This window comes from Paramormyrops kingsleyae, chromosome 18, assembly GCF_048594095.1.
Source record: "Paramormyrops kingsleyae isolate MSU_618 chromosome 18, PKINGS_0.4, whole genome shotgun sequence".
NCBI classification, from domain to species: Eukaryota; Metazoa; Chordata; class Actinopteri; order Osteoglossiformes; family Mormyridae; genus Paramormyrops; species Paramormyrops kingsleyae.
The window spans coordinates 8589371-8660936 of record NC_132814.1 but is presented as its reverse complement, the minus strand read 5'-3'; the positions used below and the strand labels follow the sequence as shown (position 1 = coordinate 8660936).

Here is a 71566-nt window from a genome sequence, read left to right as displayed (position 1 = left end):
TTTTTGTCAGGTGAAAGTCTTTATGACCAGATATGTGTGTGTGAGAAATTTGGTGATTATTGGTATTTTGATACATTAAACCACATTAAGCTTTTTCACATTAAGCGTTTTAGAATGTCCCGGACAATTTATTTTTACGATAAGCGATTCTTATTTTGAAATGCGGTGGCATTTTTATCTAACGCTGTATAACTTGGTCATTCTAACTTGCACTGAAAAAGAAAATAGTACCAATGCCAAATATTATACAGCCGTTGTGCTTAGAATTCTTCCCGAAAGCGATGGATCGTACTTAACTTTTATAAGCGATTCCTGCGTTATTAACGAGGACATCAATGCCGCCGTAATTCGTCCGTAAGAAGTCAGCCAGTCGCTTGGCACTCTCTTGATCGCAAATATCAAGCTGATGAAAGATCGCATCGAAGCCCTCTTCTTTCAGTTTCCCTACCGCTTCTCGTCCACGCTCCTCGTTTCTTGCAGTAAGGAGGACGTCCCCTGCAAAGCCAGCCTTGCAAAGTTCCTTCACGATCGCAAATCCAATGCCTTTGTTGGCGCCAGTTACCACCGCCAGTTTCTTCGTCATCGTTTAGGCTCAAAATGTCCTTACGAGCGTATTCTAATTAGAAGAAAGAACTAAGGTGCCTGCAGCAGGATGAGACCAACTAAATCACTTTTCCTTAACTTACACAGAGTATAAAATTTGTGAAGTCACGGTGACCCGCGCTAGACACAATTCTCTCCCCACTTGTTTGTAGGCGTGGTCATTGACGCGGCAGTGGAAACGCGCATTGTCATGCCGAAACGTGAAACTATATATGAATGAATGTGATGAATAAAGGCTGACGACTAGATCTTTAATAGACAATGTCCACAAATGTATTTGTACCAGAACAATGGCAAATCATCTTTCGTTCGACTAAAACTTACTGATATTTTGCTGGACGGCTCGATGAACTGTTTCACTTCCCAAAATTCTCCTCAGGGGCACCTCAGCCATTCCATGTATTTGTTACATTTCACCACCAGCTCAATTAAAAGTATTTTTTTTTATTGATTAGCTATACAAAGTGAACGAGTGGTCAAGTAAAAACAATACAGTGATATATTGTATGGTTGCTGTAAACACTGGGGTAATTTTAGCAGAGGTTTTGAAATGGCTAAGCTAACATACTTCGACAGACATAACAACACAGTTTTACACCAACATGAAGATCATTTAAACATAATTTTCTTTTGTTGCCTAAGACTTTTGTACAGTACTGTATATTGTTGTTTCAACACGGCAATGTGATGTTGATCCTTTCGCAAAACTCTACACACATCTTACTACATCGATCAGCACTGCTATCACCGTGAGTTCAACTCAAATGTTCCTTTTGGAGAAACACCTCAGTCAGCCATCAAAGCACAATCAGCTAATGCAAAAAACATGTATCACCTGTGCAAACACAATCAACTAAAATGATTCACTCAATTCCCTATATATTCTTTAGTGAATAGACGTGAGACAAAAAGCCAACTAAACGGAACAGGAAAGAGTGCAGAGTGGAAGAGGTAGTGAAAGATGCAGAGGATGAGAAAGCAACAGAAACATCTAGTGATTTTAGTGGCTAGTGTCATCAACTATGCCAATGTCCATGCGAGAAACTGGGTGGCCAGTTTGGGCCAATTTGAGTCTGCATACTGTAATTAGGATTATGAGAACGTTTCAAAATGAAAATAGGTGAATCTCACAGTAAAGTTGCGCAGTAATGACTTTTCTATGTCTAGGAAACACAGTAACTATTTTCACCATGCAGACAGACTTCATCAAATGATGAGAGAAACCGTCTCTTCAATCAAAAACAAGAAATGTAATAAATCCATAGGCTTCAATATGGAGTTGGTCCCCCCTTTGCAGCTATAACAGCTGCCACTCTTCTGGGAAGGCTTTCCACAGGATTTTGGAGTGTCTGGGAATTTTTGCCAATTCTCCCAGAAAAACATTTATGAGGTCAGGCACTGAAGCTGGATGTGAAGACCTGGCTCGTAATCTTCATTCTAGTTCATCCCAAAGGTGTTTTATGGGGTTGAGGTCAGAGCTCTGTGTGGGCCAGTCAAATTCTTCCACACCAAACTCACCCAATCATGTCTTTATGGAACTATCTTTGTGCACTGGGGCACAGTCATGCTGGAATAGAAAAGGGCCTTCCCCAAACTTTTCCCACGAAGTTGGAAGCATTCAATTGTCCAAAATGGCTCCCCAGTCCCTTTAGTGAATATTAAACACCATACAGAATTTAAAAACGGTATAGGCTACAAGATATATGATTCAGACTGCATAATATACACAATGTACACAACACACAATATATAGCATGATACAATAAAGAAACAATGTAACAGATTACACATTATATAAAAGAATACCATGGAACAATTATTTCATTGTGATTTATTACTGCATATAACATTTCTGATTAGTAAGAGATATTGTTTTAGGAAAAAGCAGTTTAAGTGATGAGCAGAGGTAACATTTTTTGGTCCTGTAATGTTTTCCAGAAAGGAGTGTTTGGAACAGCTAGTGGCCAACATGAAAGGGATTCAACAATGATCTTCTCAGCTTGCTTCCTCATCCTGGATGCATACACTTCCTGGATTGAGGGGACGTTGCAGCCAATGATCTTCTCTGCAGATTTGATGATGGTCTGTGTCTTATCTTTAGATTGGGTCATTGCATCATAAAACCAGATAATGAGAGAGACTGTGAGGATGGACTCAACTACTGCAATGTAGAACAGAACCAGTATAGGTTTGGGAAGACTGAATTTCTTAAGATGCTGCTGCAAGAACATTCTGCTCTTTTATTAAATGCTTGAAAGATGTCCATCCCATTTTAAACTTGTGGTGAGAACAGTGCCAAGAAACTTGAACGAGTTAACAAAGTGAACTGTTGAGCCGTCTAACAACATTCTGCTCCTTGCGCTGTTTTAGTCCCACCCCCGAAGAGGCAGCATAGTCCTCCAAACCATGCTGCCTATGCTGCCATATGGGGTAACGTTTTCACCATCGTGGATCATCCAGGAATGATTAGATTCCCACCATTTAATGATCTTCCTTCCGCCATACACATACCCTATTCCTCATTGTGATTTGCTGTAATACACAGGCATAACAGTATTTCCCATGACATTTTTAGTTAAACGATTTGTAGAATTTTACTACCCAAAATGGATGGATATTTTTCTATTTTATTTTCCTTTTTGGCAGCACAGTGTGTAATTAATGGCTACTGTTTTTGCTGTGTGCGCGAGATTCTTACCGTTGTATGTAGGTTTTTTTTCAGGGTTGAGTAAAAACACTGTTCAGTGTTTTTAAAACTGTGGTTTTTGGGCTTTGTGTGTATAGTTTCAGTAAATTGTGTCGTATTATGTGAAGTGTGTGTTTCAGCAAATGAGAAAAACTATTTTAAAAAAGCGTTTTCTAACCACTGTTTAATTCGTGAGAGCAAGTACAGCCAACACCCAATCCTTGTATTGTCAATAGACATTCAGGAGATCCGCCCCACCGCGTTGCAGTAAAATCCATAAAAAGCAATGAACACATAAAAACCATCAATAAAAGCGTGCGTATTAGGAACCAATGAAAAGGACTCAATAAGTGAGTAGATGTTTCATAAGCTATGCCCAAAACCTCTCAGGCGCCCTAATCACAGCGTGTCAACGTTTTGCTAAGGCGTCGATTTACGGCAGTATTTGAGAGTAAAGTGACGCGACAAGGCACACTTTGCGACCGCACCTCATTGGCAATGGCGGACACAACGAAAAGCGGCAGTGCGAAGATGGCGGCGAACGAGCGAAGTGCCGAGGAGCTCAAGGAGAAAGCGAATAAATACTTCAAAGGTATAGCAAACTAGGAACTAGTTCTTTATTGAGTTTTTATTTGTTGTGAGAATATATGGCTAAAATTTAAGCCTATGGTAATTCAGTGTCATTGGTGATACCTGATATGTTGGCAAGTGACTCAACCACGAAGCCGGCAACGTTAGCTACACACTACAGGGAGAAGGCATGTATGATAAAAGCCCTGGGGGTGAATTGCTTTTAGCTAGGCATTGAAATTAAAGCACTTGAAAACAATTATTACAGATACATAACTTAGTGAAAATAGTCTGTATATGTAGTTAGGGGGCTTTTGGAGAATTTTAAAACGGGAAAGTGCATATAGGTTAAAAACAACAGCTATAGATATTCTGATTGTTGCGGTTAGCTTTATGGCTAGGTTACCACCTGTCAACTGAGTTCGCCAAATACACGCACATGTGGTAACTGGCTGTCTTCACTTGTGATTGTGAAATGACTTAACACTTAAAGTGTGATTTATATTTTGGCAGAGTAGCTACCTGTCTGGACAATTAGGTTATAAAAGGTTTCGTTAGCTAAATGGTTTAGGTATTATTTACTTAAGTCAGTCTTTGTGCCCTCGCCAATAGTTAAGGGCGTTTTCAAGTTTGCGGCATAACCATTATACCGATTCAAAGTAAGGTGAAATGTAGATAATAGTTAAATACAAACTGTGTCGTGGTTCCCACACACAGTGACAATGGTTATATGCGGCGAAGTGTCTCATAGTTTAGATATTGAACGAAACACGCATTCGTCACCGCTGGGTGCCTAGTCGTGCTTGAATTTAGCTTCAGTTTACACGGTGTCGGTTGCCATTTATCACTGTTTTTTGAATAAGGGGGGAGCACGTGGAATGATTTTTAAGTTGAATTTAATAATTGAAAGTTTTGGAGAGCATCCGTATGAGAAATGAGTCTGCACGATACACTCCACTCCTAAGTGCAGCTGCGCGTGGATCAGTCGTCCTCGCGGAGAACTCTGGCACCTTGCTGCACGCCTTCCGCTGACGTCACGGCCCCATCGCCGGGTTTGCGCGGCACAGTGACATCTGCGCTCATTTATTTATTCCCATTCATTTGTTTCCACTCTCCGTGCTTCCCCTTAAAGGGCGCTGAGCGGCGGGCCACCTGCTGGGCACCGCAGTGCTCCGTTACTATTGCCGGTTCGATTTTATGAATATCCCAATCTAATGTTTCTGCCATAATCTTAAAGCCTTTTCTTTTGAGAATTCGGTGTTTATCATGCTTGATTCTCGGCGGTCAACTTTTCCTCCTTTCGAATGAAGAAGTTGGTCGCTTCATTTTACTCATTATTCAGTGTTATATTTATTATGTTGAGGTTCAGCTGCATAGGAGAGAGTTTGAAATTGGGTGGATCGATGGGGGCAACTTGATTATTTAAATACAAAGGTCTTTTTATTGAGGGCAATCCAAATTAATATTGAGGGGCACACGCCCCTGTTGAAGTTAATTGCTTTTCTCAAGGCTATGACAGCAAAATTGTCTGCTGTGCTAGTTATTTCCCTCAGCATTTTGACTTTGCACAACTTTCAAGATATGTAAAATACACACACACAATCGGTTATAACCAGTGTATTTCTAAAAAAAGCTGGTGTAAGATGGATCTTTGTGTGTGAGCTGCCTGTATGAGTGATGTCAGTTACCCATTCGTTTTGCCCATAGCATTACCAGAAGGAATTGAAAGCAGTCGTCCTCTCCATGAAATTAAGCTGTCTGACCGATTAGATCTGGGGAAAATAGCTCAACTCATGTGATACTGCCCAGAGCTATTTGTTTTTTAATTAAGGTTTCATGCACAGTGTTTGTAAAGTCTTTGGGTTTAGTAGTATTTTACTTTATCACAGTAATAATGAAACATACTTTTTATGGTCTGAACTGATATATCCATCCTCATTGAATTTAATTTGATCGGGAACTTTCATATACAGATGTACTGAATGGATGAATGGCTTTCTGTACATAATCATTCCAGTTATTTCATGGACCTGCTGGCTAGGACTACAGGCAGCCCCCGGGTAACATCTGACTAACGGACAACTCGTACTTACAAATGGACTGCTGTAAAGCATATAATAAACATTTGCGTTAAATACAATGGTTCCTAATGACGAGTGCACACACTACTTTTTGATGCTCGTGAAAACATTGCCCGGCTTTAGGAGATCTTTGGTTCAAAGTACAATACCGTATGTAGCTTTAAAAATGGTACTTTTACTGTATAACCATTAATATTATGTACTGTATTATTTTTCCAACTTACCTACAAATTAGACTTAAAGACAGACTTGGGGACTGGATCTTGTTCGTAACCTGGGGACCGCCTGTATTCCATAACGGTCATTATTAGCCATGTTTAGCTGCCACTAAACAAGCAAAGTTGCTTCTTCATGTAGATTAAGTATATAAGTAAGCACGTCACAATATTTATTCCATCATAAAAATAGTTGTGATTCTATTTGAGCTTTTTCAGTCTTGCTAATATCAGCAACTTAGTTAGAAAAGGGAAAAGCTGCATATACAGCTGATTTTAATACCTCATACCTGGCCAGATTTGTTCTTTGTATTGCTAATGATTCCTGTGTCTTTAATGTATCTCTCCTTGCCTACATGGGATTAAGTCAGCCTCCCGAGGGACACGGGATGTTCAGTCCTGTCTCTTCTCTTAATCACTAAAAAGCATAATCAATTTGACATTTGAGGTTGCGTTGTCAAATGATACTGTAGTTGCAGTTTGTTTCGTCGTCATCCCCTGGCCTGCCTTTGAGATCGACGTCTTGGTGCACATCTATAATGTCTGGATCTTTTGCTGAGTGTTTAAGACCTGGTGGTTGAAGACCTTTTGGACTTACAACGTTATCTTCTAACTGCCAATTATGTTTCTGTGTTTCAGAAAAGGACTATGATAACGCTATCAAGTATTACACAGAGGCTCTAGAACTGAATCCGGACAATGCGATCTACTACAGTAACCGCAGCTTGGCGTACCTGCGCACGGAGTGCTATGGGTACGCATTGGCAGATGCTACGCGTGCCCTGGAAATCGATAAAAATTACATCAAAGGCTACTACCGACGTGCCACCTCTAACATGGCACTGGGCAAATTCAAGGCTGCGCTCAAGGACTACGAGACGGTCAGTGTACTGATCCTTCCCCTTCACCAGGAACTGAACAAAGGGTGTGATTGATTTTGCTGACAGTTGTGAGGAAATACTTAGTAAACAATAAATGTTACTCTAATTATGTAATTCCTGTGCTTCTTCAGTTATTTTTAATTACGTTATATCCTGTTAAATGATCCTACTTAATGACTTTGCACTTTTTACATTTTTAGCATTTTTCACCTTGAGTTGCCTAGCGGATGTGTGTTTTCTTTTTTAACCACTTGGCAAGGCACACAATTAGCAGTGTGATAATACTGCAGGCCAATATTCACTCCCTCTACATCACCCAATCAGTCACTTTGTAACATGTTATGTTGTGTTCTATAAAAGGATTCATATGTAAATAATGTCTTTTAAATCCCCTCATGGGACGTTCACGATGGGACCATACAAATTAATACTGTCCTCCCCATTGCCAGAATTATCCTCAGTGTCTCTAGTTTTAATGAGTTTGACAGCCTCTGATAAAAATTCAGCTGTGAAAGGAGTCGCCTTTGTCGTGTGTGTGTGTGTGTGTGTGTGTGTGTTGCTTTGGCTCCAGTGTAGTAGTACGTGTTGTCTTAAGGAAACTGTATGCATGCGCATGTAAACCTGTGTGTGTAAACATGCTTGTATAAATCAGTCTTAGCGTACCATTGATTTGTCTTTATCAAGCTGAGGGACAACTAGATCGACTGCAATCATTGGTGTTTTTTTTTTCTAACAGCTGGGGATAGAATTGCCTACTAAATGTACGGTACTTTCCAGAAATCTTAAGGGGACCTACAGTGCAGGATCCCTGTGAGAGATTTAACACTGAATTGACTGTTATTCTGAACCCATGTTGATTTGTGTCTCATGTAACGAATTCAGGTAGTACGGGTGCGGCCCAATGACAAGGACGCCAAGATGAAATACCAGGAATGTAACAAGATAGTGAAGCAGAAAGCCTTTGAGAGAGCCATCGCTAGCGACGAACTCAAGAAATCAGTGGTTGACTCCTTGGACATTGAGAATATGAGTGAGTATTGCCTGCAGAGTTTAAACAGCAACAGCCCATAGGATGCATTTTTAATCTCTATAATTAGAAAAGATCTATTACTTTAAGATATTTGACGGTTTTATAGGTCTTTCAAAAATGATTTTGGATTGTTTTCCCTATTGATCGGTATTTTGCCGCTTGAGATCATTCATGTTTTCTCCCTGCAGTGATTGAAGATGATTACACAGGTCCAAAACTTGAAGACGGAAAGGTGACTGTAAAGTTCATGAATGATTTAATGGAGTGGTTTAAGGATCAGAAGAAACTCCACAGGAAGTGTGCCTATCAGGTATGGTTTAAAATAAAATAGTGTTTGGTGTTTGACAAATTGCCATTTCAGTGGCTTGTTGTGATGTTTGTTTGTATGACTTTTATTGGGTATTTGTTTCCTATTTCAGATTTTGGTTCAGGTCAAAGACATTTTATCCAAACTCCCAAGTCTTGTAGAAATAACGTTAAAAGAGGTAAACTTCAAATTTGTTCTACATGTGTGCAGTAATTGTCACTGTATCTGTAAATTACCTCCATTTGCTACCTTATTTTGGTCATTTTTACTTGTCAGACTTAATCTTTTAAATCTTTGCCTTTCTCGAACCAACAGTCAGAGAAGATCACTATATGTGGTGACACGCATGGCCAGTACTATGACCTCCTTAACATATTTGAGCTGAATGGATTACCCTCCCCGACAAACCCCTATGTATCCTTTGGCTTTTGTTATATGATCTCTTAAGGTCAGGTTGTAAAATCTGCTATTATTCAAGGAAAGGGATGGATTATGCAAATACAGGAAATTTCTGGTTTCTGTGCAGTCCTCTTTCTTAGTTATACAATACTTACAATAATTATGACCATAAGGAGTGAATGTATTCTATTGGCGTGAGGCTTTTCTTTGACTGATGGCTTGCAGCTGTTCAATGGCGATTTTGTCGACCGTGGCTCCTTTTCTGTGGAGGTGATTCTCACGCTTTTTGGCTTCAAGCTGCTCTATCCAGACTACTTCCACCTGCTGAGAGGTGAGTCTAGCTCTTCCTGCCGTCATCTTGGGTTATAAAACGGACAGTAGGAAATATTAATATGTGAGTCGTGTTACCGAAATCAGTCACAATACTGATGGTCTTTGCCAAATGCAGGTAACCATGAGACGGACAACATGAACCAAATGTACGGCTTTGAGGGTGAAGTCAAAGCCAAGTACACAGCGCAAATGTTCCAGCTGTTTAGTGAGGTCTTCCAGTGGCTGCCCCTAGCACAGTGTATCAACAGTAGAGTTTTGGTAAGAACTAATCTGCCGTGGCTATAGGACAAAGGCAGCCCTCTTTGGGTACGTTGAGCGAATGAGAGACGCCTGCTTTGCCCGTCGTCAGGTAATGCACGGAGGTCTCTTCAGCGAGGATGGCGTGACGCTAGATGACATCCGCAAAATTGACAGGAACAGACAGCCACCAGATTCTGGTAGGTTCTTCAGTCCATCCTCACAACACATTACTGACTGACTGCATATACGTAGCAGTGATCTTTTCACTGATATATCAAACAAACAGGAATTTCATGCTATGGTGTGACATTTACTATCAGTTTTGCCAAATTCATGTTATCAAGTTTTAACTGGCTGGCAGCCTTAAAGGGGCAGTCTCATGACATCAATACAGGGTGATATATACCCCTTACAGGCCTATCACCATACTATCCTCATCTCTTCCTTTATATAGCAAATAATTCAGTCAACCATTATACCTAAATGCCTCCCAGTCTTCTGAACAACACAAAATAAACTGTGGAAATGTGGTCTCATTTGTAGTTAGAATCGATAGCGTACATGTTCATGTAGTGTAACTTTTCTAATGCATTTATTTATATATGCAGTAATAATATTGATAATTATACTCCAGGGCTCTTCAAATATATCTGGCCCTCGATTCCAAATCCAGGCCTTGTTTTCAGTTCTCCTAGGTAGTTAGTTTAATAATTACTGATTCTGATTGGCCAGAGGCTTCACACCTGGCTCGCAGGTAAAGGGAGGCTGGAAAACCAGCGGGGCTCTGTCGTTGAGGATCGTGATTTGAATAGCCCTGATATACGCGGTCCTCTTTATCATGCCCGCCAACCTGCTCTGTTCTGTTGTTCCCCCTTCAGGCCCCATGTGCGATCTGCTCTGGTCAGACCCCCAGCCACAAGTAAGTTCCTGTATTGTTCCTGCCAGCAGTAGAAATTCCCCGTCCAAGGGTGATTCCCAGATGGAACATGTACGGCTTATCACATTATTGCTGTATTTATTTAATGCACATTACTACCTTCATTTGTACCTCACAAAACTGTCAGACTCCACCGACCCCCCCCCCCCCATCACTCCAGAATGACACTATAAGGACTACTTTACCTCGCGCTAAAGCGGGGGTACCGCAGCGCACAACACGCCGCTGGACTCTTCGCAATCCTCCATGATCTTAATTCTAGCACCATCGTGCCAGGCAGCCATGCAGTTTGATGCCAGGCTTGCGGTGGCGCTGTAGAGCAAAGCTGTTAAGTCGCATTCATGGTGTGTGGAATGAATGTTATAAGTAAGAATTTTATTAAGTCTAACCATGCATGATGTACTTACAGTATGCAAGGCAGGATTATTATTACAATAACATTTTCATAAACTGAAATAAAATCCAAAAATAAAAACTACAACTAAGAGCTATAAATATTTCTTCCAAAACCAATTGAAATAAAATAAAAACAAATGTGAAATACTTGCTAATCATCTGTTCATTTTTGGCCCTCTCGTGCAATACACTTGAACCATAGAAATGGCCGACGGCATTACGTCGCGACACTCTGTTGAAGCCATTTTAGGTCCTACAACTTTTCCGACTTACCATCTGACTACTCTCTGCCTTTTTGACATTTTGCTATGCTACTTTACCCCTGGCCAATGAATGGTCAAGGTTTGTTTGCGTCACCGAGTGGAGTCTCCGCGCCGTCCAAGGCTGGCCCCTATGATAAAAAAATTGCATTGCAGTCCTTGCACACACTGTCTCGCCGCCGCATCCGCATGAAGTAAAAGCCACCCTTAAGCCAGTTTCCTGGTCTTTCCTCCCCCAGAACGGGCGGTCGATCAGCAAGAGGGGAGTGAGCTGCCAGTTTGGGCCAGACGTGACGGAGCGCTTCCTCACCGAGAACAAACTGCAGTACATCGTTCGCAGTCACGAGGTCAAGGCCGAGGGCTATGAGGTCACCCACTCAGGGAAGTGCATCACTGTCTTCTCGGCACCCAACTACTGGTACGTCATGCACGTTCGGTGCCTGTCTCTTTAAACCAGACGGCCTTAACGCGTTTACAGCATTATAATTACAGTGTTACGTCTCTCCTCCAGTGACCAGATGGGTAACAAAGGAGCCTATATCCACCTCAGGGGGTCCGACCTTAAGCCAGAATTTCACCAATTCACTGCTGTGGTCAGTATCTTTCTAGTCACCATTATGAACTTTAGGATATGCTTTCTTATCGTACTTGTCTGCTTTCAAACTGTTGACGTTCTATTTCTTATTTCGAGGTGGCACAGTGGGTGGGCTCACACTGCCCAAAAAAAAAAATCTCACCTCCATTCTGAATGTGTGAAATATGCATGCTTTCCCTGTGTTGTACAGGTCTCCTGTAGGTATTCGTTTCCTCTAGCAGTCCAAAGGCTAATTGGCATCACAGAATTGTCTGTAGTGTGTGATTGTGGGTGTCTCCCCTGGCCTCGTGTCCTGTGTTGCCTGGGATGAGGTCTAGGCAGTGCCGATTGCTGGCTGTTCCTTATTCCCAATGTCAACATCCCTTCCAGTCTCATATCACTCAAAATACGATTTACCTTTCACATGCATTCTATAACACTAATCAAATAGGGCTGTTTTGACTTTCTATCCTTGGTAATGGGCTATCATGCCCATTAAATATCCATAAAGCACCCTTTATGTTGGAATTTCTCTGTATATCTACTACAGCTTAGGATAACCCACAATGAAGAATCTCAAAGTGAAACTGAATCCTGCTCTAATAAAAGTATTTTGATTCTGATTCTCTCATACTACACACCTAGTCTGTGGCTGTATTTTTGTAACAGGGTGTCTGTCTAAGGTTTGGATGAAAGCTCTCATTAATCTAAGTTTTAATGAAAGCTGGGCCCTGGGATGTTTTTCCCCAAAAAAAATTTGTTTCTTTCTTTGATAAGCACTTTTAAATTTGCAGAAAATTCTATTTTGTTGCAAAATTTTGCAACATCTCAGACTCTCACTCATTTGACCTTGGACACTAGGTTGTTAATGTACTTGTTAATGTCAGAGAATGTAAAGTAAATTGCAAGAATAATGTATTTATGCAGTGTTACGTTAAACACCATGTGTATGCTCTGTCTTCCCTCACAGCCTCATCCGAATGTCAAGCCTATGGCGTACGCAAACTCCTTGATGCAGTTGGGAATGATGTAAAGAGCCTGTCTGTGTGTGTGTGTGCGCGCAGGTGTGGCGTCCTTACCATTTAGTTTTTTTTTTGTTTTGTTTATCTGTTTTTTTTTTTTTTTTCCCATATACAGCTCTTATTGCCACTAACCTTACCTCCTCTCAAAAAACTCTTTTCAAACTCCAAGTACGCACACGAGGGAGGTTAGGGTATTTCTTTACTGGTCCAGTCAAAAACATGTGCTTCGATGTTAACGGTTTAGCGCAACTACGCAACCCATATTGATCCATTCATCTCTGGCCAATTCATGCTATGACACAAATTTGTAATTACTAGATTTTTTTTTTAATCACATAACTAGTACATGATTACTTCAGTGTTGGGATTCAAGCACTAGTTGGCGCCAAAGACCAGTACTGGAACAGCTTTCAAGTATTTGACATAACGTGATTGTCCACCTTAGAGGAAATCTGTTGGGAGATGCCGAGATTGTCTGTGTCAGAATGTGATAATATCATGGTCCTGTCACTTTGCCAAGCGCTGTCTTTTTAAAGTTGATGCACCCCCCCCCCCCCACAATTACTTTTAATTTGTGGGATGAATATTTTAAGTACAGTACTGTCACTCAAAACCAAATATAGGTTATTCACTTTCGGGGGTAGTCTAACCAAGAGAATTGTCACAAGTTCTATTTTAATAGTTCTGTGTGTTCTTCCATATTTATTCTGAGGCTTTCTGACAAGCTTGTCTTAGCAGAGTAATGCGCTACTTATCGTTCTCTCCCAGTACCGGTTCCTGGTAACGGGAGAGAACGCTGAAGCCACTTTACTGAAAGAGACACAGGCAATACTTTCAGTCCCATCGTGTGTCGTGAAGCTGCTCGCAAGTTTATGAAAGACGTGTCACAGACATGTACAACCATCTTCCCGTTTCTGAAGCGCACAGCAACATTGTCCTGGGCTTTTTAGATAATGTTATACAAACGTGTATGTGTGTGTATATATATACTGTATATCATTTCAGATTCCAGTGTACATGTTTGAAGCAGCAAGAGGAGAAAATAAAATGGTCTTCAGTGATTTTAAACAATGAAACATCTGTTTGTTAAATGAGTGGCTGTATAACCTGCCCCCCATGAAACAAATTTGTACTACACATGCCCCCCCTCCTCCCCATAAAAAAGCTTACTGTTATTATCTTGTTGTGTCTTAATGCTGCTACTTAGTGCTCTAACTTATACAGCGACTTTATATGTGTGATTTTGGGCAAAGAAAGACAATGATCAGATGAGAGTAATCAACACAGCCTACGTCCATGGAAGTCACAGTAACACTGAAACTGAAGCAGTTAACTTTAATCACATCTATGGAAAACTCTACGGAAGTGAGTTTTAAAACATAAACCCACACCCTAGAAGAATTTATTCCAAAGGGCACAAACAGAAATTAATTTATGGCTAGATTCCCACAGTAAGTTGTTTTCCGTGGTACAGTAACCAGTAACATTCAAGGTAGTTAAATCTGGTTGTTATTCATCATTGATTTGGTTTTCACACCAAAAAGAGCCCAGAATAATACAAAAATAAATGCCACCTATTCTTTTACGATAAATTTTGTATGCACTCTGCACCTCATTTTATGTGGTCTGCCACTTCATGGCTGAGTTTCTGTTCCTAAATGCTTCCACTTTGCAATAATACCACTTACAGTTCACCGTGGAACATCTAGCAACAGGAAGAAATTTCACAAACTGACTTACTGCAAAGGTGGTATCCTATAACAGTACCATGCTTCAATTCAGTGAGCTCTTCAGAATGACCCATTCTTGCACAAATATTAGTAAACCTACATACTGCATGGCTAGGTGCTCGATTTTATTTACCTGTGGGTCTGAATGAAACACTGGAATTCAATGATTCAGAGGGGTCCCCCAATATTTTTGTATGTTGGGTTAATGTATAAAATACATTTACTACTTTGCCTGCTGTAGCATATCCACGATCATACGTCAACATCAAAAGTTACAAGCCTAAATATATTTTAATTTGTCAACTGTAAATAGAATATAAATTTCTCACTTCTAGGACGTCATTCAAAGTAGCTTTCCCCGTATGTAGTGATGTCTACTCGAAGTCACATTCATTTGCGGGCGTCCCACCACCTCCACAAAGTGACAGCAGCTCCCGGACACCGGCGAGTGAAGCGCAACGTCCCGGAAAACTGTCCGTAAGCGAAGTGACCCGGGGGCACTATACGCTCCGTCTGACCACCCAACTAATCGCCAACCGGTCAACAACTGTTACCGCACGCACTTCAACACCAAAACTTACAGTGATGAAAAGCACAAATTAAGGAGCCTAATCTATTTGAAGTAAGGGTTGCCAGCTCTCACGCATCAGTGGCCTGTACTACGAAGCGGGGTTACTGGTTTATCGGGGTAACTTGTCGGATTTAAGGTAGTCTGGGCAAAATGTAAGTGAACGAATATGAAGTCCATTTAAACTGTGGTACCTTAAATCCGACAAGTTACCCCGATAAACCAGTAACCCCGCTTCGTAGTGCAGGCCACTGGTGTGACACTCATGCAAGAAATTTTACGGCAAATGTATATTATTCCATTATAAACCTAAAATTTACTACACCAAAAGCTCTGGGGAAGTTTGCAAGCCCGGCGGACTATTTACAAGGTAATAAAACTGTTGATTATATACAAATTAATGCGTGTACCTGTGTGTGCAGGCTTGTGTAAAACTGATAATCTCACGCCAGCCAGTTGACAAGCTGACAACCCTTTGAAATTAAACTATAAATGAACGAAATAATAAATACAGCGGAGGCATAAAACAAAAACAATTGAATTGGTATATTTTGTCAGCTGATTTTTCCTTTCAGGAGATTTAGGGGCCGTAGAAATAAGATGACGGTACGTGCTGATGAGGATGATGGCGTCAATTAAGGGGGCTACATAAGCAAACTGGCATGTGTTCTGTGTCAAGATTAGGTCCAGTCTGAGTTAAAGAAAGAAAAACAGAGGGTACTTTTAATCAGAGATATTTAAACTCACAATTGAGTTGCTTAGTGAAGCTGATCTAATAAATATGAACGAATATGAGAAGCATTTTAGCCGTCCGACGCCGAAAGCCTTTCTGAGGGAGTTTTGTGCCACTGGAAGGAAAGATTCCTTCGGATCGCGAGTTAAGAAACTGCTGCATGGAAAATTATCCCAATCAGTGAATCTCCGGAGGAAAAGTCGACGAAATAACCCGTGCCGCAATCCCCAAAACGAGGTGAGAAAATTATATTGTCTGATGCCCTAAATTGCGCGAACCAGGTACACGTCAGATGGTGGACAAAAATCACCACAAGAGCTCGTTTAATCTTAATTTACGACAACTTTACTTTGTAACATCCGGTATTGTACCCAGGGGACTAGAATTGCAGGTTTTTACGACTAATTTTGGAAAGTGGTCTTATGTTCCTCCAGCGATCACTTTTCTGTTGGACTTCCCTAGCAGGTATCAAGGTGGTAGGATACCACTTTAATGATCTCCCTCTGTGTGGTTGTAGGTGGTTTTAGAGACTATTCATGGCATCACGGCTTTCAGCGATAGCGGCCTGGCCTGTGACCCCCACGCCGGAGTGGTGGCCTATCCCGCCGGGTAATCCGCCGTCTGTCTGATGCGGATTCTGCCGTCTATTCTGAACGTGACCATGACTATTCCTGCCATGAGCACAGCTACATCTCCCTCTCTGATAGTTGACACCAGGAGAAATTCAGTGTTGGGGAGTAACATGTAACGGCGTTGCGTAATGAAATTCCAAAATGAATGTAACTAAAATCCGTTAGTTGCTGAGAATAAACTAGTGATGGCCAACTGAAGCCTCATGAACCATTTGCTGTATTTGTCTGACACCACGAGATGGTGCTCTTGGCTTGCTTTGGGGCATGCCATGTGCCCTTTTTCTACAGGCAGCATCATCTAATGGGGTAGACCTCACCCCCCCCAATGCCCAACCCAAAGTGATGCCTTTGGTCAGATGTAATCAATTACATTGCTTTACATTGCAAGTAATCTGTAACATATTTCATTTCAAAAGTAACCTGACCCAATCATTACTCCTCAGTGTATCTGCACTTCATGCAGTTCATTGTCGTCACCTTGTATATTTTACACAGGTGTGTAGTTGTCATCCTGCGTCCCAAAGAGAGAACACAGAGTCACATAGTGAACTCTTCCAGGTGAGCTTTTGCTCGATTTATTTTAACTTCCAACATACTGAAATAGACAACACCCTGTCTTACAAGTGCTCTGTACTGTTGTATTATGGTCAGTGTGGTGATCAATGTATGGACGTCAAGCTGAGTTTCACTGGGACGTTTGTACATAACTTCATATTTTAAAGTCATTTTTCAGAATTGCTACACTTGTCCTTCTGTCATTTCTTTGTTTAATTTCAGGAAAGCTTTCACTGCCTTGGCCTTTTCGCAGGATGGGAAATACTTGGTTACTGGTGAAGTAAGTATTGGGAAGTGTTTATGGGGATTTCGGAGGAGTCCCTCTGTGTAAGGTCAAGTCGAGTAATTAGTGCTATGACAGAGACCAGCTGTCTCATCATCCATCTATATGTTCAACCCACTGTCTATTCTGCTTATCCAAAAAACAACCTGTGGTGATGCATGCTTTGATATGAGGAACTGGCATTTAATAGTTGATACAAGGTATGCAGTTGGCCATTATTTTAGATTGAAAATGTCTTAATACAAGGTTTAAGCATAACTATAGATAAAGTAGACCATGTGCAGTAGTCTGTGTCATTAATATTGAAAGTACAATTTATCCACAGACTTGTTGATTTTGTATCCTTGTCATTTGTAGTTATCATTCTGCCAATGTGTTTTCAGAGCTTTTCTTGGGTTTCTTTTCCCCCACCATTGCCCAGCTTTCTCATCCTCATCTTTCATATTCTGGTCCCCCTTCAAACAGCATGGTCACAAGCCTTGCGTGCGAGTGTGGGACACGTCCAAGGGGACGGAATTGGCAGAGGTGCAGTGTCATCAGTACGGAGTTACCTGCGTGGCATTCGATAGCAGCGGGGACTACGTTGTGTCAGTGGGCTGCCAGCAGGACATGGCTGTCAGCGTATGGGAATGGAGGGTGAGAATGAACGAGAGCAAGTCTAGAGTAGCCATCAGTGACATTAACGGTATTTATTATGTGAGCAGTTGCATACGGCATGCAAACAGTTCTCTCTTCCTTTGAAGTTATCAATTTTGTAAACTTGGAACTGAAAATAAGAGTCCAGGAGATTCATATTTATTAAAAAAAGAAAAAGAAGATGATGATGATGATGATTTTTTTATACACTTTGTCTACCCCCTAGTGATGGCCAAATGCAGCTTCATGAACCACTTGCTATGTCTTCTGACCCCACTAGATGGGGCTCAAAACATGCTGCAAAGCAAACCAAGGACACCATCTAGTGTGGTCAAAAAAAATACAGCAAGTGGTTCATGAGATTTCTTTTGGCCATCACTAATACCCCACCCCTTCACGTCAGAAGGAAAGTGTTTGCCTGACAGCTATAAACTCCGGATGATACTTGGATATTTAAATTGCGTTGGGTCTTTGATTTACCTTTCTTCAATACAGAAGGGAGTTGTAATAGCCTCAAACAAGGTGTCCGGCAGAGTGCTGACTATGTCATTCTCAGAGGACAGCAGCTATTTTGTCACAGCAGGAAACAGAATGATTAAGTTCTGGTATCTGGACACCTCCAGAAATAGACAGGTGAGAGACACTGATCTCGATTAAGCAGAAGATCTTCATACTTGTGGTAGTAATTGACAATTTGACAAGGTTTTTAAAATGTACATTTTTTTGGCCCTTCCTTTAGGTGAATGGCACGGTGCCTCTGACTGGCCGGCCAGCACTGCTGGGGGAACAGTGGAATAGTACCTTTTGTGGTTTAGCGTGTGGGCGGGGCCACATGGCCGGCAGCACTTACTGTGTCACCATCCAAGGTCTGCTCTGCCGGTTTAATAGCAGGAGGTTGCTGGAAGCCTGGGTTGATCTGAAGGTTAGACCCGAAGATGTTCACCTAACATTCTTTTAATATTAACTACAGACTGTCCCTGACTGCTTGGTGCTTAAAAGAATGAACTAGCCCCACCCTCATTCATTTCCTCTGCAGACTGCCCCAGTGCACTGTTTATCCGTCAGCGAAGATTATGTCTTCTGTGGCTGTGCCGATGCTACTGTGCGAGTATTTAAGCCCTCAGACCTTTGTTACATTACCACCTTGCCCCGTCCTCAGAACCTCTGCATGGACATTACAAAGAGTGGTGAAGCAAGGTGGGTACAGCTACTGTTGTATAGTTTAGTTACTTTACTTTAAATTACACACACGTGAATGGTGTTTGGATCTGGGGATTAGTAAGCTGTGCCTTTGTGGTGAATGTTATTGGTTTCAGTCGCATAGCTAGCAGAATAATATCATTGATGGGCTCTTGAGCGAGGCCCTTAGCCCAGTTGCTACTCCAGAAGTGCTGGAAAAATGACTTATCAATCAATCTTCACTCCAACCAGCCACAGGACACCTAGGTGTGATATGTGAAAACCTGTACTGGTTCTTGTACAAATTGCAAATAGTTATTTAATAATGTGGTTTTTCAGAAGTGAAATTTTGGAAAATGGTACATTTTAGCTTTGTTTTTTTACCTCACCTTTTAGAGATCTGCTTGCTGATGATCAGGTGGCAGGTTATCCTGATACACTTGCCCTGGCCTTTGATCCTCTGGCAAGATATCTGACGTGTGTCTACAGTAACCACAGCGTGTATGTGTGGGATGTTTGTAACATCAGAAATGTGGAGGTGGTCTACTCCGCCCACTCCCATAGTAACGGTGTCTGGAGTGTAGAGGTGCATGTAATTTTATACTTGCAAAGTTAACATTTGATAATGACTAATCCTCCCCTGACTTATGACAGAACAATTATATGCTGCCTTCTAAAGCTTCTTATATTCAGCTATTAAAGTTTTGTTGAACAATTGGAAGTTTTGATGCTTTTGTTTAAAGTCGTCTTAACTAGCTGCACAAGTTAGAATGGCCCTAGTCCTATACTTTTACCGGGTTGAAGTTGTTTTGGTAAATAAATACAGATCCACCTTTTTTTGGGTTTGAGTTACAAATGACAATGTTTGATGGCATCCTAGATGTACCCTAATATGGAGGAGCAGGCTGAGCCATGTCTGACGGTGGGATCCTTCGTCACCTGCTCCTCTGACTGCACTATCCGGCTCTGGCCTGGAGACCCCAGTACTTACATTCCAGCCAGTGTTTCCACTGCAGTAAGTGTTGCATTGATTTGCTGGTTTGGCTTGCTGACACTGCCTACCTCACTTACACATGGATGCCACTGCAGGACCCTGGGCAGGTAGTGTGGCTCAAGAAGGATATGGAGCAGCAATGGATTGTGGGTGAACCCAGAGAGGCCAGGAGCTCTCATGTGAAACCAGGGATTAGAGTGATGAGTGTCAGTCCTGATGGTCTGCATCTGGCTGCTGGAGACTGGAGTGGCTCCCTGCGGTGAGTAGCACACTTCTATTAACGTGTAAAGTAAGCATTAGAGAGACACTTCTAATGTAGTGACGTCTTCAAATGGTCTGTTTCGCTGGTAGAGTGTGACGTGAAGTCATACTCGGCCTCAGAGATCCGTAAGCATTTAAAAACTCATTTCTGTTGAGTCGTCTCATATTCACTGTGAATAATCTCTCTTTAGAAATGTGAAAGGTTTTTGTGGAGGAATGTTTACATGAGGACTAGACTATGAGGAAGAGAGCAAATGTTTTCTGTTCTGCCCCCAGTGTCTTCTGCTTGCAGTTCTTGCATGAGTTGTTGCACATAAAGGCTCATGACTCTGAAGTTCTGTGTCTGGAGTTTTCTCCGGCTTTCACCGGTCAGTCTGAAGCAGCTTCCCTGTTTATAAACATATCCCTGCTTGCCTAGTACCATCTCCGCTTCACTATGCAATACAACTTTTCATTGTACAAGACTGTTTTGCTGGGAGTTATGTTTTTTAAATACTGCTAGGTCAAGTCGAGTAATTAGTGCTATGACAGAGACCAGCTGTCTCATCATCCATCTTGTCAAATTGTCAAAACTAAAATTCAGTTTTTCTGCATACTTTTGATTTGTGATAATTTCAGGAGATTGAAGCAGATGCCTATTAGATGTTGCGTATGGGCAGGATAGATGTCGTTGAGAAAAGCATAGTAACATCAGGGGGGTGGATAACGACTTCAAGCGGAGTACTTGTGACTGATTAGCTTGTCTGTGGATGGTATGAAAGAACCATTAATATTTCATGTCTCTGATTTTGCAGGCCTGGATTTGTTGGTCTCTGCAGGCCATGATGGCTGTATTCACATTTTCAACAGGGAGAATGGGTATAGCCATGAGCGGACGGTATGTGACCACTCTACCTCCATTATCGCCATCAAGTTCACAGGTCAGTGGGGCTGCCTGCTCTGTGTGTATTAAGTTTACATTACATTGTGGGGACCAATCTTATTGATGGTATGGGGCCCATTTTTCAGGTCAAGATCTGTGAATGCAATCAAAAAAGCCAAAAGTCTCTTGTATTTTCTTTGGTTACTCATGATTAAGGTTAGGGCTGGGTAGGGGTTAAGGTCGCCATGTTGGGATTATGGTTTTCCCTATAGAAATGAATAAAGAGAAATTACCACATGGGAACTCAATTTTTATTAAAAATTATATTTTTCCATTTTCTTTTGAAATCTAGTTTTAATTTTCAATGTTGAGTGCTTTAATGATGCATACAGTACTGTGCATAAGTCTTAGGCCGTCTAAGGAAAGGTGTTAAACTGTTTATCTGGGTACTAAGTATATATTTGCTTGGGACAAAACGCACAATCTAACATTTGAATGTATGTAAATTAAGAGTAGCATAAGAATTTCTTCTCCAAAAAGTTACTGAAATCTTGCTGGACGGCTAGATGAACACCTCTTCAGTTCCCAAACCTCTCCTCAGGGGCACCCCAGCCGTTCCATGCATCTGTTAAATTTCACCCTCAGTTCAATTAATGTAGTTATTTTAATGTATATATTATTTAAAAAAATCTAATGAGGTATTGCTGAGCCATATGAGGTGTGCTTTTGGTTGAATCTTACTGGGTGTAAACATGTTCATATGAAAGAAACGAATCATTACTGTTGCTAAATACTATTGTGTGTTAGTTTCTGAAACAATGTTCGTGGTTTTCATTTCATGTTTCATTTCATCTTTTATTTGAGCTTACTGAAACTTTGTTATTGATACCTTGTCTGCATGTCCCATCTTCCGTATTTTGCAGGTGCTTTTCCCAACGCCGGCTTGGTGAGCTGTGGAGGCGACGGAAGCGTTTATTTATACAGCACTGAAAAGGCAGGTTTCTCTGTCTCCACGTGGGAACAAGGTGACATGTAATGGGCTAACGGCCGGGAATTTCTTTGATAAAACATCTATTTTAAATGTATATATTTTTCTTAGTATTCTATTACATGTAATATGAAAATGGGTTAGGAAATGCTTACTGGTGTATAGAGAGAGAGATTCGTTTAGAAAATGAAGACTTTGATGTCTTTGGGAAAGAACAGACATTCAGTTTGGTACAGTCAGGCATGTTAGTGGACAGTCGGTAATGGTTGTATTCCAAGCTGTGAGGTGTAAGATTGTTCTAAAAAATAGTCGTATGTTTTTTTTTTTTTCTTTCATAATAATCCATATTAAGTTATAGTAATCTGCCTGCTTCCTGTTAACCCTGTGAAGGGCCAGCTCTCTTGCTCGAGTCGCATAGTGACGAAAACCGCCGTGAATGATATGAGCCTGGATGCCGCATCAAGTCACTCTGTCGTTGCCTGTCAGGATCAGCATATCAGGTTGCCTCCCCTGGTCCATTTCCATTACTGTCTTAGACCTCTTATGCTGGCCTTAAGTGCCATAGTTTCTGTTGTTCCTGATACAGGGTTTACAGCCTGAAGAGTGGAAAGATGACGAAGACTATCAAAAGCCCTCTGAGTGATGTCACTTTTCTTAAAGTAAGCGAACGGCAACAACTGCCCGTATTTGGTCAACAGCTAAGCCTCGGAACTCCATGAAACTTGTCAGTGCTGTAAACGGCATGTTGAATGTGCAAGCATTGATGATGATGTCATTTTTATCATTAACACTAATATTTATTAATATAAATAAATGAAAGGGCTTTTTTTTTTCCTACTGTGATGTTCTCTCTGTATTTGACTTGTTTCAGACATCATCTCACTTTAATTTGGCACGTGATTTGGTCCCCTTCGGTATGTGTGTGTGTGCAGATGCAGATGGATGTTTCTGGCACTTTCCTAGCTACCAGCTGCTCAAACGGTACCATCTGCATCTTCGACTACTCATCCGGTGACTGTGTGGTGACTCTCTTTGGACATTCAGGTATGCATTAGCCGGCCCGCATTGCTCCTGTAATGTTGTAGTTGAATCCTTCTGTGCTATTCCTGGTGTGTCCACAGATTCTGTGACAGGAATACAGTTCAGCCATGACTGCCGCCACCTTATTACTGTATCGGGAGACAGGTAAGTTCTCTTGGTGCTACTTTGGGTCTCTAGCTTATTGATTTTGTGTAATGGAGTAGTTGCCTAGAATGTCCTACTGTACAAATTTTGCTTTGCAACCCATTTATCCAGTTCAGGGTTATGAGGGAAATTAAGCTACACAAACCTATAACATAAACCAGTTTTAATCTATAGAGGTAAATCAATTTTATATTGATATACTGCAGCCAAACTTTCTATCTCATGAAAGTAAACTCTGAGCACCAAAAGGCGTGATTTGTTACATATCAAGAACATTCCTCTACAGAATAAGGGATCGTGTTTGTATCCTGGAATCCATGAGTGATTTTCAGTTTCATTTCAATGACCCATTTGTCAGGAAATTGTATTTTAAGACTGTTCTTACGTATGCACATTCCTGTACTCACAGCTGTGTGTTTGTCTGGAGACTTGCTTCCGAAATGACAAAGGCCATGAGGAAGAACCTGGCTGATATCATACAGAGAAATTCTTCATCTTGTAGCTTTTCCGAAACCACCATCAGCCAGCTCCTGGCCAGGTTCAGCTTGACCCCTGTTACTTTGTTCCACTTAAGCCAAATGTGACTTGTAGTTCTAGCCGCATAAGGTAATGTGACAGTTGCACGTTATTCATACAACGGCCCTAGAAAGCAGACATGTGAAGATGTACGTGGACCTCTGACTCCAGCTGAGGTGATTAGGGGGCAGAACCAGGAGGAACGGGGTGAGAACATCCTCACCTACTCCAGTCACGATGAAGGTAAGCGTGAGGACAAATAAAACCACCAGAATTGTAGGAATAATTGTTTTCCCTCCATTTTTCAACCTCTTGTTCATTGTAGAGGTTTAGGATGTACAATTTATTCTTGATAATTGGGTTGGATAACGTTTTTTTTTTTTTTTTTTTAGTTCCTAAGCTGGTAAGAGGCTAATGAGTATTTTACTCCTCTTAATATCTCTAGAATATCTTTCTACAGTTAACCAGCTTTAACATATATTAACATTTTAGCCATTGTCTTGGTGATAGACTTGCATTGCTGTAGTCTGCTTGGTTTGATTTTTGCATTTAAAGTTTTTGCATGTGAATTTAAAATATTTACTACAGTGACAAAATCAAGAGCAGACCCTGGTTATTCTCTACATGTCCCCCCCCTATCAGTTACCCTGACCCCTCTGCAGACAAATGGTGAGCCCATGTTGGCCAGGACACTGGTAGGTCATTCACAAACCTAAACCTCTTTTCTTCTGTTGTTTATGTCTTTACTTTAAAGGTAATGCTATTGATATCTTGCCCCCGCCCTTATTGAAATAGTCTCCCCAGGCCCTGTGTTCTTTCGCCAACCCTGGCAAAGAGCAGAGGGGGGGCTCATACCAGCCCCGGGCCCGGTGGGCTGAACATTCCGATCCGGAGGCTGTTCTCCTGGCCCTGGAGACTCAGAGCTTACGGAGCCCCCTCACTCCCAGCCCAGGCGGGAAGGATGCAGCGAACGAGGGTGACCCCTTTGGACACCATAAGCAGAGCCTTTATGAAGGGGACCTGGAAGATTATCTATGTCTGGCCTGTCCAGATAAGCAGGTAAGGCAGTTTGGGCTGCTGGCTCATTATTGGAAGATCACATACTGGTGAGAATCAGATACCTAGAACTCGCTTTAGTTAAAGCTATTGAAAATTTTGCTAATCACTTTTAGGGAATTGTTCATATTAGTGAAAGCTATTAAAGTACATAGTGTAGTAGAGCAGCATGGCTTACAAAAAAAACATTAATTGCTTCTGGTTGAGCCACTGATTTATCAATAATTACTGTAGAAGAGGAACATCTGCTTTTTTCACTTTTTCCATGGCTCACTTTTCTCACTTTCTCTCTTCTTGTCTCTTTTTTCTGTGTCATAGAGGACAAATGCTGGGTCAGAGCAAAGCCTCCCTGGGACGGACCTCCTTTTGCTGCCATGTGATCCGGAGAACTGGTCATTGCAGACTGTCCCACCTGAGATGACTGACCACAGTTTTCATCCTACTAATGGCTCATCTTTGCAAAGTGAAGAGGAGTAAGCAAAAGAACAGATTTATTCTCTTTGGTTCCTAGGCAGTCATGATCTGGTTTTTATGTTCTCATTGTGCTACTGTGAACTTGGAGGAGCAGAGTTCTGTGTGGATCTGGTGCTTCGGTGTTCCTGCAGTACATCAGCCCGGGACGCCTCAAACCAATGCATGTTAACTGTGAAGAGGTCCATGTGGTTTTACTTTTCTGAAAACAGAGAGCTTGACTTCAGGAGTCTGCATGATGTCCCATTGGTACACTGGAAGGAGACCACAGTTGACCTCAGTCTCAGCAATGTCTGTGGTTCTGGTTCAGCTGAGAACCAGGCCTCCAACCTGGACTGGGCTTTTGTTGGTGAGATGGCACTGCCTCACGTTTGCAAATAAGATACCTTCAAATACTTAAACATTGATGAATATAATTTCTGTAACACTTTACTTGACGGGGTAGAAAATATTTAGTAACTACTGAAGTACAAATTATGAACAAATAGTTGCTACCTGAGAAGATGCATCAAGATTCATTAATGAACAAACACAGCCACTATATCACTTATTCATTACTACTTCCTTCAGTAGTTCACAAAGGTTTACAGAATTAACAGATGTAACTGCTTCAGATAATTCATCATTAATGAATCATAATGCTTGTTTTAACATGAGATCAGTATGTAACCTAAGAATTTGTGATTAATGCCTAAGTAATAGTGCAATACTAATGTGTCCCATCAAGTAGTGTTACCAAAATTTTGAAACTGTTCTATAGTTAGTGGTTCCAAAAGGTTTTCCTTTTCTCTACAGGTTCCTCAAGCCAAACTAGCTTTACATGTTCCTTCAAGGAGGAGCTGAGAAGTATCTCTCAGGCAGTTCCTAGTGTGGTAACATGCAGCCCAGTCAATGGGAAGGCATTATGAAAACTACAATCTCTCTCTCTTCCTCATGTCAGTAGGCCTCTTATAGTCGCCGAATGACCATCTCACAGGTGTTGCCCTTTGCAGGTGCCTTTGACCCAAACCTGCAGGAAAGGCAGTGGCCGTCAAAGAGCCACGTTCCCCATGGCTCTCCCAGTTCCCCTGCAGTTCCCGTGTCAGTCACCCCTAGGTGGTGTAAAGACTCCAGTAGGTCAGTGATTCAAATGTTTTTCACACATCACATCTTGTATTCTTTGTTTGTTTGAAGTCCTTGCATGGTAGACGTCTGGAGCCGCCTCTTATAAGATGTGGTGTTTCCCAGGACCTGTTTATGCAGATGGATTTAGTGGTGATTTGATCGAATGACCCCGTCCAGTTCCTCACCCATCCCCAGACTCGTCATGCACAATTTCTGCTTTTTCAGATGGGAGACGGCCTCTTGTCATGCTGATTCTGACAGCATGTCAGCCAACTGCACCAAAACTAAGGTATAGCACATCACACAAATTAAAATACAAAAGCCACAGGCACTGAAGGTGCCATAAAACTACATAAATTATTGCATTGAACAGCATGTGTGGCTTTGATGGGGGTCAGCTAGTTTTTTTAAAGGGTTTATCCTCTGCTTTTATCTTGGCAGATGTCAGAGAACATCCTCCAACAATCCAGACATGCCAAACCTGGATGCAAATATACTGGTATGTGAATTCAAAATTGGCACGGATCTTTATTTATTTATTTATTTATTTATTTATTTATTTTATTTATTTATTTATTGTATACAATATTAGCTGCAGTATCAAAGGTATCCTGCGTTTTGGTTGACATGTTTATATTGACAGTTCAAGAATTAGACTTTCTATTTCTACGTTAATTTTGTGGTACTGGAAAGTCAGCTTGTGGTGGAGGTCCTGGAGCCTGTTCCAGGCAGCACAGGGCACCGGGCAGGGGTATACCCAGGACGGGATGGCAGTCCATCACAGGGCACCGGGCAGGGGTATACCCAGGACGGGATGCCCGTCAATCACAGGACACGTACACATGCACATACTCATTCTATGCTACATACAGTTTTATAGATGGACCATAATCTACCAGATTGCATGGGCCGTGGGGGGAGAAATCATGCAGACTCGCATTTCTGCTCCGAATATGGATTCAAACCCCCAACCATGGAAGTCTGCGGCAACTCATTATTGCAGTACAGTACTACTCGCTGTGAACTGCCCAGTCTTTTGGCTTTCTCTGATGCCATCTTTGTTTCTAACATCAGTATTTGGTGGTGAACACAAAGGTCTGGTCAACCCCGTTTCCTGTATCCGACATGTAGCAAGCAATCGGCTGCTTGTTAGCTGTAATTTTGTTTAGTAAAACTGTCTTCTGCATCCAGCTGTGCAGTATTGACTGGTTTGCTCTGATTTTTAAGGCATCAAAGATAAACCTATGGATCGCCTGATGTCTCCAGGCCAAAGACGATCTCTACCACGGTCCAGTGATGACATATCCAGATCTGTGCAATGGGATTCCATGGGTACTGGCACTAGCCCCCATTCCAAAGTCCTACACAACGGTTCTGACTATGAGCTTGTCAGGCCCCAAGTGAAAAAACCTGATAAACTGAGCAATCAAAGAGCAAGATCCACCCCTATTCTAAATACACCAAAAGAGCATAAGGAGTGTCTACCTGTTTCAATGATCCAGCAAAGCCAGTCCACGACGACACCACGCAAGCCTTCAGCTTCCACCGACAAACTCCCATCTCTGTGTCGTCACGTGTCAAGGGTAGGATCTCGCCCTTCCAGTCCTGTGTGCAGGGTGCCTTCTCCCCTAGGCAGCCTGACCCGCAAGAGCTTCACTGTGACCCAACGATCAGGCTTCACTCTGCCTGGGGATGAGAGCGACAGTGAGGCGCAGCAGGATGGAGTGAGGCCTGAATGCAGCACAAAGAGGTCCTCCATATCAAACAACCCGAAGGTCCAGCCCGGTGGGACTTGGAGCTGTAGTCCAAATGCCTCGACCCCAGAGACTGGCGTGGTTCTGTCTGATCCCTCTTCCGCACACCTGAAAAGAGAGGGAACAGTAGAGGTGAAGTCAAACCTGCATTCATACTCGCATACCTCTTCCTCTGGAGATGCTATGTCAACTTTGGCTCTACCACAGGAGAGCACTATATCCAACTCAGGTATCATGCTAAATATGACACCTTTTAAATGGACTTTTTTGCTATTTTAGACTCTGAATTCATGATTCTTCTGTGAATGAGACAATGTCTTTGAAATGGGTGTGAGAGATTATGTCCTAAATTCCTTTAGGTCATTCCATCGGTCTTCTGGTTTTGTTTGGATGGCCTGGAGCCCATCCGAGGCAGCACAGCGCACAAGGCTGGGGAACACCCTGGATGGGGTGCCATTGTCATCCAATTCATACTAAAGACAACTCTTTAAAATCCATTTTTCCCTTCCAAAGCTTCAGTGTCATGGCCTTTGTAATTCCTCCATTTCCCAGAATCTATTTGGGATTAATACAGACCAAATCTTTTCTTCCTGCTAACGTGTAAAAAAATAAAATAAAATAAAATAAATACACTAAATACTTTTTTCCCCCATGTAAGATTAATAAATTACATCAGTGTGTTCGCTCAGTCACATGGGAGTCTATTTAATGCACATGACTAATTCCATCCTAGAATCATTTGTATGAAGGAGAAACTTACAACATTGGCTGTATCTCCAGATGTCATGAATGGGCCAAGTGGACTGAACACCTGTAAACGGATAGTGAGAGATCTGAAACACTCTGTGACGGCAGCTGTTGGCTTGTACAGGAAGGTAAGTTCAAAATGCAGGCTCATATGAAATTCATGTCTGCATGCTATGTCATGGGACACTGATCAGATCACCTGAATCTGCATTTCTCTTCTGTCCAGTTGTGCTTGAGCCAAGGCAGCCCAGAGCAGTGCTCACAAATGAGATTACTCCTGGACGATGTCTTCTCAGAAGTCAGGAGTGACTTGAGCTGTGCTTTTAATTCTGAGTTAAACCAAGATCAAGGCAGGGTGACCACTCCCCGGAACGCAGAAGGTGTCACCCTGCAACTGCAAAGCGATGGGATCATGGCCCTGTTGGAGAGGTACTCCGACATCCTGGCCCGGATTACAGCCAGAAAAGCAAATTCTGTTTGAAGGTGCTCTGCTAACTTATTTTTACCATTTTGAGCTTAACCTTCCTTATTGTACATGAGAGCCTTTGCTTTAAATAACGTAAAACTTTCAGACCTATTTAAGTATTTGTGCTATATTTAAGAGAAATGTTTTTAATTTTGTTACAAAAATAAACTATTTAAACACACTTTTAAAAGGCTATTTGAATGCAAAACTAAATGAGTTTTCCAAAGAGAAATGATATGATAATGATTTAAATGAAGCACTTTTATGGTAGCAGGTTTTTAATTTTGGTGCTTATTACAAAAAACATTTGTAGGTATGCAACATTTCCTATTTTCTTTGCCCTTTTTATTGGGAGGGACTACAGTTTCCCCTCTAACCTGTACCGGATAAACAATATGGATTGCTGGTCAGTGTCATTCTGTATACAGTGGAACCTCGGATTACGAGTAACGCGGTTTACGAGTTCCGCAAGATGAGCAAAGATTTTTAATAAATTTTGACTTGGAAACCGAGCAAGTCCTGGTTTACGAGCGCCAAGTATCATCAAAAATCATATGGCACACATGCGCTCCTTGTTTTTCTTGTTTTTACGTGCGCTCCACTTCAAAACAGGAAGCGCATGCGCGCGCTTCTTGTTTTGACGCCGAGCGCACGTCATCACAACTGAACCAATGGTTATTCACTTTCTCATGCTGCGGAATTGTGGGTAATCGTCTCCCATGCTCGGTCTCAGTCGGCATGCCTCACTCGTATAGTCAAAATTTAATAGAAAAGCACCACCTGAATAAGGGCGTAGCAGTGCGTGCGATGGATCTCTTTAACGACAATGCAATGTCCACATTTTTGTGAAATCATTGGATGGTTTCCTTGTTAAAGTCGCACAAACAGAAAAAGATTCCAGTGAGCCAACAGATAGCAGTGATTCCGTTAATTACAGTGAAAGTCATCCTACAAAATAACCCTCCTCTTCTCCTCTGTCATCTCCCTCACACCATCCACGATTCTTTTCAAAGGTAAAGCGCAGGTTAATTTGTTTTATGTATTTTTACTTTTATATTTTGTATTAATATTATATGAATATTTTTGAGTTGTGTAACGGATCATATGAGTTTCCATTATTTCTAATGGGAAAATTCGCTTTGATATAGGAGTGCTTTGGATTACAAGCATGGAACGAATTATGCTCGTAAACCAAGGTACCACTGTACTTTTTTTCACATTTTCAAATTTCACATTTTTGTTTTCCAATCATGGATATCATAGCCACCCAAAGACACTCTCTCTCTCTCTCTCTCTCTCTCTCTCTCTCTCTCTCTCTCTCTCTCTCTCTCTCTCTCTCTCTCTCTCTCTCTCTCTCTCTGATCAGATCCTTTCTGATCCTTTTTCTGGTTTCGTTATAGGTGGATGTGGGACTTGTGATTTTTACACAAGTACATTGGGAATGATTATTGGCTGTAGGAGCCTTTGTGGCCAGTTCACATTCGTAGGTTGTCTTGCTTTTCTGTCAGCCTGATGTTCTTGCCATCGTATTACAAATGCAGTATTTCAATTTTGTCATAGTGCACTAAGCAGTGATGAACTGAATTTCCATACATGGTTTCTTCATAGTTTTGTTTTCTGTGGAAGCAGCAGCACTATATTTACTTTGCATTGTGCCTGTTGGTCATGAAAATATACTTGCACTTGAACCATGGTACAAGTATTTGACCAGGCTTGACATCGGATGTCAGTCTCCTTAATGCCTATTCATTTAAATGAGCTCCGTTTCATAAAACTTCTTAACGTTTATTACACGGTAAAATATCACAAACCATCCAGAACTCTCTGTAATCAGTTTTGAAATTTTATGTGGAACTTGCTATTTCATCCCATATAGCAGTCCATCCATCCATCCATCCATTTCCAGTAACTGCTTATCTTCCAGGTTGGGGGGGTGTCTGGACCCAGAGGCTACAGTCACAAGTCAGGGAAGAACCCAGGATTGGGCACCAACCCATCGCAGGGCACACTCACACACCATTCACTCATACATACACACCTACTGTATGGGCAATTTGGTAACTCCAGTTAACCTCAGCATGTGTTTCGACTTGGGAGGGTAGAACTGCAGTACCCAGAGAGAACCTCACAATGACATGGGGAGAACATGTAAACTCCACATATTTAGAACCCTGCAGGAGTCTTGAACCCTGCTCCCAGAGGTGTGAGGTGACTGCGCTAACTACTGCGCTACCGTGCCACCCCCTTGCAACCGGGGGGGCAACCGGGGCAAAGCTCCATAAATGGGAGAGATCTACCACAGAGCAAGGGACAGGCCTCAAATCTGCAATGCTGCAGCCGCAGGATCACTCCCGCCAAGCTGCTGCAGCCGCAGGATCACTCCCGCCAAGCTGCTGCAGCCGCAGGATCACTCCCGCCAAGCTGCTTTTGGGGAAATTAAGCCTCCTTGCTATAGAAGGCAAATGAGTGGATAATTAATGAAGTATATTGAGACGAATTACAATTCCTATTCGTTAGTTTCAAATTCCCTCAGTTGCGGGGAGTTGCTCAGCTTTGCTTTAACCAGCTGGTGTCAGTGTAACACAGTGCATGACGGCTTTGATTGGATTTTTCTTCCTTTTGGTCTCATCGGGTTTGAAATGTACTTGTCATATCAGATTGGTTAAATACCCTTTTCTGCGTTTCACTTTCTTAAATTTTAAATTGTTGGTTTCATTCAGAATTTTGGTTATGCAGGGTTGGGAGGTTCAAATGTCACTGCAGCTCTGTGTGTGGCATCTGCTGGTGCTCCTGATGTACAGTCTCCTCCTGCAGTCCAAAGACCTGCAGTTAGGCATTTTGTCGTCTCTAAATGCCCTATGGTGCACATGTGTAAATACCATGCAATGGACTGGCATCTAGGGGGAAAAGGGTTAAATATTTCAGTTAAACTTCGCGATTCCTTTAATAGTATGCCTTTGTTATTGTGAAGTAGACAGTAAACATACACTACGTACTAAGCATACAGTAGTTACCCATGTTCTTGCCGTGGCTGCCAGTCAAATATCTACACGTCGTAATGTTATAACTCCCTTGTCATAAACGATATTTGCTGGCAGGGCGATTTGGTTATAAATCAGTTATGGTGGATTAATAGCTTCAGAATATAATGTGCTTAAATGTCTAAGCACAAGTTCAAACTTTTTAAAAGGGGCTTCTCAATAATTAGCGTTTCGGCCTAACAAAGATAGTCTGTTGCACAGATGATGATGATGTCAGGAGAGAGACAGACTTTCAGTGTGGTTTATAGAAAACGTGTGTTGCATACTGATTCAGTGTCATACATGGCAAGCTAAGTGCTCCATTTACAAAGGAAGCCCTGAGCTTGTGCTTCTGAAGCAAAGATGATTCACCCCGGAGCAAGGCCTGTGGCAGTTCCAGGTGATGCTGTTCGGGCTTTGGACTGTCGCCATCTCCTTTAAACGGCTTATGGAGCGAGTGCCTGTCCATGTGCTTCACAGCTGTTGTGTGGTCTGCCTAGACAATTGCTGGTGCACATTCCTGATAGCCATGCCAGTGGTGGTTCTCCATGACCACGGATGAACACGGATACCCGCAATATGGGCTCTAAAGCAGTGCCCCCCCAATTAGGGGGAAGGGGAGGAATGGGTCATTGCCTATGTTGCTGCTTCCTTAGCAGGGCTGAATGTAATTAATGTCACCTTCACTGTCGGGCCCTTGAACATGATCCTTAATCCCAGTTGCTCCAGGAAGTGGCGCACCATGCTGTCTGATCTTCACTTATGTCATATTGGACAAAAGTATCCATTAAATAAATATACAGGTATCTCCCACTTTACAAAAGCAGAGCATTCCTGTCAAATCTTTTTTAAGCCGGAATAGTATAAAGTAAAGAAAATATTATCCTGGTAAAAAAAGATTACCATTCATTTTATATGGCAAACAATTCTGGCACACTGAGACTAACCTACCAATATGAAACGCAACATATTTCCAAAATCCATTATCATTTTGAATATAAATTTTACATCTATGCAATACTTGTCTAATCTTTAGCACCTCTTGTGGACAACTAATGATGAGTTACAGTAGCTGAGGATCAGCATCAACAATCAAAATGGGAATAAATACTTACATTCCAGACAAATAAAACTCAATGGTGCTGTAGAACTCTGTCATTGCAAGGCTTAATACAACTTGTCTTCAATCATTCAATAGGAAAGCAATTGATGAGGTTGTGTTTCTTTTGCATGTGATTTTGGGGTTTGTGTGTATTTCTTTGTATTTCAAAAAATCTCTTCATTTCAAAGCTTATATCTCTTGAGTCTAGTTTTTGGCATAAATTCCATTTTTTCAAAAGTAACACCAAGCTGCTGTCCCGCAAGGTCATGTGCTCCGTCTTCTGTTGCCTAGCAACATTTGGCCCACATAATTGATTTGCCACTTTTCTCACTAATGCTGTTTTTGCCACATTTGTAGCATGTAGGAGCATAACATTTCCCACACTCACACTTTGCTGTGTAATTCAATTTAAATTCATATCTGTGAGCCTGATTTATTTTATTGATCTTGTGCAGCAATCCTACGGTATTCATTTCAGAAGAAAAAGTGTTCTGTTACTGCTAAAAGGGACCCGTTTGACTCACAGAAATATCAGTGTGCACTTATTCTCAATCTGCTAGGGCAGTAAGGTGCACACAGGAAGTTCTACTCTGGGTCAAGGTGACGACATTGACCATCTGTTCTAACTATTAGCAATGTCGCTCCAGAGTCCCTGTACTCGTTCAGGATCATCCACACCAGGTCCTTCACATTTAACTTATGTCTGGGACATTTAGTTGTGGTTTATTTTATAGCATAATTCATAAAAGCATTGTTTTCCTCCTTGTTTAAAAAATGCAATGGAAAACATTTGAGCAGATAACCGACCAGAAACTATTCAGAATTTACCAGGATAGTGTTTTCAGTGAGTCACCTTCCATGAAGATATATTTGGAAAACTTTGAAAAGCTAAAAACAATGTTGCTTAACTAAGTCTTGCATTTATGACTCTGATTGCTTGGGTTTTATATTAAGCTTTTGGTTTAAAAGAAACTATTTTAAAATGTACATACTCATCGTGTATAATACAAAAATTCATATTATGTGGATAAATGTAAGTAGTTTGAAAATAGTTATTTAAATTATATAATTGTGTAATACTATGCTGTTTCATGTTTTGTTCCTAGAAGCATATGCTCTACTCAAAGTTAGTTATCTGATCCAGATGGTCATAAAATATTCTAAATTGTCTACATTTAATCCTTAAGTGTTTTTGCAGTCATGTTGATCATGTCTTCCCACGTAAAATGTTTTGGTGGCTTTGAGTCTGAAAAACATTGAAGGAACTTCTCTCATACGTTACCATGGAGACTGATCCCTGATGACTGATAATCCTTTGCATAATCATGAAAGCATAAAGCATACTTCTGTGGCAAAGGTCAACTGAATAATTACAGTTCTGTTTGAAACGGTAAATTCAACAACCCTCATGCTTTTTATAAACTAATTTCTTGCATCATTCCTCTTGCTCTGGGTGAAAATGTCATGGTCTTTGTGATGCTGGAGTACCTTGCTCAGTATGGTTAATGCCATGTAAGCCTAAGAAAAACATTGGCTAGGCTGTTTCCATGACAACTAGGCAACCATCATGCTTTGGGAATTTGAGTCAACATTAACCAAGAAGAGCCGATATCTCAGGAGTTGATATGGAATTCTTGTTGGCTTTCTGTTTGTATTGATAAGGTTAATTTAATATGACGTATTCTTGTCTTCGTAAAACGTGGTCATCTGGTCACCATGTACCTTCTCATTCATTATGCTTACTGGAGATTCACTAATTTATTTGAAATATATCTTGGCAGGGCTTCATGTTGTTAATGATTATTAAAAAAAAATGTAAAGCTGAGCAATTTTGGTCAGTTATCTGGGTTTAATTCTGCATCTTAAGCTCATTTCATAGATCATAATGACACGGCTATGATATGTTTGCCGAGTGACACTCCTGATTTTACCTAAAGCAGACTCTCTTTTGGAGGGGGGGGTCAGTAGCCTTAAATTCCTGGCTGACCCCGGAGGCCCAGGCTTCATGATGACATGCTTATTTCTAGAGGAAAGAACTCCGTTTTCATGTATTGTACCAGCTATAACTTAGGAAAAATCATTGATAAAAAAGATTATAAAACAAAATTTGAAAACCAAAGATATCAGTGTGGTTTCAGATGTTTCATGTGACACACACACTATATATAAATTGAATTGATCCTGAAGTCTCACATTATATGAATGTATTTTGCTGTATAGTGATTTTGTGATGCATATAATATGAACATTTTACAATATGGCACTATAGCAATGAACAATTGGAAGTGATCGCCACAGATATTAACATCATTCAGTTATAAGCACTGCACCAGTCATCAGCTCAGATATTTTCCTTTGGGAATAATTATCATCTCTCCACGTGGAAAAGACACAAGCGTGCAGATTGTTGTGACTTCTTTAGGGATGGTGTATGTCAGATTGGCCCAATGTTTGCAAGTCTTCTGATAAATTGTGCCGATAGCACCTCAACCTGGAACATCTATTTATATTTTTAGCTTTTAACTGGTATGAACTGACCCAATTTCTGACGTAAGAGAGACAATGTAGCAGGACAACTGAAGGATCCTGTAATGAATGGAGTTTCACACAGTGCTACCCTGAGACATCACCAGCAAGGCTGTTCCCAACAGTAACCAGACCACTATCGAATAAAAACCCCAGAAGGCACTTTGGGTCTGGTGCATGTGGCATTATTTAATATTTCTCAGATCTATGACTTCAGGTCTGCCAAGGAACAGCACGCTACGAACTTGAGGTGTGGCTCTCCCAGTCTGAACAATGTAATAAATCAAAACCCAGTGTCTGGGATTCTTCATGTAACAGCAATTTATACATAATGAGAAAGGGGAAAATATGCACAATTACATTTAATCCTCACGTGTAATGGATATTAACTTTTTTCGAACAATTCTGCAGGATGAATGCAGTTTTAGCTTCTTCCCGCTGTAAACATGCTTAATGCATAGTTTTACCAGACTTACTAGTAGTTAATCCTTGTAGTTTTTGGCCTTTTTATTGAATTCATTAATAAACAAATACTGTATAATGTATTTTTAAATGCCTGTAGAAAAAACTCATACAGTACATGTGCTTGTTTTGTAGATAACTATCATATGTGTACTATCTAAAAATTATAAAGTGTTAAGTGCAAATGTAAAGCACAGATATTGTAATTCTGATTTGTGTTACACTGATGTTAGATTTAATAAAACACAGTTTTGTTTCTTGTATTTAATGTCAGAATTTTATTTCTATATTTAAATAATACTACCTTTGAACTGCATTTTCTGCAAATTAAAATCTAGGCAAGATGTATGTTTCCATTAACTATTTGATTTGGATCTGGAAGCTGGATCCAATAACCCTGCAACCCCTCCGAGCTCCTGAATGCTTTTAACACTTACAATGATGTAAAGACTTCTGGGTAGCAAATACTGTAGACCAGGGGTGTCAAACTGCAGTCCTGGGGGGCTGCAGCCCTGTGTAGCTTAGTTCTTTCCCTGTTCCACCACAAATGATACATCACATAGATTCATCTATGTGGTAATTAGCACAAGAAGTCGAATCAGGTGTGTTAAATGAGGGGAAACCCAAAAATGTGCAGGGCTCTGGCCCCCCAGGACTGGAGTCTGACACCTGTGCTGTAAGTGTGTGGTGCAACTTAACATTTTTACATTTATGTAAGGGACAGACATAAGGTCATCAACTTGTCTATAATTGTGCTTTTCTTTTTTTTAGTAGGATGTATATATATGATGTTCAGTTTGTTCTTACTGTCTCATGTGTCTGGAGTCTTTTTCTCAGTTTCCTGGTTACTGTAGCAGAAGCAAAGCAGTTTTCCCAGAATGAAACGGGCATTCGCTGCTGTGAAAGCCATTGTTTTATAAGTGTGGGTGGAAACAATTGACCTCATTAAGCAGCGTCACATCACAATGAGCACTTAAAGCACTCCCCGAGACAGCGGATGACGGGTCTCATCTAAAGCACGAAGATGCTGATATCAGCTTAGATGTTTAAGATCATCCTGAGGAGAAAGGCCTCTGTGTGGTTCCTGTGTGTATTTTTACCGTCCATGTTATTGATATGCCTGACTGCAACTCAACATACTGACATCTTTTAACGCCATGAAAAGGGCCATTAACATATCTAAGAGGCCGAAGTCCATTTATTCCACAGTGCCCCTCCAGGCAGAAAAAGCTTATAGTTGTATGATTTCCAGTTCTGCACATATTAAACTTGTGTACTATGTCTTTTTTTCTCAACTGAGAGACTGATGGAGAGTGTTTTTGGACGACTTAAGATCACCCTGACCTTCTTTTAAGTGTAGGCGAGGAAGCCAGGAATTGGGAGATCGCATGAAGCCATTACTTATGATAGTGTGGCAATGCCGCAACATCAATCATTGCGGAAATACAACAGTCAATTAAATGTATCATTTCTTGTTGCAATTTTTTATTTTTTACTTTCTCGGAGATTAAACGTTTTTTTTATTGTGGTTCTTCTCGTGGCTAAATAATGTTTGTTGTTATGTTTTCTAACTGCCTGTCCTGGTAAGGGTTGCAGGATAAGGTTGACTGTAAATTTCAAAACATGTTTCAGAAAATTCCCCAAATTCTCAGGTTTTGAAAATGCAAATATTTGAATATTATATTCTCAACTTCTTGTAATCATCCATTTTTGCTATGAGGGAAAATGTGCATTTATTTGTTATAGAAAAAATGTCTGCTTGGCATTCCAGTCTCTGTTGCATATAGACCTTGCTTGGGCTCTTTTGATTTTCTTACTAAATGAAAGTAAAAGAAGGAATTGTCTGAGCATTTCCTTATTGACAATGCTGTTAATTAGTTCTTTTAAAAATTTTGCCTAAGAAATTCAGCCTGGGTACAATCGATCCCAGGCTTAAAGGAATTTTTACAGGACGTGTGGTTTTGTATCTGTTGTCACTTAAGGAAAGTGATGATGACCTAACTAAGCCTAATTCATCTGCTTAATGCCCATGAGAGATTAAAACATCACGCCATGCATCACATGCTCCTATGTAAATGAAGGAATTATACTTGCATTCTGCTGATGCCCAGCATTTCAGACATATTGGATTGTTTCCATAAAACAACTGGCTGCTCCTCCCACAATGAATAATTAATGTACCCTTTGCCATTTTGAAAAATGTGGTCAAATAAAACATTTTATGGGCAAAGCATTTCAGATATTTATTTTGGCATGCCATTTAGTGGAAGACAGAGCAGTTTATACAATTATAAATGTTAATCTCTTTTCAATACGCTACAGAGGTGCAGTTGTTGATTTTGATAGTTTTGTCCGCAGCTTTGTAAGCAGGCTGAATGATTTCCTTGTTCACAAAACCAGCAGATCGATTTTAGATAGTGAAGCATAATTAATAATAACCTATAATGCAATAGGAAAGCGTAGTGGACAAGATGACAGGTAAGTGAAATGTGTAATTTTAATAATATTTTGGACATAATTTAATAACACTTTACTTGAGGCGGCACAAATAATGTAGTATTATGCTATTACTTATGTATTAACCGCAAACTAAGTCTTAGTTACACACTGATCTCATGTTAATTCATCATTAGTTATTATATTTATTACTATATACCTGTTAATTCTTAAAATCCTTTGTGAACTACTTAGGGAACAAGTAATGAATAACACAAACACTGATGTCATGTTAATTCATCATTAATGAATCGTGATGCATTTTTTTTAACCCAAGCACTTTATTTGTTACTACATCTATTAATTCTGTAAATATTTGTGAACTACTGAAGCAACCACTAAGCAACTAATGAAGGAAGAAGTAATGAACAATACAAGAAATACTGATCTAATGTTTGTCTATCATTAATGAACCCTGAAGCATCTTATCTCAAGTAGCCACTATATTTGTTCATGATTTGTACTTCAGCAGTAGCTCAGTTACTAAGTATTTGTGCCCCCTCAGGTAAAGTGTTGGCCATAATTCTAACACATGCTGATGAATAGACAAATGATTTTCCCCCTTGTAATGTAATGTTGTAATGTAATATTAGACAATGCTGAAGAGAGTTCAAAAGCTTCCCTATCTGCCAGAGCAGGTATAAGCGTACTACGGCACGCTCATGCACGTGCGGATCGGGAGAGAGAGAGAGGGAGAGAAGTGAAACTGCAGAGCCATGGTGCAGGATGGATAAAAGATTCTTATTAAGAGTGATCGCTAAGATTTCTCATCCTCACCGAGGGTTTTAAATCTCCTGGTCTGGATTTACAATACAATTCATCAGTCCTACAACAGGCACATTGAAAACGGAGGTGGGGGAGGGGGGCGGTCTGAGAATGAGTGTGAGAATCACCTGTCCCATTGAGTGTGTGTTTCTGTCCGGGCGTGGGTGCCCACAGCGCGCGCGTCTGCTCGAAGCGCCATTAGGGATGCCGTTTAATTTGATTCAACAGGAAGGAAGAGGGTCAGAATGCACAAGAGCAGGCAGATGTGCCAGAGCAGCTACTGCGCTCAGTGCACTTCCTCAGCCTGTGCGGCTGCATGACGAAGATCTCCCTCCCACGCATCTCCGTGCATTAGCGCTCCAGTTCCCCGTGGCACGGAAGCCTGGGCTCAGCGGCACGCCGATCCTCACGATGGGTGACAAAGGCACAAGGTAAGCTGGCGGATTTTTCCTTGCTGCGAAACGGACGCGGTCGTTTCCTTCAGGTACTAATGTTACTCTGAAGCCAGTGTTGATTGTGGATGCTGTATTGTAACAGATGGTAATGCATCTCTGCGGTAATATCTTTTTTTTTTTTTTTTTTTGCCAAGGTGTGAAATTTCTGCAAGAGCTTTAGTTTTAGGGAACCTGCTGCGTTTTTGTGCTATTACTTCGGCAGAACAATTCCTGTATGTCAGCCACAGCGATAGCACACTCCCCAGCACCGAGGCACTCTGCCCCCACAAAGGTGCGGCCCATTACGCTGAATTACAGGCATGTCAATATTTATTAGTGTCTAGATTTGCTGCTTAAGGGGAGTTTGGGTCATATAACTGCTAAGTACGGCATCACCACTGGCTTCTTGTTTTTCATGCTTAGCAGCAGGAAAGTTAACAAAAAATTTTAATGGTCTCGCTTCTGCCATTTGTAAAGTACTGATATCAGGTTCCCCTAAATGTAAGTCATGAGCTGTATTGCTGATAAATGACAGGAGGACAGAAATGAACAGTGGGATTGCCTGGGACACTGGTGGTTTCCTATATGCTTCTTCCGGATATTCCGGGTTCCAGCGCCCTGCTCACGGCATTCCTGCCTTGCCTCGTGCCCTGTGTTTCCAAGGATGGGAACTAAGCTCGTCATAATTAGATAAAGATAACACACAAACACTTGGATGGAAGGACACTTTCTATGTTGTGTCCCTATAGTCATACACCTTCAGAGATGAAGTAAGGAGTGTTTCTCAGAATTCCTGTTGGAGGAGCATTTAAAATTTTGCCGAGGAAGTGAGAAGTGAAAAATCCTTGGAAACCTACTGGGACAGCCTCCTCTCTGGGGAGACCATTTTAATTAGTTTGCTTTGACTATCCACAAATACACACAGTCACAAACACAGGGGTGTTCCTGTGAGTAAATTTGTACATTGTCAGCTTCAGTTAAATAGAAATGTACATTATTAATGGTGTGGGGTGCAGCCCTCTCTAAGACAAATTATCCAGTCCGGCTGTGATTTAAAAAAAAATGTCATTGCATGGTCCTCATTTGGGGACATTTCATGCACCACCCAAACTGTCACCATTACGAGTTTGTTTCCTTGGTGCAATCAGATTTCCCCATGGTGGGCTTCTCATATACAATCTGAATTAGCCTCAGTTTTTATAAATGTCACAAAGCATAGAGAAATGTTCTGTGCTGCCTAAATTGATCAATATTTACATTTTACAACAGAAATATAACAAGCTGCATGACATCCCTTCGACTGCAGAAAAATGGGGTTTTGAAAACTTCTGTAAACATTGTATTTTTTGTATTTCAATTTTATTAATTTTAATGTTTTAAAATAGCATTAGGACCATTGCAGTGGTCAGCACAGTTATCTGGGCTCAATCCAATGTAACATCCTTTGGATTATTTAAATAGCCTTTTTTCGGAGTGTGTCAAAAAAATAAATCAGCTTAAAAAATAAAAGTTAAAAAAAAAGATTAGTAGAAGTAGAAGCAATGCAGAATTATCAGGGAAAGGAAAGGAAATATGGTGTAGATTGTACTAATGTACTAATCTTTACTTCCATGTCATAGAATCTACACATTCCTTGATTACTGTCACATATTTAAGTTACACTCATTACTGCCATTCAGAGCTAAACCGTAAAGGATGATAATAATAAATAATAATAAGTAACTACACACAGTACTGTACTGTAGTTGAGCCGACGAACAGCTGAAGCCGCGCAATGTTTTCAGGAGCATCACATCACATGGTAGTGGGTGCGTCCGTTATTACTAACCATTGTATTTAACTAAAATTTTCAATATAATAGGCATTCATAGCTATGAGTTGTCCCTAAGTCAGATGTTCTTAATCCAGGGACTGCCTATGTGTAGCATTGAACAGTAAACATAATGACACACTTTCTGTTCATTTGACATGTGACTGCAGTTTTTAAGAGAACCCCATTCATGAAGTCCCGTGAGCTAGAGGCTAATTAGCCTTCCTCAGTGACTCTGCTCTGGGACTGTGCTCTCTCAGCATACTGTAGCACCGCAGCGCCCTTGTAAGACACATTCAATGAGAGCTGTTATTTAATTTCCCGCTGAGATTAGAGACCAGTGCTGTTTGACTCTTATGAGTGTAACGTAACTCTTATGAGTGTAACATGTAATGGCAGAAAGAAATTAAGATAAACCAGGAAGCGTTTTCAAGCTAAGCCATGGAAACTAAAATGAAAAAATCTGTTATGCAAGTCAAAAGAATTTATCTGATAGTAATGAGTATTTTAGGTGATGTAAATCTTTGAGTAGGTGTTTGCGCTTTTGTGAAATAGTCCCTGCTTCTCTGCTTTTATCTCACTTGTATTTTCTTAGCAGTGTACACAATTCTTTCCACAACACAGTGCCCTTTGTTTAGGGTATAAACATTATTCTACACCCCTATTGGCTAATTCAGATGCTGTTTCATATGACATCTGTGCTATACCCACGACACTTCTTGGTAGCTTTTTGAGGTTATTAAACTGTAATTTTTTGTAAGGGATGCAGATGACAGAAGTCTTCAGAATTAGGTGTCATCTTGCTGTCATATTCTGAGGCATGGCAGTACCTTTTATAGGACTAATTTTTGTATGCCACAAATATTCAGAAGACTTCAAGAGTGTAACGTAGTATATAAAGTAGTAGAGTATTTTACTTTCAAAAGAAAATATATGATTCCCATGTAGAGAGAGAGAGTGTGTCTATTTCCAGAAGCAGACACCAGATATTGACAGACATGATGGGCACTACTAGAGCCAAAATATGTCTAGCAATGATGTTTTCAGAATTTGAGAAGCTGACTCATTTTTCAGCCTCAAATGAGACCATGATCCTTAAGTATTTTCATACTCAACGTGATTAACATCAGTCTGATACTTTGAGGTGAATAGTGAAATTTTATGTGATCTAGTGTGCCTCAACTCTGTTAACATTAGAAGAACCAGGCAAACAGCATCAGCTTGTTGAATTTTTTAAGCCTAATAAAAACTTTTGTTTTCTATTAAAAAAAAATCTAGATCGCATTTTCAAGCTGCTGTATATGTTGTTAGAAGTGGGATTCATGATTAGCGAAGGCTCGTTAGACATGTAGTACCATGAAATGTATGGATAAGGCAGCTTGTGGGGAATGATACGGAGATTTCATCGACACCACAAGATGCTGACGTGGAGCATCATGAGATTTTAATGTCTTCTACTCCAGTAATGTGAGAGAACTGGAGGGAGCTGGACCAACTGAGTGTAATTTTGGAGCTGAGGGAGGTAATGAAAGTTATGATGGAGGGGGGATAAGGAGATAGTGGAGAAGCAAGAGCAGAGATGGAGAGAGATGGAACTGTTACACATATTCAAAATGGCAACAATGGCACCCAGGAGCATTAAGAGTGAGTATTGATTATTATCAGCTACCTCAGCAGAAGCAAGAAGCTTTTCAGCTGTTAGTAAGAGCACCAGTGCTGTGACAATCCAGCAGACATATGATGTGTTTGCTACCAGAAACACAGCAGGAACTGTGTGACTACAAGCAGTTGGTGCCATCACTAACCGATGACTCTGGACCTTCAACTACTACAGCTGGCAATGGTCAGAAGGACTACAGAGAGTTGTTAGTGGCCACCAGAGCAACGAGCAGTGTGTGGGATGGGCCAGCTGAAAGTGATGGAGCTTACACAGCCATGGATACAAATTACATACATGACATGTCAATATCTCAAGCAAGTCAATTTGGAAAACCACTAAATAAATGAAGCTAACTTGGATGGCAAGGAGAAGGTACAGGTCTGCCAAAGGAAACGCCCCAGGAGCTGAATGTCTGAGTGTGCAGGTGAAGATGCAGATCTCATTACAGTGCTGGCAGTCACTGGCACTCGAGTACTAGTGTTGGCAGCCGCTTCTTGCTCAGTGGGCGTTGTGCTGAGTCTGACAGACGTGCCAGAGTGGATTTATGAGTCCAATCTTGCTGAAGTTTTTCCCTTGGGGTGACACACACAGGCTCACAGGTACCAGCAGCCTTACCGTTAAAACCTGGGCAGTCCTCTAGTGCAGTGTCTCTCAACCCAGTCCTTGGGGTCCCCCAGAAGGTCTGCATTTTTGCTTCCTCCCAGCTCCTTGCCAGACAGTCTATATTTTTGCTCCCCGGTAAGGTGGTTGGAGGGAGCAAAAATGTGGACTGTCTGGGGCTCCCTGAGGACCAGATTGGGAAACGCTGCTCTAGTGTAGCTGAGTTGCTATCTTTCATCATGCTGGGGGCAACTCTGTTTCTGACTTAATCCTTCAGATTTGTGACAAGTCCCGTAAGATGGCCAGAATTACTCAGCATGTCTGTACTTCAGTGTTGGTTGACATTAGCAACATGTAAACATTGATTCAGTCTAAACTAATTGAGGGCATTAATATAAGGGGGGCAAGACCTTGCGTTCAGGGTGATGTAAAAATATCACAGACAGGTTAACTGCTGAAGCGACAGTAACCAGTCAAGAGTATGGATTTCTTGTGCATGTTGATGTGATTGCAGACCCCCATAGGATTCTGGGTTAAGCTTTTATTTTGTTACAGTTACTACTTCTGCTAGCTCAGAGATTTTCACTGCTTACAATCGGCAAAAGAAGGATTCAGTGACTGTGTTCATAATGCAGAGCTTCCTACTGCAAACCTTGAGATGGATAAATGTTATAAGGGGAAAGTTAACAAATCATGCAGAGAGCAGAATGTTGTGGAGCCCAGCAAAAATTAGAGGACTATTTATCTGGGCGAAAGTTTACTGCAGGACATGTCAAAGTTAATAAACCGTAATAAATGCAATAATGTTGTTTTACATGACATATCATTAATATAACTAAAGTATAAACATAGAACTCCAGGTACAAATAATATCCGCAAAAATGGCCTAACCCCGCTGATCGTTTTACAAGCCGACACCACACACATTCGGTTTGTGTGAAACACCACACACAATCACTTTGCAAAATTTATGCCATTTTTATTTTTATTGCCTGTTTTATGACATTCTACAATTCACTCAGCATTCATGCAGTATTTTCTGGTCGGAGATCGATCTGTATATACATAATTTGCAAAACGAGAATAAGCAAAAAAAAAACAAAAACTCATAATTAAGTTACACTAACTAATATAGTGACTGGGGAATGGAAACTGGTATTAGAAAAAGACTTTAATCTGTGATGGACGTGGCAAGTTCTTTGAACAGCTCTTAGGTACAAAACATTAAAGGGGTGCACAAGATCGAGTGAGCGAAAAAAATGAGAAGAAATACGATCTGGTTGCATTCTGTGACATTACAGTTATTTACACTAGTAATATTTCACTACTTGTAAAACAGACGTGGGATTGTTTGTTAGCAGCCAGATACTCTGTGCTACTATAATATTTTGGTATCGCTTTACATTAACTGCACCTTCATATTGCATTCATAGAACATTCAGTGCACCTTCATAATGCCTTCATAATGCATTCATAGAACATTCATAAGCAGTATGTAAGTATACCTTAACATCCTAACGTACCTTAGCTTTAATAAACATTGTTAACATACTGTATAATATTTGTTATTAAACATTATAATCATATAATATTTATTATTTATGCATATTAAATCTGTTAAGGTACGTTAGAATGTTTATAGGTATACTTACATGCTGCTCATGAATGTTCTATGAATGCATTATGAAGCTGCAGTAAATGTAAAGCGATACCAATGTTTTTAATATAAATTAACTCTCAGCAGAATCTGGGCGGCAGAACACCCAAAGCTGGCTCTGGGTGAATAAAAAGTGATTAAGTTAAATGTATTCATGTGTCTAATAGCCCAGATGTCCTCATTTGCATTTCTGGTTAAATGAAGTGATAAAGGAAATGATGTATCCCACTCATCAGATCTAGTATAATATCAAAATCACGTCCAACAATAATCACAGATAACAGGCATGTTACCATCCATCCATCCATCCATCATCTGCCGCTTGTCCGGGGTTCGGGTCGCGGGGGCAGCAGCTTCAGGAGAGGCACCCAGACCTCCCTCTCCCCAGCTACCTCTACCAGCTCCTCGGGGGGGACACCGAGGTGTTCCCAGGCCAGCCGAGAGATATAATCCCTCCAGCGAGTCCTGGGCCTGCCCCGGGGCCTCCTCCCTGTAGGACATGCACGGAAAACCTCTTCGGGTAGCCGCCCAGGAGGTCATGAGGCATGTTACCTTAAAAATCCATTCGTTCACTTTCTCTACCGTTTGTCCTATTCAGGGTCGCAGGGTATATACAGTAGAGCCTATAGGCAGGGAATAACCCAGGGTGGGGATCTTAATACACAAACATCATATAAATAAATAAAATTTAGGGTGATCACAATTAAGTTAATCCTGATTTATTATAAAAACTGGCACAGAGGAGTCTTCCTTCTGCCATAACCAATTTTCCTCCCTTATTCATTAGTGAATCAGCTTCAAAGGGGGATTCTGTTGTTTATTAATAAAGCAATACCACGTCATTCCTCAGCCCCCGCTATAATGGACTCGCATATAACGGAATATCGTCTATAACGGACGAGGTCCGCTGGTCCCGGTGATATCCAGTGCAGATACGTGGTCGGGATTTTTAATAGTCACGCATGCATCTGGTCAGGTGAAGTTGGATTACTACATATACAATATAATAATCTATACCACAAGTGTGTCTGCTGGGGTGTGGCATGAGTAAATGGTGTCCTGTAGTTGTGTTCTGAGCAATCAGCAACTCTGGATATAACGGACTGTTTTGCCAGGTCCCTTAAAGTCCGTTATAACGGGATTGTACTGTACATACCCTGCCCTCTCTCCAAATGAGGGACTTAGAACAAACAAATTTTTAAGCATACTGTGTACTTCTGCCTGGTGTATTTCATCTTTCATAAAACACATCATAGGTGTTATAAAAGGCATGAAGGATGACTGAAAATCGACTCATTTCATTATCGTGCGAATGTTAATTATTAATCTGCAGAAACCTTTAAAGAAGCAGAGCACAGTAAGAGCTCAGCAGCCTCTCTTCATTTCCAGACGCCCTGCAGATCACGGTCATTCAAGATCCTTACACAGGCCCCCCAACACAAACTTAATAAAACCTCAGATTCACCTTCCAGGAAGCTTCTCATTGTCGTAATACTTCCAATTTCGCAATTGCATTGGTATGCCTTTTTGTCTAATTACCGGCGGTTTGTTATTGCTTGGAATGCTCAGAATCACAAGATTCCAACTCTGTATTGTGAATTGTTGCTCTTTGAATAAAGTCTGTTGTCTTCCTTTTTCAGTTATTTAGAGTTAGCATTTTTTAGCTTGGAAATGTTTTTACATGATTTCATCTACATGAATTTGGATAATAGGCATTCTAGAAATTATCGAAAGTTTAGCTCAGCAAAGTGGCATTACACCTTGACCAAAGTGAACTCTGTTCAGTCCAGTGAATATTTTTATTGTAACAACAATGATCATCATTTATACACGATGGTTTAAGCCCAATAAGAAAATTATTATATGTAAATGTTGGATCTACCTTTTGTTCATTATAACCCACTAAAATAACTAGCTATACCAAATAAGACATCTAACTTCCACTCTGCTCTTTAAACATTCCATTTCCTCATATTCCATTTCCTTATGCTTGGTGATTTACTTCATGTTTATTTCACGTTCTGGCACTGCTACAATAAAAAAAGCAGATATGCTTTGTAACAAATAATTTGTATAACTGAGAATGAAAGGCAGTTCTGGAAAAATCAAAAGTACTTCAGTGTACCCAAACTTGCTTGTAAAATTTTGATTGTAATGTGTGTATGAATGAAAATGGACTTGAATTAAGTGGTATTTAGTATAGTTTAAGACCATTGCTCAGTACATTTGTTATGCTTATACTCATATTTCTTTGTCTTTCATAAGGTTTATTTTATAACATTTGAATAATTATTTTTAAAACATATACATCTGTTGTTCATTTCCTTTTGGGACAAATCATCAATTGAAAGCTCAAATGGTTATCGATACTATGGTCTAAATCAAGACTTCATGCACAAAGAAAGCAAACAAATCCATATGTCAGTGTGTCACAGGAAGTGTGTAACAACAATTTTATTTAAACTTGTTTTGCATTATCAGAAAAAAAGTAGAACAACACAAAACAGAACAGGAAATGGGAGAACACAATTTTTGTTGGGCGGGGGGGGGGGGGGTGGGGGGGTGTTGCAGTTTCTGTCACGCCTCATTTGAAAAAATGCGTGCAAACATAAATGGAGAAAGGCAGGACAGGTGTGGGTAATTTTGGTTTGGAGTGAGATGTAGGGGCATGTCCAGAACTTTTGGGCCCCCGACCCAGATCAATACAATTATGTTACAAATTATTTAGGGCCCCGCTCACTCAGGGTCCTTGGAATTGCCCAAACCTTCCCCTTCTTTGCAGCCCCCCCTGCCTCCCCCACTAAACAAGCTTAATCACCACACACTCACAGATAGGATATCCAGAACAGTCCTTGACCCAAAATGGGTGAGACCTAAAACCCTGTGGTTCCACATTCAGTCCATAACCACTGTCCTAGTTTGATAGCAGTGTTTCCCATTCCGGTCCTTGGGGACCCCAGACAGTCCACATTTTTTGCATCCTACTTCCCTTGCAGAAATGTGGACTGTCTGGCAGAGAGCTGGAAGAATGCAAAGACGAGGACTGTCTGTGGGTCCCCGAGGACTGGGTTGGGAAACACTGGCCTAGACTTTTGTCATTCACTGATATGCCAGTGTCTCAGTCCTCAGTTCTGGTTGTTCTGGGTGCTGTTGACTGTGACCTATACAGATGAAATGGATGAAGTTGTAGATTCACGCAGGCTAAGGAGAGCAGCTCACAGAATTCAGGATGTTTAGCTAAACTGACAACTGGAGCACATAGCACCAATCCAACATGATATGTTACCAAACCCAGGACTGAGCTTGGTAAGTTTAAATAATTGACAGAAAGACAGCAAGTGTAAATGATTATTGAGTTTAACCATCTGGAGGTAGATATAGCTATGGAGGACAACCATGCATGAGACAGGAAATTTCTGAAGCCAAATTTATACCAGATGGAGCAGAAATATCCAATTTAAGGCATATTAGAACAGTACCTTTTATGTATGCCTGTTTTATTGTGGGTGCGCTGGTTTTGTCTCTGAAGAAAGGAGAGATCTCTGAGTTACAGAAAGGAAGTATTTGTCCTCTCACACGTTCAAGCATGCCGCAGGACAGGTGACTATTTTTACAAAAGAGGACAACTTGACCTACGCTGTTACGTATTCTTAGTATAGATGCAGGTTTAAAAGATTCTTTTCATGCTTTGACAAAATGGGTATGTTTGCATAAGCAAAGAGAAACACTGACTTTAATTGCACACCTGTCACCTACTCCTCATTTTCCGGAAAATATAAAACCTTTATAAAAATCGAGTTTAGTTTAGCTGTTAATTGCTACCTTTTTTTCTCATGTTTTTATGTGAGTACATGTAGCAAGATTCTAAAAAGTGCTTAGTAATATCTAAATTTGTGTGTCAGTTTTTTGTGGCAAACACCATTTACTGTATACGAGGAAAAATCTAGCAATATGTAGGTGAAAATTGCCATTCATTTTGTGCCCGATTATTTTACTGGAACACCCAAGCTTGCCAGTAATGTTCCGAGTTTATTATGGTGCAACAGGAAACACCTGTCATTTATGTTCCACTTTGTCTATATTGCTGTACCTGATTAATTGTCTATTAATATACCAAAAGCATGATATAAGTAAAGCAAGTAAAAGAACAGAGGATGAGTTATTTATATAATAAGAGGATTTTGTTTTTGTTATAATAAAGATCCCTGCAGTGGCTCACAAATAATCAAACATGACAAAGCTGAAAAGGCAACAGCTTATGATAGCTATATATAAAATATTACAATCCACACAACATAATGGGGACCAGGACAGCAGGTCTTTGTGGTGTATCGAGAGCCACAGTATCCAGGGTAATGTCAGCATACCACTACGAAGGATGGACCACATACAACAGGAGTAACTGTGGATGAAAGAGGAAGCTTTCTGAAAGGGACGTCTGGGCACTAACCCGGATTGTATCCAAAAAGCATAAAACCACAGCTGCCCAACTCACTGCAGAATTAAATGCGCACCTTGACTCTCCTGTTTCCACCAAAACTGTCAGGAGCTCCACAGGGTCAATGTTCATGGTCGGGCTGCTAATGCCAAACCTTTGGTCACTTGTGCTAATGCCAGCAGCCACGGGTGCTGTAAATGGTTGGGGGGGGGGGGGGTGGGGGGTTAGGACGGTATTGGATTGGTCTGGGTGGAGGGCTCAAAATCTCTTGCGGCACCCATGCCAACTCATGGGCTGTGGACAAGGTGAAACATGTATTGTTACCTGATTCATCCACCTTCGCCATCTTTCCCGCATCCGGGAGAGTTATGATGTGGAGAAGCCCCAGAGAGGCTCACCACCCAGACTGCTGCCTGCCCAGAGTGCAGCACCGGCGTGAATCAGTGATGGTTTGGGCTGCAATATCATGGCATTCCCTCGGCCCACTACTTTTTCTAGATGGGTGCATCATTGTCAAGGACTGCTGAAACATTCTGGAGGACCGTGTTCACCCAGTGGTTCAAACATTGTACCCTGAAGGTGGTGCTGTGTATCAGGATGATAATGCACAAATACACACAGCAAGACTGGTGACAGAGTGGTTTGATGAACATGAAAGTGAAGTTGAACATCTCCCATGGCCTGTACAGTCACCAGATCTCAATATTATTGAACCACTTTGGGGTGTTTGGGAGGAGCGAGTCAGGAAACGTTTTGTTTTGTCTCACTAATGACAAAACAGCTTGAAATAAAATGCTTCAACATGTAGGAAAAGAGTCAGATCACAGCTGATGTGGTGACATCATACTTACTAATATTTAATGTAATTTAGATGAAGTATATTAAGGAAGTCATGTTCTTTAGTTAATTTTGCAGATGCAAATTTGTCTTGCTAATTTTATTGCCCACAGAGACACACACTCACACATTAGTGCCCCGATTTCATTTTCTGCCAGGAGACTCAGTAATACTTTGAAGTTTGACTGATACCATATCACAGTGCATCTTTCTTTTTGATGCGGAATTAAGCTACATGCTCCACTAGTATTAATGCATGACCACCTGTCTCTCATTAGCTTTATTAATGCACCAAACTGTCTCGCTACCTGCTGGATATGATAGCAGAACTATGATTCACCTTGTTGAGCCATGAATAGTCATGATCAAACTCTTGAAGGAACAAATGATGAGACTACACATGAATGGGTATTTTTAATTAACGTTTAAACTGACTGAACATTGATGGAACAGAAAATGAGAACAGGTCTGCCCGCTCAAACTTGGATGCAAACCTTTTTATTGTATTATAATCGAGTGTGTGTCACGATCGGGTTGAAGGCAAGCAGGGAAGAGGAGCCAGGAAGTAGGGTCAAACGTGGATTTATTACGGGAAGCAGGACCGGGGAAGCACGACAACAAACAGCAACATCATTGACCGGACTGGGGATACAAACGGAAACACGGACTAAATACACTGAACTAATGACAACAATCCGAAACAGCTGTAAAACACTGGGATTCCACATGAGGTTAACGAGGGGGCGTGGCACACATTAGGATCGGACGGAGCGGGGTGTGACAGACCCCCCCCCCCCCCCCCCAAGGGCGCGCCCGAGAGGAGGCGACGGACGAGACCGGGGAACAGAACCTGAAAGACAAAAACATCAACGAGAAGACAGGAAACAAGACAGACACCGAACAGGAACAAGGACAGGAACCAAGACAAAACCCGACAAAGGACAGGGAACGCAGACAGACAGACAAAGAAGGGACACCGAACAGCAACACAAATGGGCCAGGAGCGAACACAGGAACCACAGGAGGAACAAGGAGCAAAAACAGGCGGGACGGAGGGAAAGGGGAGGAGGAGCCAGGGGAGCCCGAGAGAGCCCAGGTGGGCGACGGGCAGGGGCCGGAGGGACCGCAGGCAACAGGGAGGAGGGAGCCACACAGGGGCCGAAGGTACGGGATGAGGGAGAGACGGAGGGGACACGGAGGGAGCAGGAGGGAACACCAGCGGAGGCAGGTAGGAGGGGGGAAGTCGCGGCAGGCGACGGCGCAGCCGGAGCCAGCGAAGGCGCTGTCCGACACCCCGCCAAAGTTTTAAGGGCCAGACCGACATGGAGCCGGAGATGACGCCGAGGACCGGCACCGAGGCACCGGGGGGGGGGACCCGGAGGGGACCGCCGACCCAGAGCCGGAGGACCTGCAGGCAGCCACCGAGCAACAGCTAGGGGCCGAACGGGCGAGCCAGGGGGTGGGGCAGGGGGCGGGGGCAGGACCCGGGCCCGACGCAGGTGTCCCCGCCCTTTCCGGGAGACTGATAGGCGGGGACCTGGCCAGGGTCTGTCACACCGGGGTGACGGTGGAGGAGTTACAGGGGAAGCCACGGGGGCAGCCAAGGCAATCCCCAAGGGGTCCCACTCAAGCTCCCCCTCCGACTCCACTATGGAGGGAGGAGCGTCAGAACAGCAGTCAGGGACCTCCTCGGGGACAGGAGCATTGAGAGTTGTGGGTGGCTGAGCTGAGAGCTCAGGGGCCGCGGGGAGCTCAGGGGCCGCGGGGGAGCCGGGCTGGACAGGCAGAGCGGCGGCCGCGGGGGAGCCGGGCTGGACAGGCAGAGCGGCGGCCGCGGGGGGGCAGGGCCGCGGGCAGAGCGGCGGCAGCAGGCAGGGCCGCGGGCAGAGCGGCGGCAGCAGGCAGGGTCGCGGGCAGAGCGGCGGCAGCAGGCACCTCGGACAGGACAGTAGCAGCAACAGCGGCAGCATTTGGTGCCGTGGGCAGGGCGGCGTCAGCAGCTGCAGGCACCGGGGTCACAGGGGGCGAAGCCGCAGGCACCTCGGGCGTGTGGCCAGCAGGGGGCGCTGCAGGGGCAGGAGATGACACAGGCGCCTCTGGGGGCGCCACAGGGGCAGGAGATGACACAGGCGCCTCTGGGGGCGCACTCACTCCTGGCATGGGGACCATGGGGAGTTCAGGAGTCACGGGGAGCTCAGGGAACTGGGCAGGAGGCGCAGGAACGGCCTCGGGCGGTGCAGCAGCAGGGGGCGCCTCAGCAGGCACCTCATGCGTGCGGCCAGCAGGGGGCACCGCAGGAGCAGGAGACTCAGCACCAGCAGGGGGCGCTACAGGTACCTCTGGGGGCTGAACGAGGAGCATAGGGGCCTCGGGAACCTCAGAGAGCAGTGGTACAGCAGGGGCCACGTCCTCCTCTGGAGGGGCCAGCTCTGACCACAGCCGGAGCAGCTCCCTTAAGGTCTCCTCCGCCTTCTCCAGCTGTTGAGGTGGAGCCGCTGGAGAGATGGCAGCGAACTCCCTCCGGAGCTGCTCCAGGAACACAACTGCCTCCGGGGAGCTCCTTATGGCGGGTTCACCCACCACCCGCCAGTATAGACCCTGGAGGGTGAAGAATCTCCTAGCCGTCTCCAGGCAGGGCCGTGCCTCAGGAACCACGGGGGGCGCTGCAGCCTCTGGAACCACGGGGGGCGCTGCAGCCTCTGGAACCACGGGGGGCGCTGCAGCCTCTGGAACCACGGGGGGCGCTGCAGCCTCTGGAACCACGGGGGGCGCTGCCCGCTTCCGAAACCGCGAAACCCGCTGGATAGCGTCCTTAATGGACCTGGCCCCTTTAAGGGCCAGGCGCGTCCCGGTGAAGGGGCAGGTTGCGGGCTTAGGCGGCGCAGCGGCGGTGACGTCACCCGCGAACACCGCCGGGTGGAGAATCGAGCGGGGATTCTCCCAGCGCACAGCAGGGTAAGCAGCGGAAACAGAGACGGCCCTTAGACAGACCTCAGGCGCGTCCTCCCGTCTTCTGCCTTTCCGTGTCTTCCGCGTTCCTGCTGCTGTGCGGCCAGGCACCTCGGGAGCCGGCTTTGATCGCCGGTCAGCTTCCGGCCAATATAGGCTGGGGTTGCAGAACGCGTAGTTCGCCGGGATCATTCGCGGAACCCCAGGAAGATTCTCCCTCAGCCTTTGTGCTGGTGAAGTACCTGGTCTTGATTTCGGGAGTCCGGTCATTCTGTCACGATCGGGTTGAAGGCAAGCAGGGAAGAGGAGCCAGGAAGTAGGGTCAAACGTGGATTTATTACGGGAAGCAGGACCGGGGAAGCACGACAACAAACAGCAACATCATTGACCGGACTGGGGATACAAACGGAAACACGGACTAAATACACTGAACTAATGACAACAATCCGAAACAGCTGTAAAACACTGGGATTCCACATGAGGTTAACGAGGGGGCGTGGCACACATTAGGATCGGACGGAGCGGGGTGTGACAGTGTGTTTGGAATGATTATACTCAACATCTAACTTTATGACAGATGTGCACCCAAAGTACGTGGCCACCCCTGTTGTCACCCCACGTCGTAATAATAAAAATGAAATATGGGCAATTTTATTTTCTAAGCAGAACCATAGAATAGACTTGGCTCCTCCTTGGATTGCCACCTTATCGTGGTGGAGGGGTTTGCGTGCCTCCGTGAACCTGGGGGCTAGGTTGTCGGGGGCAATAGCCCCTGGTAGGGTCTCCCAAGGCAAAAAGGTCCCAGGGGAGGGGCCAGACAAAGAGCAATCCAAAAGAACCCTATGAAAAAGTTATACAGCAAAGTCCCGTTTCCCTCGCCCGGACTAGGGTCACCGGGGCCCCACCCTGGAGCCAGGCCTGGGGGAGGGGCCCGTTGGCGAGCGCCTGGTGGCCGGGCCTTGGCCCGTGGGGCCCGGCCGGGCACAGCCCGAAAGAGGCACGCGGGACTGTCCCCAGGTGGGCCCACCACCCGCAAGGGGAATGTCAGGGGTTCGGTGCATTGTGGATTGGGTAGCGGCCAAGGGAGGCCCTGGCGGTCCGATCCCCGGCTGACAAAACTGGCTTTCGGGACATGGAATGTCACCTCTCTGGTGGGGAAGGAGCCTGAGCTTGTGCGTGAGGTTGAGAGGTATCGACTAGATATAGTCGGGCTCACCTCAACACATAGCTTGGGTTCTGGAACCAATCTCCTGGAGAGGGGCTGGACGCTCTTTTACTCTGGAGTTGCGGCGGGTGAGCGACGCCGGGCTGGGGTAGGGCTATTGGTGGCCCCACAGCTCGGTGCATTAACATCGGAGTTTACCCCAGTGAACGAGAGGGCTGTTTCCCTGCGCCTTCGGGTCGGGGATAGGTCTCTGACTGTCATCTGCGCTTATGCGCCGAATGTCAGTTCGGAGTACCCGGCCTTCTTGGATTCCCTTAGCGGTATGCTATTTGGTGTACCGCGGGGGGATTCCATCGTTTTGCTGGGGGACTTCAACGCTCACGTGGGCAATGACAGTGTGACCTGGAAGGGGGTGATTGGGAGGAACGGCCTCCCTGATCTGAATCCGAGTGGTGTTCAGTTATTGGACTTCTGTGCAATGCATGGTTTGTCCATAACGAACACCATGTTCGAGCATAAGGGTGTCCATAAGTGGACATGGTACGAACATGCCCGGGGCTACAGGTCGATGATCGATTTTATAATCGTATCAACTGATCTGCGGCCCTCTGTCTTGGACACTCGGGTAAAGAGAGGGGCAGAGCTGTCAACTGATCACCACCTGGTGATGAGTTGGCTCAGGTGGCGGGGGAGGAAGCCGGTCAGACCTGGTAGGCCCAAGCGTATAGTGAGGGTCTGCTGGGAACGTCTGGCAGAGGCTCCTGTTTGCTGGAGCTTTAACTCGTGCCTCCGGCAGAATTCCAGTTGAGGTGGTTTGGACATCTGGTGCGGATGCCTCCTGGGCGGCTACCCGGAGAGGTTTTCCGTGCCTGTCCTACAGGGAGGAGGCCCCGAGGCAGGCCCAGGACTCGCTGGAGGGATTATATCTCTCGGCTGGCCTGGGAACGCCTCGGTGTCCCCCCCGAGGAGCTGGTGGGGTTAGCTGGGGAGAGGGAGGCCTGGGTGCCTCTGCTGAAGCTGCTACCCCCGCGACCCGAACCCCGGACAAGCGGAAGATGATGGATGGATGGATGGATGGAGCGCGGCCAACCCCAAAAAACATAATCGGCTCCTGAAGCCGCCCCGATCAAAATGTTCTGCTGACGCCACTGCCAGGCTGGAACAAAAACAGGGATGATTATTATCATAACGCGGATAAAATAATTGTGTCTGTCATGTGAAAATCAGCAGTGAGGGGGGAAAAAACTGACTGTGAGGCATGTTTTAAACATTTCCCGAAGTTGTCTGTATTTAGCCATTTCTCATTTACAAATAGCATATGTTCATAAAAACGACTTAAAAATGCATTTTATAAATTACTACAATATAACAGTTATAAGTATATGGAGTAAGAAATGCTTGTTGGTGGAAAATCACGGTCGCGAGACCAGCTGTCACGATCCGCTTCGTTCGATCCCGATGTGTGCCACGCCCACCTCGTTACCTCGTGTGATTACCAATTGTGATCATCTGTGTCCTGTTATTTCTGCCTAGTCTTTTGTATTTAGTCCGAGTCTCAGTCTGTCTTCCCCAGATCTGTCATTGTATTGTCACGTTGGATGTCCCTGCTTGTCTGTCGCTTGCTCAAATAAACCCCTGATTACCCGTGAGCACGGCTTGCTCTGCTGCTTCCTTGCTCGCCTCCTTGCCGAGTCCTGACACCAGCCTCCCTAATGTGAAAACTTGGGGGTTTTAATCTTAGCCCTGTCATTTGTGTTTGTGTGATTCACATCTAATTCTTCCATGTCATGCGGATTTCCTGCTTGAGTAACCGTCCGTTATAATAATTGTTTCGGAACCTTTTTTTAACGTGACAGTTACTTAATTTACAAGGAAATTAGCCACCCAAAGCTGAAAGTTATATTTTAACAAATGTCTTAGCGATCGACTTGTTTTTATTAACGTTCGCTGCTTTATGGAGTTTAAAGCTCCCAGAGTTTGTGTCTTGAAAAAAATTAAAACGTCTTATGTGGTAAATTATTTTCTGTTTCACGTAACATAAACATAAATAAAACTAAAGGCAAATGGGCTTCAATTTAGTGAAATATCTGTATTTACAATACTCTTTTAATAGCACACTTACAATTCAATAGCACAAGAAACCTACTCATTAGAGTCTGGATTTTTTTTCGGTCTAATTGAGTGTTGATAAGGGGAATGTCCAGTAATTATAATGTTTAACTTACTATGTATGCAATAATGCTGCAGTCAGGCAAAGATTCCAGATTAAGCCAACAACTAAGGGTGTCACGATCCTCCAAATCCTCAATTCGATTACATTTTCGATTCTAAAGTCACGGTTCGATTCGATTCTCGATTTAAAAAAGAAAAATTTGAAAGCACAAGCTATGCCATTTTAAGACTTTTATGCAATATAATAATATCTGACCTTTGTTCGCAATGTACCACACATTACATTGTCAAATTTAAAATGTTTATTAACAATATAATGTAACAATAACTTATATCTTCAGTCAATTGGAAACTTATACAAAATAACCTGCCATCTAATTTCTCTTTTGTAACTGCAGTTTTCTTCACAGATGATGACATTCAAGTTCACAAAAAAAAATAGTTTCAAGTTCTTGTTAAAGAGGAATATGAAAAGAGAACTGCTAAAAATATTGCAAAAATACTGTCAAAAATATGAACTGTTTACATTTATATGGGCAGATTTTTTTTTATAGTTTCATGTTCTTCTTTAAGAAAATGAGAATGTCCACATTCTCTGTGGAGAGGGCTGCTCTTTGAGATGTCACAATGTCCCCAGCTGATGAGAACACTCGTTCACTTGTCACACACAAAACACTGTTGTTTAAGGTAATAAACAGGCAGAAATTATATTTAAGTGTGACAACAACAAACAGAAAGGATATTGTGATTAGTCCTATTCATGAAATATTATGAATGTGAAATTATGTAAATACAAAAAACAAACTACTTTAACTTAATCACATTAGCCTATTAGCATCACATACCTGTGTGGAATGCTCTGGCAAGATTTTCTCCTCCAGACAATTGAAGATCTCATTCCGAGATATGTCATCCAGGTGGGGTAAAGTTTTAAACCTAGGATCCAAGGCAGTGCTCTCATTCAGGAACTGTTGAAGTCTTGGGTCTGAATACCTCTCTTAAAAAATTGCCTCTATAGCAGATTTAACATCCTTTACAATTGTTGAATCTGTGTCACTGTGTTTCAAAGATGTCAGGATGGTGTGTTGTAGGGGCATGACCACAGTAGGCTGCTGTTCGGAACTCATCAAGGTTGTAACTGTTTTCAGGGGTTTCAGTACCTGACATACATCTTCCAGAACAGTCACATCTTGATCAGAGAGGGTGATAAGGTCTTTAGCATTTTTTTTTATGTCTTTTTCTGCAAGTGCAGAATAGATAGCAGCTTGTTGATCTAAATAGCGTGTGATCATGTCATAGCTGGAGTTCCACCTTGTATGTACATCTTGAACCAGCGTGTGAGGAGGAAGCTGAAGCATGTCTTGTTTTGACTTTAAGACGGCTGCTGCAGTGGTGCTTCTGTGGAAAAAAGTGACCACCCTCCTGACTCTGGGAAATCTGGTTTACTCCCAAACCCTTCTGGGAGGCCAGATTCACAGTGTGGGCAAAACATCCAATGTGTGGAGACAATCCAGCTGCATGTGAGGCATTGACAATGTTCTTTGCATTATCAGTTGTCACAGGAATTGTTGCATTTTGTCTGTTCAACTTCCATTCCAGTACCACTTCCCTCAGCACTTCTGCTAAATGTTCACTTGTGTGAGCTTCATATATGGGGCGAGTTTGAAGTACTGGATTTTGAATTTCCCAGTCATAATTAATGTAATGCGCTGTGACAGTCATGAAGCTGCTAATACCTTCAATAACTTTCTCCTTCACATTATTGTACATGGAGGGTATCACCGTAGCTGTGAGATGCGTTCTACTTGGGATTTCGTAGCGCGGTTCTAGCACGCTAATTAAATGCCTAAAACCGGAGTTTTCTACCACTGAATAAGGTCACATGTCCGTGGCTATAAATACTCCTACCGCGCTTGTAATTGCCTTTGCACGTGTTGAGTTACTTGGAAGTTTTATTCCAAATGAAGATGGGAGAGTAGTTTGTGTTACACTTGTCGGTTTAACAGATAAATCTATGTTTTTGTGGTGCCTGCGGAGATGCCCTGCCATGTTAGTCGTGCTGCCGGTGGAATAATGTGGTATACGTACATAGCAGAGCTTGCAAACTGTGTTTTTTTTGTCGACAACACGAACGTTGTCAGCATAACTCACTGGAAATCCAAAATACTTCCACACCGGCGACTTCAGTGAAAGAGGAGGGGGTTCAAGTTCTGTCGATGGGTCTCCTGCGTCTGCAGTTGCCATGCTATCTTTTGGCTGTTTGTTGTAGCTGTTAGGTTGACTCGCAGCACTTCAACAAGCGTGGTTTTTTTTTTTTCGCTTGGCAAGCCAAGCTGACGTGACATGGGGGCGTGGCAGCATCGACGATTCCATTTTTTGATTCGATAATCGAGATTGAGCATGAATTTCGATCGATTTCGATTTAAAATCGAAAACGTGACACCCTTACCAACAACTAATTTTATATGATTTGTCTTTATACATCTCTGCAATAAAATCAAATAATAAAATTAGAGCATAATGCTGATGGGAATTCAGTAAATATGGAAAAATGGAAATTTGGGAATTTTTAAAATAGAAATTCCTCTGCAATAAAATATTCCATGTTTTTGCATGTATGCACATTAAAATGAACTATTTTCAATGTTTTGAATCACCTTACAATTTGCAGCAATTTCTTGCAACAGAAATTTCTAAAATTAATTAGAGCCAACAAAGTCAGAAGGAATTGCCTTTTGAAGTGCTGAATACAGCTAGTGAGGCAAGGCATGCTGGACAAGCACCAGCCATGAAAATACAATATAATATAATATAATATATGATCCTTTTGTAGAATACTTGCAATCAATGAACTGAGTCATGAGACATGGGGGCTTTAGTAGTGAGTAATGCTGGTTAATCATCAGGGTGGAGCTTCCATGACACAAATAGGAACAGTATACGGAGGATCTGGATTTACAGATGAGGAGGGATGAAATAAACACAGAGCTGCTAGGGGGATACCCGCTGTGTAAAAATCCAGGTTACTGAAGGTGGAAGAAAACCAAAGCAGCCCAATTTCTGCTGAAATATAATATTATAGTGAATGAGGGACAGGTGGAAGTAATGGAGTAAAATGGGTCACATGACTTCCTCCTGAGATAGTGAAATTTCACGCTCCCCATTTCCTTAGATCAATAATAGATATGTGTCTAAATAAGAAAACTATATATGTACACTATCAGTCAAAAGTCACATCACAGGTTTTTACCACTTTTCCATTTATTCTTGTTAAGCACTGGAAAGTGAACTATAAATGAAAATATAAGTCAAATAAAACAAGTTTCCTTTATAACATGGAAGGAGTATGTAACAGTGCATGTTTGACATCCTGTTCACTGGTTGTGAAGTGATGGTGCAGTCAAATTCTAGGCCGTCCTATGCGCTAGTTAACTGTTTCATCCCATGAAACACAGCAGTATGTAATGTCCCTTCTAGACAGAATGCCACAAATTTTCTCTGTCTGCCTTATAACTGCTAGAGGAGGTTACTACAATGAATCAAAGACATGACATTTTCTTGCTAATAAAGGTACTGAAATGGTGAAACATACTGTAAACTTATTGGTTAGCAAATTTGTGTAATTTTGTGTGTAGTAAATGTTAAGTGAGTAACATGCAAATACAGAAAATCTCAGGTTATGCAAAATCGTCTGACTGGTCTTGTATATATAGTTCTAATGTTAATAGTTGTGCTCTGCTACACGTGACTGTTTATTTCCATTCTTTATTTCCTGTCATACAGCTCTTTAGTTACTCAATTTCTGTATTTTTCATTATCTTCAAGTTTCTTTGCTTTTGTGTAACATAAGGAGTCAGTGATGTGATGATATTATTAACACAAATTCAAAAAAGACAGTCTGGATGTTGCGTTGGCAAGATAATGCCTGGATTCCACTTACAAAATAACACAAATATTTTTAAATGTTGACTGGAGGTGTGATCTTTCACTTTCATTGAATAAGAAAAGTTTTCAAGCATACCTAAAATGCCACCGTCTCTAAACTTTTGTTTGCAGACACATTTATCATTTATCAGAGAACAGCAACATTTTCATAATTTGTTCTTTTTTTCAGAGTATTCAAGAAAGCAAGTCCAAATGGCAAAGTAAGTTCAGCTGAAATATGTCACATTTATGGCCACACTTACAATATCAACAATGTATTCTATAGTCCTTGTTGCATGTAATGTGAGGGATTTGGATATAATGTATTAAATACTTAAAAAGGTTCATTGCCCAACATTGTTTCATTGTAACACACATGTTTCTTTCAGAATATTACAGTTAATTCAAATAACGTCCTGCTGTTTAATCATCCAGATTTTATATGATCTACGTTACTTTAGTATCTCATCTTTGTATTGGATTACAGAAGATGGGTGGATGAATGGATGGCAGTTTAACTCTGAATTTGAAATTTGTTTTCACTGAAGAACTGCAGTGGCTGCGATCTCTCTGTATTTGCATAGCTAACCAATCGTTTTTACTGAAATAACGGTGTTATGTACAATGTCTTTTTTCCAGCTCACTGTGTATCTGGGAAAGAGGGACTTTGTTGACCATGTAGACCTTGTGGACCCTGTCGGTAAGCCACCGTTAGCTAATCTCGGTTCATATGTAAGTTAGAGCAGGCATGCTATTAATTAATTTAGCAACATTTCTTCCATAACGAAATGCTGCTATTTATTTTTAAATTTCTCTGTCTATTTTGTTTATTTGCGTCAATTGAAGTTTATTGATATTTATAAATGTCCACTACCTTGAAGCATATGTGTATGTTTTAAAAATAATTGTAAAATTGCAGTTAAATTGTAATATAATCTGTAATATTTGTACAAATTACATCCATGGCTGTATAATGGTTAATGTTGTGCAAATTTTAAAATACATAAATAAAATTCATAATTTGAATTTTGGAGTACTTTTTGGTAACTCAGAGGGAGATGAGAAAATTCACTATAATGATCTTTTAAGGCGTTTGGGAATCAATCTGTTTTGGGAATTATGTCCATAGTAGAATTTCCTGTGAACTATAAAAAATATTTGATCCATTCCTCATCAATGAACATCAAAAATGTATCTTTTGCAGTGTTTAATATTTATGTAACACAGTAATTCAATTTTCTTACAGATGGTGTGGTTTTGATTGATACTGAATACCTAAAGGAAAGAAAAGGTAATGACCACAGTAAACTGTTAACATCCTAAATACTTACTTCATCTGCTGAATACTCACCAAGCCTCAACTGGAGAGTTTAAGCTTAAATATATAGATGTGGCACTTGACCTCCTAATTTAAACATTAATGCCAAATAAAAATTAATCTAGCAAATCATTAAATATTTAACCTGCAGACAAATGGAATTCAGACAGCACAGAGGATTTAATACTGCATCAGAAAGGTCACATAATTATGGTATAATCAAAGAGATGATTCAATGTATCTAATTTTATTTAATCGATTGTGTGGGCAATTATAGAATGACTGGGAAAGCCACATTTACTCATGCTCATAGAAAATATCCCAGATATACAGTTTTGTAGTGCCTTGATTGCTGTGTTTTATTTCAATGGTGATTTAAAGCTCAACTCATTATAAAACTACTGTTATTCCCTTAGTAAATGCCTCATTGTTTACTTTGCAATTACTTCAATATAAAAACAATTATATTTTGGTATTTTAGCAACAGTCCACATTTGTTCTTTAGGGAGTGAGCAAAAGTATGGACTGTGAGGATCTCTGAGGACTGGGTTGGGAAGCACTGATATAGATTATTCCAAAGATGAAACAACATATTGTGTAATAATGCCACATTCTGTAATAACTGGGCAAAATTTTACAAGTTTTCATCACAAAATGTAGTGTTATTACATAACGTGTTGTGCTATTAATTTGACAAAATGTAACATATTTTCATCACATAATGTGGTGTTATTATACAATGCATTGTCGCACACTCTGTAACAACATATTATGTAATAACACCACATTATGTAATAAGTCACGAAATTTAACAAATTTTCATTAGACATGCAGATTTAGGAAAATTTAGGTACATTTTCAGGCGTGCATTTCCCGAAAGTTTTGTGATGCTAAGTAGTTAGTTATCTCATACTCAAGATCATTCGTTGATTAATGAGTGTTTCTCAAAACCCTTGCTAACTAAAGAAGTCTGTAACCTTGTTCATAAATTAACAAGTGATCCGACCCACTCATTATTTTCTGTGTTGTTCTGTATTTGAACTTTTGCCTGCTATTCAGTCACAGAGTCACTCGCAAAAACACACGGATACTCCTTTTTGGACAATGTAATAATATTATTACAATGTAATAATAATGAGGTTGATGATGATGATAGCAGTAATAATAATAGGTTAATTTTAAAATATAAAATTGTAACGTAGGTTAGAAGTTTGTTACATTTTGTCCAGTTATTACATAATGCAGTATTAATGCATAATGCTTTGTTACACAGTGTGACAATGCATTATATTATAACACCACATTATGTGATGAAAATTTGTTACATTTTGTCAAGTTACTACATAATATTGTGCTATTACATAATGTGTTGTTGCCAAAGGATTCCTAAACTTTATTGCAGCTATATATCTGTCCTGACATACAGTCATTATTCTTGCATCCTTTATCCTCAGTTTTTGTGACTCTGACATGTGCCTTTCGCTACGGCCGAGAAGACTTAGATGTTTTGGGATTTACATTTCGAAAAGACCTGTTTGTTGACAACATCCAAGCCTTTCCACCAGTGCCCGAACAAAAGAACACCTTAACTCGTCTTCAGGAGCGCTTGATTAAAAAGCTTGGAGAGAATGCTTACCCCTTCACCTTCGAGGTAAAATTATACATATGGATGTTACTTTTTTGTTTATTGTAACATTGTCTCTTAACTATAGAAACTGGAATATGTGAAAGGCCCAAGAATCTGAGATGCTAGACCCACCACTTTGGGCACCAACAATCAGACCGAAAAAAAAATCACTTAGCCCAGACATCTTAGCCAAACAGTAAACAAGCTTTTGTCCCACTCTGTGTGCTGCGTTCGTTTCAGCCACATGATTCGCCGTTTGAAGGAGCAGCCTGTTTGCATTAACAAGCAGGTGAACTTAATGAACTGAGTGTAAATCTTTTCATTTACTATACGACTTATTTGGGTGCTGAAGCTGTGGCTAACTTTATTTGGCTCTGTCTAACTGTCTTCCAGATTCCTACAAATCTGCCGTGCTCTGTCACCCTGCAGCCTGGACAGGAGGACACCGGCAAGGTGACCAGAATAACAATACTAAAGATATATATAAAATATATTTAACAGGCTCCAATACAAATTATCGGATGTCTTGCTTGCATCAATAGAATGATTGTTTATTTTTATCGGATGCTACAAATATGGAGTTCATGGATTAATTTTAGTTATTTCTGTCACACATGATTGACAGACTGTTATCTTGGGTGACATATATGCTGTACCTTATTCTGTTTGAAGGCCTGTGGTGTTGACTTTGAAGTGAAAGCTTTTTGTGCTGAGAATTTGGATGAGAGAATACACAAAAGGTCAGCGACAACAACATGCTGTGACTTGTGACTTAAGTCTTGAACATTTCTGTATGAACAAATTTAAAAATCAACTAATGATCACCTATGTCTTAGCAACCTCCAGAATTGAGGTCATTAAACAGAGGTAAATTATATGAGAAAATTATAATAATATTATAAATATTATTAATATCTTCCAACCACTTATGCTGGTGAGTGTCATGGAAGTGTATAAATATACAAACAATGTGTGTGAATAGACGCAAGAAAAGTGTTTTATTAAATTTAAAATCAAATGTTTTCTCAATAGTATTACCCATTTCTCTTGTGCTGAGAACAGCAATTTTTGATCACTGTTCCCCTATATATATTCAGTGCATTTTTTTTTCTTCACAAAATGCACAGACAGAACTGTAATTTGTCATAGACTTAACACACATAAACAGAGAGAGGTAGATTTTAGGCAGGATTATAAAAGATCTGCGACTGTCATTGACTCTCATCTTACTGACTCCCTAATGACTGTATGATGCAGGAATTCTGTACGGCTCGTCATAAGGAAAGTCCAATATGCTCCAGAGAAGCCTGGTCCCCAGCCCATGGCGGAGACGACGCGACAGTTTCTCATGTCAGACAAACCCCTGCACCTTGAGGCCTCGCTGGACAAAGAGGTGAAGCACTTTTCCAGTGCATATTCACATTTGATGACTTTGAACATTTGGGAACAGAATCAGCAGGAGATTCCATTGCCAGTCACTGGTCCTGTCATGGACTCGGATGGATTTAGTGTGTGGGTGTGGCTGTGGCATGGTGCAGGCAGAAATGGTGGACGACCCACTTGCGGCTCAACAATACAAAACAGGTTTTTATTAAATAAACTAAAACACTAGAAAAGACAAAAACAAAGGACCACAAGGGGTCAAAAGTAAACAAAGACTAATTACAAAACAAGGCAGGTAACATCAAGCAATATCCAATAATCACAAACAACGGAACATTCACAATCAACGAACCACTCAGGAACCAGTGGTGGAGGAAGTACTGAAGCTTAGTACTTAAGTAAAAGTACAAATATCCTGCAAAATATGTACTGAAGTAGAAGTGCTACATCAACAATCTTACTTAAGTGAAAGTACTAAGTACTTACTTTTAAATTTACTTTAAAGTATTTTTTTAAGTAAATGTAAACAATGGTTTGTCTCAACGTCTCGGGTGTGCCATTTTGTAAAAGAATAGTAGATATACTGACTTACGCCTCTACCGATGTCATTTCTCGTAATAATTACAAGGAACTATACAGTATATGTGTATTGGAAAGTTTGGTGTGCTTATTGTGCGTGCACTCTGCAATACTGTGTGTACCCTAACTTAGAATTATGTGGATGACAAGTTATCTACTAGATATTACCCAGTAATATACCATTAAGATAAACCATGTTGAATGGGTCCATGTTGAATGTCTCATCTTCTTGAAATCAAGCCAGTCTACCAGCTCGTGCTGCTAATTGACGCGCGCTCTGCCATCATTGGAGCTAATAAATCCACCTGATTGGTAGGAAATGGCAAACAACGCCAGAACGCAATAGGCTAACTATTTTTTCATGCAAGATTTTGAGGAAATTGTGCTCATAAAATGTAACGACTAACGGCATAAATTGTAGAAATGTAGCGGAGTAGAAAGTACAGATAATTGCCGCAAAATGTAATGGAGTAAAATAAAAAGTATGCATTATTATTTTTACTTAAGTAAAGTACAGATACGTAAAAATGTACTTAAGTACAGTAACGAAGTACAAATACTGTGTTATATTCCACCACTGTCAGAAGCAGGGACTAAAATACTAAGGGGTAACGAGACTAACACTGGACAGGTGAGGCTGATTAACAAAGACTGGGAAAACAGGGCACAGATGAAACTAATTAACTCAAAGGAACTAAAACAGGGAAACTAAGAACTAAGCAAGAAACAGGGAAACAGAATCTAACACTGGGGAATTACAGACAGGTAAAGACACAAGCAGGGTTACAAGGAATGAAACCAAAACCAAATACAAAATCACCAGACAGAAGAACTAAAAAAAACTCATAAAAATGAAACACTAGGGACCAAAATACAAAAACAGAGGAGGTGGGATTTGAACATAAGACTGGGGAATTACAAGTAGCCACATGCGCTACACGTTGAGCCATATGGCCATCAGGTAACAGGGGAAAACACAAAGACTGACAACACGAGGGACGGGATGACCAGCAACACCTGCTGGCCAAACGGGGAAGGCACACGGGGTGGAACAACCGGCCTGATCCTGACAGGTCCAGAAAATCTGGTTAGAGATCTTCCAGCTCCTTCCTATGATACCATTTAATTTTCACTTGTACTGGCATCTGTGAAAACTAGCTTAGAATTACAATTAAATTTGCCATAATGTAGCCGGAATTCTACTTTTTATGGGAGTACATTAAGCAAATGCCAAGGAAGCCACATCCCTCTGAATGATCTGATATTATTAATGTTCTTGAATGTAAGGATTCCTCTATGAATTTCATGTGCATATGCATTTATAATTATCATTTACTCCATTTTATTATCACCTATAGAATCAGAATAATCACAGTGAAAAATGCCACATCCACATACTGTTATAATGGACAAATGTTCTTCTTTCTAGATTTACTATCATGGAGAACCAATTAACGTGAATGTCCATGTCACCAACAATACAAACAAGACTGTAAAGAAGATGAAAATCTCAGGTGACAGTAAGATTTATAATCAATGCCTGTGAATGTGTCCTGAGATCACTTTAAACTCACCAGTTCTGCGTGTTTGTTCATGCAGTGCGTCAGTATGCAGATATTTGCTTGTTCAACACTGCGCAGTACAAATGCCCTGTAGCAACAGAGGAATCAGAGTAAGTCTGAAAGCCACTTTCAAGACACTGTAAATGACCAGTGCAAGTTGTCAGGTTTTCATTCCATTTTGAGTATTGCTATCATTTTTATCCCCACAGTGACATAGTTGCCCCCAGTGCAACATTTTGCAAAGTATACACACTTACCCCGTTCCTCGCCAACAATCGGGAAAAGAGGGGTTTGGCCTTGGATGGGAAACTTAAACATGAAGACACAAATTTAGCCTCCAGTACACTGTGAGTACCCTAACCCTACCCCTCCTGAGAGCATCTCTCAATGTCACTTATTATGAAATGTCATCCAGACTTAATGCTTATTTTGAATTTTTTGTCTTTGGTCTCCTACAGACTAAGAGAAGGAGCTAATAAAGAGATTCTGGGCATTATAGTGTCTTACAAAGTGAAAGTGAAATTGGTGGTGTCTCGAGGAGGGTATGCATTTAAAAATGTTATATTATATTATTACAAAATCATTAAAAGACTGTTCTAAGCTGCTAATAGCATAATAGCACCTTATATCACATTGCATGCAAATGAAAACAAGCATTAATGGTAAAATCCACACATCCATACTACATCAATGTGTTAATGGCAAAATGTGTAATTTTGAATGACAGAACTACTTTTTTGATATTTAATAAACTTTAAACTAACCATTTTCAACTATATTTAACACTTTTTAGACTTCTGGGGGATCTTGCTTCGAGGTAATCCTTCCTTATGAATAATGCTCATTGTAATTGTTGTCCAGTAATAATAAATAATAGTAATGTATTAATACTGAATACTTTATGTTAGAGTATATTCTGTTTATTTTCTAAACTATTAACTGTTACTTCCCAGCACTGAAACATAAAAACGTATACATTTCCATTGTCCTTTAGTTTAAATTCTTAAAAATGGCCAAAGCCAATGTTGGGGATTAGCTTGCTACCAAGATCAATAGATATAATAGTTGAAAGGTTAAGATTTTCTCATAAATTTTTCTTTGATTCTTATTTTTCATGGATATAATTTTGCTTTATTTTCAGTGATGTGGCAGTTGAACTTCCTTTCACATTAATGCACCCAAAACCAACTGAGGAATCTTTCTACAAAGATGGTATGCACTTTTTCGATGTTATTACTGGTGAATTCTGTCTACATGGAATATCAATCACATGATATGTTAAATTTCACAACAGACTACTGTAAAGACACCTGTTTGTGTATGTTTTTGATATGTATGGTTTTATCGTGGCACTTATAAACATTTGCAGCCAATAAAATATCTGTCAGGTAGATGAAGTTCTTTTTTTGTCCTGCTTCATGTACTTCAACATGGTGTTGTGTCACAATTATTGCCGTTATTTCTGTCTCAGTTTCAGAAAATGAAGCACCGCTAGACACAAACCTGATAGAATTTGAAACAAAGTAAGCCGATAGCTTAAGCCTTGCTGTTGTGCATTCTGCACTGCATGACCGTTAATACTGTGAAGTTAAAACCCCATTTCATATCCACTTCCTTCTAAAAAGAAGCAAATGTACATATTAGTGATTGATGCAGTTCTTAAAACATCTTGGTTTATTTTTGCATATTGTGTTTTTTTCTCCGCTGCTGAACCATTGTTTTGGTTTGATTTATTTATTTAATTGACATTCTGTTAATCATGCTTTGTAGTGATGTTTCAATAATTTCACATATTCTATGAAATGTGCCTGCAAAAAAAGTTGAAAGCATAATGTACGAATCTTTTCCTAGTGATGACGACATCATCTTTGAAGACTTTGCACGTCAAAGGCTCAAAGAAGCAAAGGATGACAAAGACGATGACGAGGGGGGTGCCAATTCGCCCAGGCCGCAGGACAGATAATCATATGAGTGCTGTGTGCTGCACTGTGATGCTGTTTCACACCGAGCTGTCTGTGTCCTGCAGGAAAGCAGAAGCCATGGAGACCTTTAGCACGTTCACGGTGGTGCCATTGTTTTGTTTGGTTCATGTTTTTATGTTTAATCCACACAGAAATGTGGAAACGTAGGAAAGCAGCCTTTCAGCAAGGTAGAAAAGCTATGCTTTACAACTTAGAAGATGCCCAATAAGCAGAAATTAAAAATGGGGCAGGACATTCCATTTGGTACAGCATGCAGTTGTGGAATTCACAAACGTACAATATACAATAAATTTTTGTTATATCATTTTGTAACTTTTTAAGATGAAGCTGAGAGGCAAAATCCTGCCAAATTAAATTTATTTGTAAAAATGAATGTTATCAAGTAAAAGAAATCAACACACATTTTAGATTCAAGGATTCTGTTATGTTGCCAGTTTATCAGATGTTTACATTTTTAATTTTTAAATGTATAGATTTTTTTCTCTGTTCTGCATTCCTATGGACATCAAAACACTTATTAATTCTGGAAAAAAAAATCAAACAACAAATGCACATGCAATCTCTCTTTTTTATTCCATTTTAATACAGATGAGGTAAACAATCTCAGGAAAAAATATGCAGTGTTTTACTTACAAATAAATAGGACTCCTGAGCCGCAAACATATAAGGGCATGTGTAAGTATATCTGAATATCAGTTTCAGTATCATTGACTATAGGTGTTTCATAAGCAATGAAATATGAATCTTAATAGTATGTGCAATGCCGAAAAGTTACCATTTAAATGCAAGAGTGGCCTTGTTTTTACATGATGGATTATCTATAATCAGATAAAGTCTTTCGGTGAAAATAATTTTTGTTACGGGTGCAGTTTATTTTATTCATTTCATAACAAGTATTGTGTTAATGAAAAGAGTTGAAAATTGCTGGTAAGGAAGGGCATTTTTCAAGGGACTATTCACAGTTCACGATACTGATACTGTTTAGCTGTGAAATGACAAGTTATCCTGTTCTGGTTACGCCTCAATAGTATTTTTAATTTGTTTATTTATTAAAGGTAAAAAAATTAACATGAAAATATATCCCTTCCAAAGCTACTGTTTTAGCAACATAAAATTTTAGCATTAGCATCTTTTTAATTTTAAATGAAGTAAATTAAAATGGCTTGTTATTAGATTCTTATAGTGCTCAGCAGTCAAAGTAAGCTGCTTCCTACAGCCCTAATCTGGGATCAGTTTCTACTGTAGTACATGCTTTTATTTTACAAAGGTTGTTAAATAATATTTATTTGATCTTTTTTTAGAAGAAATGCACGTTAAATTTGTGAACTGACAAAGGTGAAGCAGAAGATGATGAATCAATGAACAGGCTATGTAATAAATAATAAAGTATATAGCTAATTAATGCAAGAAGGTCAATTATAAATAATGCTTAAGGAGTATAAGGTAGAATAATCTAGAGACACACATTTGCACTGCTATAATATAGTCATAATTCTACAGTCCTCTCCCCTCTACAAAATGCTATGAAATGCCAAATAATGGAAATAAATCTCTATGGAAAAATTGGGTCCAAATGTTTTCCTTAGTAAATGAAAGATTATGAGATGCAAGAATTAGGCAAGCTGGTGGTGTCAGATATTATTTTTTTAAAAACTGGTCGTATGATACAATAATGTAAATGTTCTGTATTAAGTTTTGTTTTCTTCAGGAAATTAAACGATAATCTTGAAAACACAAAATGTGTTTCAAAAGGGTAGACAAAGTTTGTAAAAAATTTTGAGGCAGATCACTATCACTGTATACATTACCTACATTTCTACATTCCTCTATAATTATAATATTTG

The 71566-nt window shown here is 41.2% G+C and overlaps 4 protein-coding genes across 7 annotated transcripts in view; 3 read left to right on the top strand and 1 right to left on the bottom strand.

The window, feature by feature from the left end:
- The window catches only part of cbr1l (carbonyl reductase 1-like), a 5058-nt gene extending 4278 nt beyond the window's left edge, over positions 1-780 (bottom strand). The window contains exon 1 of the mRNA XM_023800392.2: positions 298-780. Coding sequence (XP_023656160.1) covers positions 298-583 — 286 coding nt within the window. The 5' untranslated portion in view covers positions 584-780. The remainder of the gene's footprint in view (positions 1-297) is intronic.
- A 2897-nt stretch (positions 781-3677) lies between these two features.
- On the top strand, positions 3678-13709 carry ppp5c (protein phosphatase 5, catalytic subunit). The gene is made up of 13 exons (XM_023800653.2): positions 3678-3881; positions 6795-7036; positions 7919-8066; positions 8255-8376; positions 8486-8551; positions 8689-8787; positions 8998-9103; positions 9221-9363; positions 9455-9542; positions 10224-10264; positions 11178-11356; positions 11450-11531; positions 12483-13709. The coding sequence occupies exons 1-13, from the start codon at positions 3788-3790 to the stop codon at positions 12543-12545; spliced, it is 1473 nt and encodes a 490-aa protein (XP_023656421.1). The 5' UTR covers positions 3678-3787; the 3' UTR covers positions 12546-13709.
- Positions 13710-15267: 1558 nt separating this feature from the next.
- On the top strand, positions 15268-29435 carry LOC111837939 (mitogen-activated protein kinase-binding protein 1-like). Of its 4 annotated transcripts, XR_011983545.1 has the most exons (32): positions 15268-15802; positions 16083-16174; positions 16693-16755; positions 16975-17032; positions 17501-17671; positions 18167-18304; positions 18411-18593; positions 18708-18868; positions 19247-19436; positions 19731-19865; positions 19940-20103; positions 20382-20473; positions 20900-21025; positions 21891-21961; positions 22346-22455; positions 22542-22614; positions 22888-22999; positions 23077-23140; positions 23550-23678; positions 23787-23899; positions 24245-24351; positions 24452-24715; positions 25031-25185; positions 25396-25532; positions 25979-26078; positions 26177-26299; positions 26513-26576; positions 26729-26786; positions 27515-28270; positions 28401-28491; positions 28822-28916; positions 29015-29149. XR_011983545.1 is itself a non-coding variant. In XM_072702267.1 (31 exons), the coding sequence occupies exons 1-31, from the start codon at positions 15614-15616 to the stop codon at positions 29267-29269; spliced, it is 4548 nt and encodes a 1515-aa protein (XP_072558368.1). In that variant the 5' UTR covers positions 15270-15613; the 3' UTR covers positions 29270-29435. The 4 variants fall into 4 exon arrangements, 2 of the variants coding, with proteins under 2 accessions (XP_072558368.1, XP_072558369.1); XR_011983544.1 differs by having other exon boundaries at positions 28401-28916; positions 29015-29067; XM_072702267.1 differs by lacking the exon at positions 28401-28491 and having other exon boundaries at positions 15270-15802; positions 29015-29435.
- A 10126-nt stretch (positions 29436-39561) lies between these two features.
- LOC111838069 (beta-arrestin-1-like) lies at positions 39562-71285 on the top strand. The gene is made up of 16 exons (XM_023800652.2): positions 39562-40056; positions 61462-61492; positions 61911-61971; positions 62518-62562; positions 64044-64240; positions 64610-64669; positions 64889-64956; positions 65474-65609; positions 67608-67692; positions 67778-67850; positions 67950-68087; positions 68199-68282; positions 68534-68557; positions 68882-68952; positions 69212-69263; positions 69592-71285. The coding sequence occupies exons 1-16, from the start codon at positions 39737-39739 to the stop codon at positions 69701-69703; spliced, it is 1557 nt and encodes a 518-aa protein (XP_023656420.1). The 5' UTR covers positions 39562-39736; the 3' UTR covers positions 69704-71285.
- The last annotated feature ends 281 nt before the right edge of the window (positions 71286-71566 follow it).

Coding starts and splice junctions, on each gene's coding strand:
- LOC111838069 (XM_023800652.2), top strand. CDS start 39,737: ATGAGTGTGAGAATCACCTGTCCCATTGAGTGTGTGTTTCTGTCCGGG. Junction 40,057..61,461: donor ATGGGTGACAAAGGCACAAG/GTAAGCTGGCGG, acceptor TCTTTTTTTCAG/AGTATTCAAGAAAGCAAGTC. Junction 68,558..68,881: donor CTGGGGGATCTTGCTTCGAG/GTAATCCTTCCT, acceptor CTTTATTTTCAG/TGATGTGGCAGTTGAACTTC.
- ppp5c (XM_023800653.2), top strand. CDS start 3,788: ATGGCGGACACAACGAAAAGCGGCAGTGCGAAGATGGCGGCGAACGAG. Junction 3,882..6,794: donor AGCGAATAAATACTTCAAAG/GTATAGCAAACT, acceptor TCTGTGTTTCAG/AAAAGGACTATGATAACGCT. Junction 9,104..9,220: donor CTACTTCCACCTGCTGAGAG/GTGAGTCTAGCT, acceptor TGCCAAATGCAG/GTAACCATGAGACGGACAAC.
- LOC111837939 (XM_072702267.1), top strand. CDS start 15,614: ATGAACGAATATGAGAAGCATTTTAGCCGTCCGACGCCGAAAGCCTTT. Junction 19,437..19,730: donor ACGGTGTCTGGAGTGTAGAG/GTGCATGTAATT, acceptor ATGGCATCCTAG/ATGTACCCTAATATGGAGGA. Junction 23,679..23,786: donor ATCAGCCAGCTCCTGGCCAG/GTTCAGCTTGAC, acceptor CAACGGCCCTAG/AAAGCAGACATGTGAAGATG.